The sequence below is a fragment of the Enhydra lutris genome, unplaced genomic scaffold (assembly GCF_002288905.1).
Source record: "Enhydra lutris kenyoni isolate GAN:26980312 unplaced genomic scaffold, ASM228890v2 scaffoldscaffold33, whole genome shotgun sequence".
In the NCBI taxonomy this organism is placed as follows: domain Eukaryota; kingdom Metazoa; phylum Chordata; class Mammalia; order Carnivora; family Mustelidae; genus Enhydra; species Enhydra lutris.
Genome location: NW_019154117.1, coordinates 2,893,793 through 2,965,881, shown reverse-complemented (window position 1 = coordinate 2,965,881; position 72,089 = coordinate 2,893,793). Strand labels below are relative to the sequence as shown.

The 72,089-nt window shown below is 41.1% G+C and overlaps 1 protein-coding gene across 5 annotated transcripts; it reads left to right on the top strand.

The window, feature by feature from the left end:
* The first annotated feature begins 13,560 nt into the window (after positions 1–13,560).
* Positions 13,561–68,178, top strand: LOC111153645 (zinc finger protein 169). 5 transcript variants are annotated; one of them, XM_022512792.1, is made up of 5 exons: positions 13,561–13,603; positions 32,841–32,927; positions 45,272–45,398; positions 45,822–45,917; positions 64,838–68,178. In XM_022512792.1, the coding sequence occupies exons 2-5, from the start codon at positions 32,895–32,897 to the stop codon at positions 66,328–66,330; spliced, it is 1,749 nt and encodes a 582-aa protein (XP_022368500.1). In that variant the 5' UTR covers positions 13,561–13,603; positions 32,841–32,894; the 3' UTR covers positions 66,331–68,178. The 5 variants fall into 5 exon arrangements, with proteins under 5 accessions (XP_022368500.1, XP_022368499.1, XP_022368503.1 ...); XM_022512791.1 differs by having other exon boundaries at positions 64,835–68,178; XM_022512790.1 differs by lacking the exons at positions 13,561–13,603; positions 32,841–32,927 and adding an exon at positions 40,961–41,383 and having other exon boundaries at positions 45,844–45,917; positions 64,835–68,178.
* The last annotated feature ends 3,911 nt before the right edge of the window (positions 68,179–72,089 follow it).

The following is a 72,089-nucleotide window of genomic DNA, read 5'->3' as shown; positions in this document are numbered from 1 at the left end:
GCCTTCTGCTCTGGGCCTCCCTTGGCCAGTCTTCCCTCTAGCATGTCCCACTCACAGACAGTGTGGTCTGAGGACACAAACCAGTTCTTCTCTCCCCTTGTTCAGTATGTGGGCATCGCCCGAGAGGTAAGCTGCTCCATTTCTGCCTTCAGGAAATCACAGGTGACCCATGAGCAGCACAGAACTGAAAAGACTGGCAGTCCAGGTTTCTAGCTCAATCAGGGGTGTGTGGAAGGATAGTCCCTTCCTTCCTCTGTGACCTCAGTGGGTTTGCTAGGATAGCCGTGTGATGCAGAGGAAGACACAGTCTGCATCTAGTGACATCTTGTGACGGCTCTGTGAGTCACTGTGACAGCTCTGTGAGTCACTGTGGGAGAACTTGGGCATACTTCTCCACTTCTGCCCTCCTGTGTCTTCACTGAAGTTGGGCTGAAGGGAGGGTCAGTGAGAGAATACAGGAAAAGTGCTGCACTGGCTGGCCCTGCCCGCGCCCAGTGGGGATGGCCTTCTCCCACTTGGATTCCCCATGAGACTTGACTGAGGGGAGGAGCAGTCAGGATAGTCAGAGGCTCCTTGCTGATCTGGGGCCTTGCTGTGATCTGGACCTCTGTGATGGGGAAGGAGTTCTGTGACATCCACATGCCATGTGTCTATCCATCTTGGGGCAGCTCCTTGGCTCTGTGTGAGAGAGATTCTACAGAGAGTCTAAACCCAGCACTGTGCAGTAGAAATATATAATGTGAGTCACATGTGTAAGTTCAGGTTTCCTAGTAGTCACATTAAAAAAAGTAAAAAGAAAAAAAGTGGAAATTTTAATGTATTTTATGTAAACCAGTATATCTAAAATATTGTTTCAGTAGGTAACCAATATAAAGTATTATCAATGAGATACTTTATGTTCTTTTGTCATATACAATCTTCAAAATCCCATGAGTATTTTCGTGTAAAACAATCTTGATTAGGATTAGCCACATTTCAAGTGCTCAAGAACCATTATGCAGCCAGTGGCTACCATATTGGACAGATTCAGCATCTAAGACCTGGCCTCCAGGAACAGAGCCATGCTGCCACCTCGTGGTTACACCATCAAATAGCAGCCTGAGCCCCCAACCTGGGCCAGGTCCTGCAGGGCGCCAAAGAAAAGTTATTGCTTTCCACCCTGGGGTGCCCTCAACCTAGTGTGACAGAAAAGGCGGCAGAAAGAACCAAACTTCAGAGGCTACCCTGGGATTTTGAAAGACTGAGGATGATATTCAGCCAGAGAGGAGAGAAGGCCCTAGAAACAAGGAGTCATTTCACAGATAGGGAGATTAAGGGGAATGACCGGCTTAGGGTCATGTTATAAATGAGCAGCCGCCCTGAGGGGAGGAAACCCTGACCAGGACACCAGCGCCTCTCACCTGAACCAGGGAAATTGCTTTAAGAAATTCTCTTTCTTTCCTTCTTTTCTTTTCTCTAGAATTTTATTTTATTTTTTCAGTGTTCCAAGATTCATTGTTTCATGCACCAAACCCAGTGTTCCATGCAATAAATGCCCTTCTTAATACCCACCACCAGGCTCACTCAACCCCGTACCAAAACCCTCCAAAACCCTCAGTTTGTTTCTCAGAGTCCACAGTCTCTCATGGTTCTTCTCCCCCTCCGATTTCCCCCAATTCACTTTTCCTCTCCTCCTCCCAGTGTCCTCCATGTTATTCCTTATGCTCCACAAGTAAGTGAAACCATATGATAATTGACTCTCTCTGCTTGACTTGTTTCACTCAGCATAATCCCCTCCAGTCCCGTCCATGTTTATATAAAAGCTGGGTATTCCTCCTTCCTGATGGAGGCATCATACTCCATTGTATATATGGACCGCATCTTATCCATTCGTCTGCTGAAGGGCATCTTGGCTCTTTCCACAGTTTGGCAACTGTGGCCATTGCTTTTATGAACATTGGGGTGCATATAGCCCTTCTTTTCACATCTGTGTCTTTGGGGTAAATACCCAGTAGTGCAATTGCTGGGTCATAGGGAAGCTCTATTTTTAATTTCTTAAGGAATCTCCACACTGTTTTCCAAAGTGGATGCACCAACTTACATTCCCACCAACAGTGTAAGAGGGTTCTCCTTTCTTCTCATCCTCTCTAACACTTGTTTCTTATCTTGTTAATTTTGGCCGTTCTAACTGGTGTAAGGTGGTATCTCAATGTGGTTTGGTTTTTTTTTTTTAATTTTTATTTATTTGACAGAGATCACAAGTAAGCAGAGAAGCAGGCAGAGAGAGAGGAAGGGAAGCAGGCTCCCCGCCGAGCAGAGAGCCCAATGTGGGGCTCGATCCCAGGACCCTGAGACCACGACCTGAGCCGAAGGCAGAGGCTTTAACCCACTGAGCCACCCAGGCGCCCCTCAATGTGGTTTTGATTTGAACTTCCCTGATGGCTAATGATGATGAACACTTTTTCATGTGTCTATTAGCCATTTGTATGTCTTCTTTGGAGAAGTATCTGCTCATGTCTTCTGCCCATTTTTTACTTGATTATCTGTTTTGGGGGTGTTGAGTTTGAAGAGTTCTTTATTGATCTTGGATATCAGCCCTTGGTCTGTAGTGTCATTGGCGAATATCTTCTCCCATCCCATGGTTGCCTCTTTTTTAAAAAAATATTTTATTTATTCATTTGAGAGAGAGAGAGAGGGAGAGAGCATGAGAGGGGAGAAGGTCAGAGGGAGAAGCAGACTCCCCATGGAGCTGGGAGCCTGATGTGGGGCTCAATCCTGGGACTCCGGGATCATGACCTGAGCCAAAGGCAGTTGCTTAACCAACTGAGCCACCCAGGCGCCCATTTGCCTCTTTTTTTTTTTGTTGTTGTTGTTGACCATTTCCTTTGCTGTGCAGAAACTTTTTATCTTGATGAAGTCCCAGTAGTTCATTTTCGTTTTTGTTTCCTTTGCCTTTGGAGACATGTCTTGGAAGAAGTTGCTGTGGCTGATGTTGAAGAGGTTACTGCCTATGTTCCCCTCTAGGATTTTGATAGATTCCTGCCTCATGTTGAAGTCTTTTATCCATTTCGAGTTTATCTCTGTGTATGGTGTAAGAGAATGGTCGAGTTTCATTCCTCTACACATAGCTGTCCAATTTTCCTAGTACTATTTACTGAAGAAACTCTTTTTTCCATTGGATATTTTTTCCTGCTTTGTTAAAGTTTATTTGACCATAGAGTTGTGGGTCCATATCTGGGCTCTCTACTCTGTTCCCTGGTATATGTGTCTGTTTTTGTGCCAGTACCATGCTGTCTTGGTGATCACAGCTTTGTAGTAAAGCTTGAAATCAGGCAACATTATGCCCCTAGTTTTGTTTACCTTTTTCAACATTTTCTTAGCAATTCAGGGTCTTTTCTGGTTCCATACAAATTTTAGGATTTGAACTCTAGTTCTAATATCCTACTAATGTCCATGTTGATTAGCTCCTGGAGTTCAGTACTGTCTCTTGTTCTTTTTTTTTAAATTTTTTTACTTTTTCGTTTTGTCCAGAGAAGAATAGATGAATGAGAGAACAAAATACTAAAAGGGTAACAGCAACCTTAGAAAAATATACACTAAACAAATCAGAAGAGACCCAAAACTGGGGAGAAAAGAAGAAAAAAAATGGAGAATATGATCAGGTTGGTGAAGAGAATAGAGCCACACACTAGATTTTGGGTGTATTTTGGTGTGTTAGAAGAAACTGCCTCCCAAAATTTTAAAGAAGGAAAAACATATATATACAAAAATAAGGGTAAATACAATGAAAGGATGGACTATGAATATAAAAATGAAAATTTAAAAAGGTTTTAAAAAGGAATTGATAAGTTGAAAAAAGAAGAAAAATTTAAAAATATGATCATGTGGATGAATAGAACAAAACAATACACTAGATTTAGGGTGTATTTTGGTCTGTTAGAAGAATCTGCATCCCAAAATTTTAAAGAAAGAAAAACTTATGTATATACACAAAAATAAGGTTAAATACAATGAAAGGATAGAATATGACTGTTGAAAAGAAAATTTAAAAAATTTTTAAAAGGATGGGGCACCTGGGTGGCTCAGCGGGTTAAGCTGCTGCCTTCGGCTCAGGTCATAATCTCAGGGTCCTGGGATCGAGCCCCGCATCAGGCTCTCTGCTCAGTGGGGAGCCTGCTTCTTCCTCTCTCTCTGCCTGCCTCTCTGCCTACTTGTGACCTCTCTCTGTCAAATAATTAAATAAAATCTTAAAAAAAATTTTTTTTAAAGATTTTATTTAATTATTTGTCAGAGAGAGAGAGGGAGAGAGAGCAAGCACAGGCAGACAGAATGGCAGGCAGAGGCAGAGGGAGAAGCAGGCTCCCTGATGAGCAAGGAGCCCGATGTGGGACTCCATCCCAGGACGCTGGGATCATGACCTGAGCCGAAGGCAGCTGCTTAACCAACTGAGCCACCAGGCGTCCCTAAAAAAAATTTTTTTAAAGGAATTGGTAAGATAAGAAATTGGTTACAAAGGGAAAGAAGAAAAATTTAAAAAAGAAATAGAAAAAGAAAAAATAAAGAAAAATATAAAAATTAACTTTGAAAGACTAACGAATCATGGGGGAAAAGCTATGAATTCTATGTGCTGTATTCCCTAGCTCTGGAGTTCCCCAGTTCTCAGTGATCAGCGAACTCGGTCTTGGCTGGATGTTCTTACTGATCTTCTGTGGGGAGGGGCCTGTTGCCGTGATTCTCAAATGTTTTGACCAAGGCAGAATTGCACCACCCTTGCCAGGGGCGAGGCTAATCAATCTGCTCAGTTCACTCTCAGTAGTTTTTGTCCCTGAAAACTTTCCATACAGCTCTGGAGGATGAGAATGAAAATCTCGGCCTCCCAATCTCCAGCCCCAGAGGAGCCAAGAGCTCAGGGGCCTCCCTCCTCAGTGTGCCCTCAGAGAAAAGCAGTCACTCCTGTCCCCCTGGTCTCTGTCCACACTCCAGGCTCACCTGGTCTGTGACCGAGCATTGCTATCTCTGGCACATGACCCTATTTGGAGTCTCCAAACCTAGCAGATTCCTGCCATGCTGCTTTTCTGGTGGAGGAAGGTGGATCTCCCTGGATCTGCCACTTGTGGGGTCCCTGTTCGAAGAGCAGTGGCCCACCTGTGCCACAGATCATGATTTATGGTAACCCTGAGCTGAGAGCTCACTCCTCCACTCAGTCTTTGTTACTGGCTTCCCCACTCCAACATCCGGGAACTCTGCCACACTCAGGCACCCCCAGTCTTTCTGTGACCCCAAGGGTCCTGAGACCACAGTGTCCCAGCAAATATTCCACCCCCCACTTAGCCATGGGAGCAACATCCCTCAGAGAAGTAGACTTCTAAAAGTTTGGATTTTGTGCTCTGCTGCTCTCTCACTTGCCACTAGCTGGCTGATGGAGGCTCCCTCCCCCCACCCCCATGGTCTATCTTTCCAAATATCGCCTCAGATTCACTTCTCTGCACATCCTACTTTCCAGAAAGTGGTCACTTTCCTGTTCATAGAGTTGCTGCTATTCTTTTCTTTGATCTCTTCTTGAGTTCATGGGTGTTCAGAATGGTTTGATAACTACCTAGCTGAATCCCTGGGACCAGATGAAATTTAGATTTCCTACTCCCAATATATGTTGCTTTTTTCCCATAGCCAAGATTCATGGGTCTGGGAATCAATGGGTGGAAGTGGGAGTGACACCACTCATAACTACCCCTACTAGTAACATGCTAACAGTATTTTTACTTCTTGTACCCATAGTCTTATACTCTACTGGCCTAGAAGTCTTAGTTCCAAAGGCAGGAATGCTTCCACTAGGAAACACCATAATGATTTTATTGAACTGGGAGTTAAAACTGTCACCTGGCCATTTTGGACTTCTCATGACTCTCAGTCAACAGGCAGAGAAAGGAGTTGCTATGCTGGCTGGGCTGATTGCTTTTGGGTACCTAGAGAAGCTGAACCACTACTCCACAATGGAGGTAAGAAAGAGTATGTCTGTGCAGCAAAGGAAACAGTCAACAAAACAAAGAGGCAACCCACAGAATGGGAGAAGATAGTCGCAAATGACACTACAGATAAAGGGTTGATATCCAGATCTATAAAGAACTTCTCAAACTCAACACCCCCCAAAACAGATAATCAAGTAAAAAGTGGGCAGAAGACATGAACAGACACTTCTCCAAAGAAGACATACAAATGGCTAACAGACACATGAAAAAGTGTTCATCATCATTAGCCATCAGGGAAGTTCAAATCAAACCCACATTGAGATACCACCTTACACCAGTTAGAATGGCAAAAATGAACAAGGCAAGAAACAACAAGTGTTGGAGAAGTTGTGGAGAAAGGGGAACCCTCTTACACTGTTGTTGGGAATGCAAATTGGTGCAGCCACTTTGGAAAACAAAGTGGCTTTTGAGGACATTTTGAGGAGTTTCCTCAAAATATTAAAACAAGCTACCCTATGACCCAGCAATTGCATTGCCGGGTATTTACCCCAAAGATACAGATGTCGTGAAAAGAAGGGACATGTGGACCCCAATGTTCATAGTGGCAATGTCCACAATAGCCAAACTGTGGAAGGAGCTGAGATGTCCTTCAACAGACGAATGCATAAAAAGATGTAGTCCACATATGCAACAGAAAATTACTCAGCCATCAGAAAGGATGAATACCCAAATTTAGCATCAACTTGGGCGGGACTGGAGGAGATTATGCTGAGTGAAATAAGTCAAGCAGAGAAAGTCAGTTATCTCATGGTTTCACTTATTTGTGGAACATAAGAAATAGCATGGAGGACATTAAGAGAAGGGAAAAATGAAGAGGGAGAAATTGGAGTGGGAGACGAACCATGAAAGACAATGGACTCCGGAAAACAAATGGAGAGTTTTAGAAGGAAGAGGCTTGGGGGGATGGTTGATCCCGGTGATGGGTATTAAGGAGGGCTGGTATTGAATGGAGCACTAGGTGTTATAAGCAAACAATGAATCATGGAACACTACATCAAAAACTAATGATTTGGAATGTCTGGAAAAGAGTGATTCCTTGGGGTGTCTTAGTATTGCCATGCCCTGTGATTAAAGTCCATGAAGAAGTACAACAATGCAATCTAGGCAGGACTGGCACGGGCTCAAACCCTTCAGGAATGAAGGTTTGGGTCACCCCACCAGGCAAAGAACCATGACTAGCTGAGATGTTTGCTGAGGGCAAAGGGACTATGGAATACATAGTGGCAAAGGTAGTTATCAATGCCAGCTACAACCATGTGAGCAGTTACAGAAATGAGGACTGTAGTTGCCCTGAATGTTTTTTCCTTATATGAACATGTTAGTGTGCTGTGTGGATGCATATGTGTATGTACACATAATATAGTATAGTTTGTTTTTGGCACTTTCTTATCCACTTACCATGTAATGTAAGATGCATTGACTTTTCATTATAGCATTTAAATATTGGTTTTACATTATGGCATTTAAGTTATAGGATATCAGGGAGAAGAGTGAACATTATTTAAGATCTTTGCATCATCTTCTGGAAAAAGGGTTAGTGTCTTCATTTGTATGCAGTATAATTGTATACTGGCAGGAGGTGTGACCACATTATTCCATATTTATGCATGACTGAGATACAAATTTTCTAAATATTGTTATTTTGATAACCCAAAGTTGTTTTGCTACTTCTGGGCCCTTGTCCTCTCCAAGTTATACAGTGAAGCCCATGGAACATAGGAAGAAACTCAGTATTGGTTCCTCCCTCATAATCCTCACTTCCTCCACTCCTCCCTGAACCGTAGTTTCCTTCACCACATGGTTCCCCTATCTGTGATTCCGCTGCCACCAAAATGTCCACTCTTCCTTGGACCATAGTTATAAGGTTGCTAGTTATATTCAAAGTCACTGTAATTTCCACTTGCATAATTTCTTCCTACGTCATTGTCAAAACCACCTCTGTAGCCCCCACCCTGTTTCCACACCTATATCCCCACCACTATATCCTCATTCTTGTCCTTTATAAGCATGCTGCCTCCAAAAATGCCATCTCCAAATCCTCTTCCATGCCCATTAGAGCCATCCCTAAATCCGTGTCTTCCTTCAAACCCATCAGAACATCCTCTAATCTTGCCTCCTGATCTACTGCCTCTGCATCAATCCTTCGAGGCAAAACGCCTTCCACTGCAAGTGCTAGAACTTTGGATTCCCTGCATTTCTTGTCTGCACAAAGACTTTCTTACTTCTGACCGCAGATGATGGTATAGTATTTCCACAGTACAGTTTTATCCACAGGATCATGATCATCAAAATAATGAAACCAATGCCTCTCTTCTTTCCAGACTTCCTATCAGTAATGATCTCAAATGGTATCAAGTTTTCCATATTACTTGCATAGTTTCTTAGGTGATGTTCCTTAGTATCTTCTTTAATTCCACCACAATTAGCTTCTTGATGGTTACATGAGCACCAGGTCTTCCAGATTTCTCTTGCTACAGTACATTTTGTCTCAACCACTCTTCCATCAATTAAATGAGATCTTGCAGCCATGATAGCACCAACCTCTGCCATGTATGAAAAAGTTACAAAACCCAATATTCTTGAGCTCTTGCTCGAAGGATTCCTTATTATCACAGTCTGTAAAATTTCCCCTTGGCTTGCGGTAGTTCCTCAAACTTTCTTTTGTGGTTTCAAAACTTAAGCCACCATTAAAGAAGTTCCAGAAGTGTCCCTTCTCTCCATGGCAGACTCAGTCATTTCAGCTGGACTTCAGACAGAGAGATGAGAGAGACCTCTGCCTACGAGCATGAGCAGCTTGTCCTGTTGCTGCTGTCTTGAAGCCTTCTTTTTTTGTCTCTGCTTTGGTGTAGTTCATACAAAAGCCTTCCATACCACAAGGTAGTTTTCAAAATCATTTATACACCATCATGTTATGTCTTTGATTTCTTTTTATATTTGTTTTGTGAGCTAGCTTTAGCTTCCCACAAATAATTATTTTCTCAAGCATTTCAAACTGATTTGAAACCATTCTCTCTCACTTTTCCTCTCTCTCTTTCTACTTCTCCCTCCCTGGTTGCTTTACTGACTTTCCCTTTAGTTCCGTTCAGCTAAATTGTACCATTATCACACTGATTATTATAGTATTAGATTAAAATGCTAATAATGCAGGAAATTTTATCCTGGGTTTTGAGCTCTGCTCTCTTTGTGTTCCAACTCTCCAGGATTCATTCAGCACTTGTTCTAAGGCTTTGTTTTTTTCCAGGAGGACCCATTTAGCCTTCTGTCTGACTCCTTTTTTGGAACTGGACTCTTCTTACTGGAACTATGCTGGCCTTTGGTTTGATTCCTTCTGCAGCAAGGCTGTTCCTGTTGAAACTGTGTCGTTTTGGTATTATTCTTTATGTTCTAGAGAAAAACCTCTAAGAAATGGGACCTCAGTCACCAAAATACTTTGAGGGTCCCCCGCTACATACATACATTGGGACCCCAGCTGGTTTTATGTTTAAAAAGACTGTAGTCCTTCCTTACGTGCACTGACTTAACCAAAAGTAATTTGTTTATTTTTTTATTTGAACATAGTTGACACATTCTGCTATATTAGTTTCAGGTGTACAACATTGTGATTTTAAAAGTTTATACATTATGCTATATTCACCACAATTGTAACTACCATCTGTCACCATACATCACTATCACAATATTATTGACTATATTCCTTATGCTGTATCTTTTATTCCCATGATTTATTCATTCCATAATTGGGAGCCTGTATGTCCAACTCCCCTTCACCCCTTTTAGCAATCAGTTCACCCTTGTCTCTGTGGCAACCATCAATTTCTTCTCTGTATTTGTAATTCTGATTCTGCTTTTTGTTTATTCACTTTTTAAAGATTCCACATATGAGTGAAATCATATGGTATTTGTCTTCCTCGGTCTGACTTATTTCTTTTAGGATAATACTCTTTAGGTCCACCCATGTTGTTGTGAATGGCACAATCTTGTCTTTTTTATGCTTGTGTAATATTCCACTAGTTGTATGCATGTATGTATGTATACATACCACATCTTCCTCATCCTTTTGTCTATTAGTGGACTCTTAGGTTGCTTCCATAACTTGGCTATTGTTGGTAATGCTGCAATAAACATAGAGATGAATGTAACTTTTCAGGTTAGTGTTTTAATTTTTGAGGGTGAATAGCCAGTAGTGGAATTATTGGATCATGGAGTATTTCTATTTTTAATTTTTTTATGGAACCTCTATACTGTTTTCCATAGTGGCTATACCAGTTTCTATTCCCACCAGTAGTGTATGAGGGTTCCTTTTTCTCCACATCTTTGCCAGTACTTGTTATTTCCTGTCTTTTTGATTTTAGCATTCTGACAGATGTGAAGTGATATCTCATTATGGTTTTGATTGGCATTTCCCTGATGATTAGTGATGTTGAGCATCTTTTTATGTGTCTTTTGGCCATTTATTTGTCTTCTTTGGAAAAATGTCTATTCAGGACATTATTTATTATTTATTTAATTGGATTGTTTGTTTTTTTAGTGTTGGGTTATATAAGTTCTTTATATATTTTGGATATTAACCCATTATCAGATATATCATTTACAAAATATCTTTTCCCATTCACTAGGTTACCTTTTTGTTGGTGGTTTCCTTTGCTATGCAAAACCTTTTTATTTTTATATAGTACCAATGGTTTATTTTGGCTTTTGTTTTCCTTGCCTTGGGAGACATGTCTAGAAAGTACAGATTTCCCAGAATTGAAGTAGACAACATCTGACCAGACAGCTTTTCCATAATGTCTGGACCAGGGTAGTACACTTCTTCTTACTGTTGTTTCTTCTCTCTTGTAGGAAGACAGTACCCCTTTCTGCTTTATCCAACTCCTTGTGAAAGGGGGGGAATATCTTCTTATTTTGTGTGTGTGTGTGTGTGTGTGTGCGTGTGTGTGTTTTAGAAACAACCTCATTATGATCCCAGGACAAGTAAATTTCGCTTGCATTCTTCAAAGGGTTAGAAATTTCAGAATCCACAAAAGTCTTCTTTCTTCTGAACTATTAACTGACTTTGGATCTTATCCAAATTCATCATCTCTGAATTTACAGGCTTATAAGCTGTATTATCAATAGCATATTTGGTCCCAAACAGTTCTTTTGAGAAAACAACACTGTTTTAGAAGTTGCGCTGTTTTTGCAAAAAGTTCATCAGCTGTTTCATATTTATATCTGCACGGTATCTTCCCAAATGTACTTGGTTAATTCTTTGAGTGTGCTCTTGCAGTATCCACTAAACAGCTTTTGTGGTTGCCTTTTTAAAAAAGTGTTTGTTTATTTGAGAGAGAGAAAGAGAAAGTACAAGCAGGGACAGCTGCAGGAAGAGGGAGAAGCAGACTCTCTGCTGAGTGAGGAGCCCAACTCAGGGTTCGATCCCAGGACCCTGGGATTATGACCTGAGCTGAAGGCAGAGGCTTAACTGACTGATTCACCCCGGCCTTCCACAGTGGTTGCTTTAAGCAGAAACTTCCAGGAAGTATACATGATCCCATGTTTGTCTTCGTGAAAACCATTCTCCCCTAAGTTGGAATAAAGGCCAACAGATATTTCCTTTGACTGCTTTCAGACCTCGATTCCTGGTTTAGAACCATTGTACAATTTGGAATTGTTATGTTACTTCTGTTGTGTATAATTAAGTTTCATATTTTATTGCCTGGGGAAACTTAAAGAAAAACCTTTCATGTAATCAAAAAAGCAATTCTGGCTCAACCCTTCAAGATGATCTTCAACACTTATGCTTTTTTTTTTTTTTTTAAGATTTTATTTATTTATTTGACAGAGAGAAATCACAAGTAGGCAGGGAGGCAGGCAGAGAGAGAGGAGGAAGCAGGCTCCCTGCCGAGCAGAAAGCCCGATGTGGGGCCTAGAACCCAGGACCTGGGATCATGACCTGAGCTGAAGGCAGCGGCTCAACCCACTGAGCCACCCAGGTGCCCCAACACTTATGCTTTTGAGAAGATATGGACTTCAGGTTAGAGTACCTGAGAGTTCTCCCTCTTAACCTTCCTTGTTACTCAAATGGGGCTGTAAGTGTTTTCCACCTGCTCTGCATTTTCCCTCTGACGTAGGCCGTGACAACCAAGAAACATTTTTCCTGGCATCTAGGGACAAAACTACAAACATAAAAAACCTGACACTTGATCAACAGTGCTTTTGAAGAAAAATCTTGATTGAAAGAGAGAAATGTGAAAATAAAAGGAAACCTCATTTAGAATGGAGCCAAAAAAAAAAAAAAAAAAGAAGAGCCAAGAGGCAGGCAGGGGGAGCTCTCAATTCCTATCATTCAGGGACAATTGCAGACAGAATAGGAAAAGACACTATTTTACTACACCAGGAGGAGTTGGGTAGTTTTCCTCCTCCTCCCCACGCCCCTGCAGCAGCCCAGCCAATGAGGGAGATGGTCACAGTCAGCCAATGAGAAGCCACTACACTTCCAACTCCTGGTTCTCTCCAATGGACTTTTAGGTTTTTGTTTTAAAGATTTTATTTATTTATTTGACAAAGATCACAAGCAGAGAGGGGGTGGGGGAAAGCAGGCTCCCTGCTGAGCAGAAAGCCCAATGCGGGGCTCGATCCCAGGACCCTAAGATCATGACCTGAGCCGAAGGCAGAGGCTTAACCCACTGAGCCACCCAGCCGCCCTATGGACTTTTTAAGTTTTAGAACAGCCCCTCCCAAGGCCTCCTTTCTTCCTTAAAAGAGCTTCCTCTCATTTGTTCTTGGACTTGATGGTTTTGCTAAAACCTGCTTGTGTGGGATTGCAATTCTTCATTTCTCAGTGAACCCGTTTTTGCTGTTAATATGACTGGCAGTGTGTGTTGTGATGTGATGTGATGTGATGATGTTATTATTAGGAGGCTCCACCCCCAGCTTGGAGCCCAGCGCTGGGCTTGAACTCTCAGGCTGAGATCAAGACCTGAGCTGAAATCCAGAGTCCCACACCTAACTGAGCCGCCCAAGTGCCCCCTGGCAGTTTTATTTTTAAAGTTAACAAGTTTTTCCTCTAATTATTTTTTTATGAACTTCAGTATCTTCTTTAAAAAAGAACAATGCCAGTACGTTTGACATTTTTTTTTAGGAAGTTCGTTCATTTTGCACTGTTATTTAAGTGTAAACACGGCTGAATCTGCAGGCTGGAGGACAATTACACATCCAGGTCAGCATTTCTGTATTATTAAACAAAAAACACAAGGGCCCTATAAATTAAAAAGATTTTCTGCTCACCGGAGCCACCCTTCTCTTGTAGGGGAAAGTCTGTTTGATTTTACTTCCCGATTCTTCACAATTTCCGCAAAAGCCTGAAGGATTGTAAATCAGTCCCTGGAGTTGAGGGGTGCAAGGGAGCGCAGCGGGCAGCTACCACATGGGGTCGCCCGAGGCCTGGTCTAGTCGTGAGGCGTCAGCGCAGGCGCGCTGTGCTCTGAGGCACTGTGGGTATTGAAGCTCTTCGCCCGGGGCACTGTGGGTACCGCAGTCCCGCGCCCCGGGGCACTGTGGGTAGTGCTGTCCTGTGCCGGCCGGCGTCGCTGGTCCCTGGCGGCCGTCCTTACGCGCTTGTGGTAAGCGAGTCAGCCGCCGGAGGGTGGGGAACGCCGGGCGAGGGCGAGCGGGGTTGGTTTTCCTGGCAGGGCCGGAGCAGTCCACCTGGGAGCGGCTGTGGACGAGAGCTCGGGCGCGCGCACTCCGCGCGTCTGGGGTCCCAGCGTCCTGTCCCGGAGGGGCACGCGGGCGGTGGGCGCGTGGGTCGGCGGAGCCCACCGCGGTGATGCCCGTGGCGTTTGGCCCCATACGCCCAGGTCTTGGCGGGGAAGACCGGCCTGGGGCGAACACCCAGCTTTGCCTCGGTGGTGGGGGCAGCCGGGGCAAGAGACTCGGGTCAGTGGCCTCGGGCCCGCGGACCCCTGAGGGCACTGGAAGGGGCCAGCGGGGTCATATCCCCGGGTTGCGTGCTGCGTCCTGCTGTTGTCTGTGGCCCCTCCGGAGGCTGGGGCGGCGCAAGTGGAGTGGAGTCCGCGGGCCAGGGCACTTTCCCCCAGCGCCTGGCGGGGCGCGCCCCCTGGATTACTGGAAGTGGAAGAAGCAATGGAGGTTCCAACCTCCGTACCTAAGTTCTTAGTTTTAACTTTCCTTAAGAAAATGAGACCCAAGCATACCCAGAAGTAGCTGTGAAGCTCATGGGTTCATCACTCAGATTAACGAGTTGAGAACCCTATCCTTTCTCCCCTGGTCTGCAACCCCGAGTGTACATCTCTTTGGGCAGTGCCTCTGTTCAGGGGGCCAGGCCAGGCTTGCCATTGGAAACTCCCCTCCCCACCCTCATCCCGCCCAGAAACCCCCAACTGTCCCGTTGGGAGAGTTCAAATCCAGGTCTGCCCCTTTTTCACTGACTCATCCTGAGCAAGTACTGAACCTCCTGGAGCTGATGTGAGTGTGGAAAGAGTTAAAATTGTGTCTGACACATGCTAAGTGATTGATAACGTTCATGTGTGTTTTTACTGAGCCCCATGGGCATGTAGAGGATGAATATACTGGGGATTAGCCTGAATTCAGAGCAGGTTTGCGCTAAAACCCACACCCTCTCTTCCCGAGCCCGTCCATCCCTTCCCCGCCTGCTTTTGATGCTTCTGGAAAGTGGACCCCAGCTGCGGGCTTGGCAGTTTAGCCTGCTGCTCTCTGGGCGGGGAGAGACTCCTGAGGTGGGAACCGCTTCTGGTGTGCGCAGGTGGGCCCTGGAGCATTCTGCCCTCCCCCACCACATCAGGGGTAATTAATTGCCTGTTAGGGAGAGGAGAATTCCTAAGGGCCTGGCAGCCCATCTCAGGTGGGTGCCACTTCCTTGTGTTCTTGTGGTGCCACCCTTGCCGTGTGTGTAATATTCCCCGTGGGGCTCAGTGCTGCAGGGGGATTCCCAAGCAGCCTGGCCTGTTCTTGAAAGGACACATTCCTGGGGCACGTGTCTCTGCCTTTATTCAGGAGCTTTTCGGCATCTCCATACATTCACTCTGCTGTATTCTCAGGGCCTTGGCAGTGCTAGCAAAACAGAGATGGGGAGAAATGCTGTTTTGAGAACAGTAGTCTTGTATTTTTATTTCCCGAGCCCGTCCACATTTTTATTTCCTCAGCCATCTTGCACATTAGATGGGAGAATTTTCATTGTGTAGAACGGTAAATGGGGCAGTAGAGGATTAAATAACTTTTACCTTGGAGGTAGCTGTTCTTCACTTTCAAAGTTAATGAACATTTAAAAAGAGGTCCTCTATTTTTAAAGATTGTCTCATACCTCTAATGCTGATTAAAAAACATTCATTCATTTTCTTCTGATCCTGGTTCTCCGCCCTGTGGACATTAACAGGAATCAGGCCACCCCATGTTTGCAGTCCACATATCCCCAGCCTTTTAAAGTTTCATCTACTTTCCTTATTTTTTTGGGGTGTGAAGGAGATGGAATTATTAAATTTAAAATTTATTATGGAAATTTTACAGCCATATGTAGCAAGAATATTAAAAGAGCATCTCTGTACCCTCACTTGGCTTCAGCAATTGTCACCGTTCCGCTCTTCCTCTTCCTTTTTGGTTTTCTCTGATGAAGTATTTTGCAGCAAATCCCAGATATCATTTTAACTGTGAATACTTCACTATGCATCTCTTATGAATAAGGAATTTTATAAAAATTTACCAAAGTATAATTAACATAGAGTTATATTACTTTGTGTACAACATATTCACTCAACAACTCTATGCATTACTCATGCTCACCATGATAAGCATTGTTACTGTCTATCATTATACAATGTTATTACAGTATTACTGACTATTCCTTACGCTGTACTTTTCAGCTCTGTGACTTATTTATTTTATAACTGGAAGTTTGTACCTCTTAGTCCCGTTTTTCTATTTTGCCCATATCCCCACCACCTCCCCTCTGACAACCACCATTTTGTTCTGTTTATGAGTCTGTTTTTTGTGTTTTGGTTCGTTTGTTTTGTTTGTTCTTCATCCATTCATCTATTGATGGACACTCAAGTTACTTCCATGTCTTGGCTATTGTAGGTAAAGCTGTAATAAACATAGGGATGCATGTATCTTTTTGAATTATCGTTTTCATCTTCGTTGTGTAAATACCCAGTAATAAATTACTGGATCACATGGTAGGTCCATTTTTAAGTTTTCTAGAAAACTCCATACTGTTTTACACAGTGGTTGTACCAGTGTATCTACTTATATTCCCACCAACAGTGTGTGAAGGTTCATTTTTCATCATATCCTTGACAACCCTTGTTATTTCTTGTCTTTTTTTTTTTTTTTTTTTTTTTGACAGAGAGAGATCACAATCAGGCAGAGAGGCAGGCAGAGAGAGAGGAGGAAGCAGGCTCCCTGCTGAGCAGAGAGCCCGATGCGGGGCTCGATCCCAGGACACTGAGATCATGACCTGAGCCGAAGGCAACGGCTTAACCCACTGAGCCACCCAGGCGCCCCTATTTCTTGTCTTTTTAATACTAGCCATTCTGAATGGTGTGAAGTGATATTTCTTTGTAGTTTTAATATGCATTTCCCTGATGATGAGTGATGTTGAGCATCTTTTCATGTGTCTGTTGGCCATCTATATTCTTTGGAATAATGTCAGTTCAAGTCCTCTTCCAGTTAAATGTTTTTTGGTGTTGAGTTGTATAAGTTCTTTATGTATTTTGGATATTAACCACTTATTGGATATATCATTTGCAAATATCTTCTCCCCATTCAGTAAAGGGTGTCTTTTTGTTTTGTTGATGGTTTTCTTTACTGTGCAGAAGCTTTTTATTTTAATGTGGTCCAAATAGTTTGTTATTGCTTTTGTTTTTCTTGCCTGAGGAGGCATATTTATTTGTTTATTTATTTTAAGATTTTGTTTTTCAGAGAGAGAAAGAGAGCATGTGTGTGTGCACACAACCAGGAAGAAGCAGGGTCACTGCCGAGCAAAGAACCCAATGTGGGACTTGATCCCAGGATCCTGGGATCATGACCTGTGCCAAAGGCAGATGCTTAATCGACTGAGCCCCCCCAGGCCTCCCTGAGGAGGCATATTTAGGAAAATACTGACAGCTGATGTCAAAAGAAATTACTGACTCTGTTTTCAGTATAGTACAGCATAAAGAACATGAAAATATGTACAGCATAGGAATTTTATGGCTTCAAGTTTCACATTTAGGTGTTTAATCCATTTTGAGGGCCTTTCTCTTTTTAAAATTTCAATACAATTAATATCAGTGTTATACTAGTTTCAGGTGTACATATAGTGATTCGGCAATTCTCGACGTTACTCGGTGCTCATCAGGATAAATGTATTGTTAATCCTCTTCACCTGTTTAACCCATCTCCCTATCCGCTTCTCTGGTAATCATCACTTTGTTCTCTATAGTTAGGAGTCTGCCTTTTGGTCTCTTTTTTCGTTTGTTTGTTTCTTAAATTCCACATACAAGTGAAATGATACGGTATAGGTCTTTTTCTGACTGGCTTATTCCACTTAGCATTATACCCCTTAGATCCGTTCATGTTGTAAATGACAATATTTCATTCTTCTTTATGGTTGAGTAATTCCGTGTGTGTGTGTGTGTGTGTATCACATCTTCTTTATTCGTCTGTCACTGGATAATTAGGTTGCTTCCACATTTTTGCTTTTGTAAGTAATGCTGCAGTAAACATAGGTGTACATATATCTGTTCAAATTAGTGTTTTCATATTCTTTGGGTAAATACCCAATAGTGAAATTACTGCATCATCTATTCTATTTTCATTTTATTTCTTTGAGGGACCTCCATATTGTTTTCCACAGTGGCTGCACCAGTTTGCATTCCCACTAACAGTACAAGAGGGTTCCCTTTTTCTCCACATCCTCCTCAACACTTGTTGTTTTCTGTATTTTTTATGTTAGTCATTCTGACAGGTGTGAGGTGGTATTTTGCTGTTGTTGTTTTTAATATTTTATTTATTTATTTGACACAGAGAGAAAGAGAGATCAGAATAGGGAGGCAGAGAGAAAGGGGGAAGCAGGCTCCCTCCTGAGCGGGGAGCCGGATGCAGGGCTTGATCCCAGGACCCTGAGATCATGACCCGAGCTGAAGGCAGAGGCTTAACCCACTGAGCCACCCAGGTGCCCCTCATTGTGGTTTTGATTTGCATTTCCCTGATGATCCTGATGTTGAGCATCTTTTCATGTGTTGTCTTCTTTGGAGAAATGTCTGGTCTTGTCTTCTATTTGTAATTGGATTATTTGAGAGGTTTTTGGTAGTGTTGTATAAGTTATATATTTTACCTACTAACCCTTCATTGCCTATGTCACTTGCCAATATATATTTCCATGCAGTGGATTGTCTTTTAGGTTTGTTGGTTGTTTTATTTGCTGTGCAGAGCTTTTTATTTTGATATAGTCCTAATAGTTTATTTCTGCTTTTGTTTCCTTTGCCTCAGGAGACAGTATCTAGAAAAATGTTGCTATGGCTGATGTCAGAGAAATTACTGCCTGTGCTCTTTTAACAGGATTTTTTTGGTTTCAGGTCTCACATTTAGGTTCTTAATCCATTTTGAGTTTATTTTTGTGTATGGTGGAAGAAGTGGTCCTGTTTCATTCTTTCATATGTAGCTGTTGTCTTCCCAACACCATTTGTTGAAGAGACTTTTTCCCATTGGATATTATTTCCTGCTTTGTCGAAGATTAATTGACCATCAGTCATGAGTTTATTTCTGTGTGTTCTTTTCTGCTGTTCAGATCTATGTGTCTGCCTTTTGTGCCAGTACAGTGCTATTTGTTTGTTTGTTTGTTTATTTATTTATTTATTTATTTGACAGAGAGAGAGAGAGAGAGAGAGAGACAGAGACAGAGATCACAAATAGATGGAGAGGCAGGCAGAGAGAGAGGAGGAAGCCAGCTCCCTGCTGAGCAGAGAGCCCAATGTGGGGCTCCATCCCAGGACCTTGGGATCATGACCTGAGCCACCCAGGCGCCCCTACAGTGCTGTTCTGATTACTACAGCTTTGCAGTATATCTTGAAATCTGGGATTGTGATACCTCCATTTTTGTTCTTTCTTAAGATTGCTTTGGCTATTTCTGGGTGTTTTGTGTGTGTGTGTGTGTGTGTGTGGTGTGTAGTTCCATACAAATTTTAGGATTATTTGTTCTAGTTCTATGAAAAAGGCTATTGGTGTTTTTGTAGGGATTGCATTAAATCTGTAAATTCCTTTGGGTAGTATGGACATTTTAACAATAAATGTTCTTCTGAACAATGAGCATGGAATATCTTCCCATTTGTTTGCATCATCTCCAGTTTTTTTCGTCAGTGTTTTTTTGGTTTTCGAAGAACAGGTGTTTTACCTCCTTGGTTTAGTTTATTCCTTGGTTTTATTAATTTTTAGGCAATTGTAAATGGGATTGTTTTCTTAATTTCTGTTTCTGCTACTTTGTTATTAGCGTGTAGAAATGCAGTGGATTTCTGTATATTGATTTTATATCCTGTGACCATACTGCATTTATTTATCAGTACTATAAGCTTTTTGTTTTTGTTTTGTTGTTTTGGTGGAGTCTTTAGGGTTTTCTTTATATAGGCTCATGTCATCTGCAAGTTGTGCAAGTTTTACGTCTTCCTTACCAATTTGGATGCCTATTATTTCTTGTCTGGTGGCTAGGACTTCCAGTATCTTGTTGAGTAAAAGTGATGAGGATGATCATCCATATTTTTGATCTTAGGGGGAAAGCTTTCAGTTTTTCACCATTAAGTATGATGTAAGCTGTGCGTTTTTCATATATGGCCTTTATTATGTTGAGGTATGTTCCCTCTAAACCTGCATTGATCAGGGTTTTTATCATGAATGGATGTCATTCTTTGTTAAATGCTTTATTTCCACCTACTGAAATGAACATGATTTTTGTGCTTTCTCTTATTGGAGGGATATATTATGTTGAATGATTTGCAAATACTGAACCATCTTTGCAGCCCAGGAATAAATCCCACTTCATTGTTGTGAATGATTTTTATAATGTATTGTTGGATTTGGTTTGCTAATAGATTTTTTACAAAGCTGCAGAAATCATGACTGATGGTCTGGTATGATAATAGATGCTGTCTGAGAGCCCAGAAAAAGACCCATATAAATATAGTTAACTGATTTTTGTCAAAGAAACAAAGACAACACAATGAAGCAAATGCTGTATTTTTTTGAGGGTTTTTGCATCTATATTCATTAGAAATGCTGGTAGCCCCCCCCTTTTTTGTGGTGTCTTTATTTGGTTTTGGTATCAGGGTAATCTTGGGCTCATAAATGAATTTGGAAGCTTCCTTCCTCTTTTATTTTTTGGAATAGTTTGAGAAGAATAGTTATTTACTCTCCTTTATTATTTTATTTTTTTCATACATGAGCTATTTATTGGGTAGAAAATCCAAAAGAGTTGACAAAAGCACTTGTGAAAATCATAATTTAGCAAATTTGCAAGATAAAATTTTAATATACAAAATGCAACCCTGCCCTATGCCATCAGTGAACAGTGTAATATGAAATGGAAAACACAATATCATTTACATTAGCCCAATGGAAAAAAAAGAAAAAGGAAGAGAAAATTGTTAGGTACAAATGTAATAAGATATGTACCAGATCTTCTACATAAAATGCTAAAAAATTCAAATGAATACAGTTATAACCGAATAAATGATTAGATGTTCCATATTCGTAGATAGAAAAACTTAATGTTGTGAATATGTTGGTTCTACTTATTTCAACTTAAAGATTTAATGAAATGCCAATCAAAATGCCACCAAGTTATTTTGTGGATGCCAACAAAGTGATTATAAAACTTATGTGGGAGAAAAAAGACCTAGATAGCTAACACTATATTGAAAAGGAAGAAAGTTGAAAGATGATCTCCAAATGCAAGACTTTTTACAAAGCTGCAGAAATCATGACTGATGGTCTGGTGTGACAGTAGATGCTGTCTAAGAGCCCAGAAAAAGACCCATATAAATGTAGTTAACTGATTTTTGTCAAAGAAACAAAGACAACACAATGAAGCAAACACTGTATTTTCTTTCTTTTTTTTTTGGTGAGGATTTAAAAAAAAAATTTTTTTTCAGATTTTATTTATTTATTTGACAGACAGAGATCACATGTAGGCAGAGGCCGGCAGAGAGAGAGAGAGAGAGAGAGAGAGGAGGAAGCAGGCTCTCCACTGAGCAGAGAGCCCGATGCGGGGCTCGATCCCAGGACTTTGAGATCATGACCTGAGCCGAAGGCAGAGGCTTTAATCCACTGAGCCACCCAGGTGCCCCTTAAAAAATTTTTTATTGTGATATGTTAATCACCATAAAATACATCATTAGTTTTGTTTTTTTTTTAAAGATTTTATTTATTTATTTGACAGACAGAGATCACAAGTAGGCAGAGAGGCAGGCAGAGAGAGAGGAGGAAGCAGGCTCCCCACCGAGCAGAGAGCCCAATGTGAGGCTCGATCCCCGGATCCTGGGATCATGACCCGAGCCGAAGGCAGAGGCTTTAACCCGCGCAGCCACCCAGGCGCCCCACATCATTAGTTTTTGATGTAGTGTTCCATGATTTATTGTTTACATACAGCACCCAGTACTCCATGCAATACGTGCCCTCCTTAATACCCACCACCAGGTTCACCCATTTCCCCACTCCCTCCCCTCTAAAACTCTCAGTTTGTTTCTTGGAGTCTATAGTCTCTTGTGGTCCATCTCCCCCTCTGATTTTCCCCCTTCACTTTTCCTTTCCTTCTCCTAATGTCCTCCATGTTATTCCTTATGTTCCACAAGTAAGTGAAACCATATGATAATTGACTTTCTCTGCTTGACTGACTTCACTCAGAATAATCTCCTTCAGTTTCATCCATGTTGATGCAAAAGCTGGGTATACATCCTTTCTGATGGCTGAGTAATATTCCATTGTGTATATGGACCACATCATCTTTATCCATTTGTCTGTTGAAGGGCATCCTCGGCTCTTTCCACAGTTTGGCTGTTGTGGACACTGCCACTATGAACACTGGGGTACAGATGGCCTTTCTTCTCACTGCATCTCTGTCTTTGGGGTAAATACCCAGTGCAATTGCTGGATCATAGGGTAGCTCTAGTTTTAACTTTTTGAGGAATCTCTACACTGTTTTCCAAAGTGGCTGCACCAACTCACGTTCACACCAACAATGTAAGAGGGTTCCCCTTTTCCACATCCTCTCCAACATTTGTTGTTTCTTGTTAATTTTGGCCATTCTAACTGGCATAAGGCGGTATCTCAATGTGGGGTTTTTTTTTTTTTTAAGATTTTATTTATTTGACAGACAGATCACAAGTAGGCAGAGAGGCAGGCAGAAAGAGAGGGGGAAGCAGGCTCCCTGCTGAGCAGAGAGCCTAATGCAGGGCTCGATCCCAGGACCCTGGGATTATGACCTGAGCCGAAGGCAGAGGCTTAACCCACTGAGCCACTCAGGTGCCCCCTCAATGTGGTTTTGATTTGGATTTCCCTGTTGGCTAATGATGATGAACATTTTTTCATGTGTCTGTTAGCCATTTGTATGTCTTCATTGGAGAAATGTCTGTTCACGTCTTCTCATTTTTTGACGTGATTATCTGTTTTGGGGGTGTTGAGTTTGAGAAGTTTTTTATAGATCCTGGATATCAGCCCTTTGTAGTGCCATTTGCGAATATCTTCTCCCATTCTGTGGGTTGCCTCTTTGTTTTGTTGACTGTTTCCTTTGCTGTGCAAAAGCTTTTTATCTTGATGAAGTCCCAATAGTTCATTTTTGCTTTTGTTTCCCTTGTCTTTGGAGACGCATCTTGAAAGAAGTTGCTGTGGCTGATGTCAAAGAGGTTACTGCCTATTCTCTAGGATTTTGACGGATTCCTGTCTCACGAGGTCTTTCATCCATTTAGAGTTTATCTTTGTGTGTGGTGTAAAAGAATGGTTGAGTTTCATTTTTCTATACATAGCTGTCCAATTTTCCCAGCACCATTTATTGAAGAGACTGTCTTTTTTACATTGGATACTTTCTTTTGCTTTATCGAAGATTATTTGACCATAGAATTGAGGGTCCGTATCTGGGCTCTCTACTCTGTTCTGTTGGTCTGTTTGTCTGTTTTTGTGCCAATACCATTCTGTCTTGGTGATCACAGCTTTGTAATATAGCTGGAAATCAGGCAATGTGATGCCCCTAGTTTTGTTTCTCTTTTTCAACATTTCCTTGGCGATTGAGGGTCTTTTCTGGTTCCATACACGTTAGGATTGTTTGTTCCAGCACCTTGAAAAATGCTGGTGGCATTTTGATCAGGATGGTGTTGAAAGTATAGATTGCCCTGGGCAGCATAGACATTTTATCAATGTTTATTCTTCCAATCCATGAGCGTGGAATGCTTTTCCATCTTTATGTGTCTTCTTCAGTTTCTTTCATGAGTGTTCTGTAGTTCCTCGAGTATAGATCCTTTACCTCTTTGGTTAGGTTTATTCCAAGGTATCATGGTTTTTGGTGCTATCGTAAGTGGAATCGGTTCTCTGATTTCCCTTTCTACAGTTTCATTGTTAATGTATAAGGAAGCAAATGATTTCTGTGCATTGTTTTTGTATCCTCCCACATTACTGAATTGCTGTATAAGTTCTAGTAATTTGAGGGTGAGTCTTGGGTTTTCCACATAATGTATCATGTCATCTGTGAAGAGAAAGAGTTTGACTTCTTCTTTGCCAGTCTGAATACCTTTTCTTTTTGTTGTCTGATTGCTGTTGTATGACTTAAAGTGCTATGTTGAACAATAGTGGCGAGAGTGGGCATCCTTATCATGTTATTGATCTCAATGGGAGAAGGCTGTGGATTTTTCATAGATGGATTTTATGAAGTTGAGGAATGTTCCCTCTATCCCTATACTCTGAAGAGTTTTAATCAGAAAAACATGCTGTATTTTGTCAAACGCTTTTTCTGCATCAATTGAGAGGACCGTATGGTTCTTCTCTGTTCTCTTATTGATTTGTTCTATCACATTTATTTGTGAAAGTTGAACCATACTTGCATCCCAGGGATAAATCCCATCTGGTCATGGTGGATAATCATTTTAATGTACTGTTGGATCCTATTAGCTAGGATCTTGTTGAGAATCTTGGCATCCATATTCATCAGGGATATTGGTCTGAAATTATCCTTTTTGATGGGGTCTTTGCCTGGTTTGGGGATCAGGGTAATGCTGGCTTCATAGAAAGAGTCTGGAAGTTTTCCTTCTGTTTCCATTTTTTGAAACAGCTTCAGGAGAAGAGGTACTATTTCTTCTTTGAATGTTTGATAGAATTCCCCCAGGGAATCCATCAGGTCTTGGACTCTTGTTTTTTTGGGAGGCTTTTTGGTTTTGTTTTAAAATCACTGCTTCGATCTCATTACTGGTTAATGGTCTATTCAGGTTGCCAATTTCTTTCCGTTTCAGTCTTGGAAGTTTATAGATTTCCAGGAATGCATCCATTTCTTTCAGTTTGCTTAACTTATTGGCATACAGTTGTTGATAATAATTTCTAATTATTGTTTCTGTTCCTTTGGGGTTAGTCATGATCTCTCCCCTTTCATTCATAATTTCATTAATTTGGGTCCTTTCTCTTTTCTTTTGGATTAGTCTGGCCAGTGGTTTATCGATCTTACTAATTCTTTCAAAGAATTAGCTTCTAGTTTTGTTGATGCATTCTCCTGTACTCTGGTTTCTAACTCACTGATCTCTCCTCTCCTCTTAATTATTTCCCTTCTTGTGCATGGGGTTGACTTAATTTGTTGTTGATTCTCCAGTTCTTTAAGGTGTAAAGAGAGTTTGTGTATTCAGGAATTTTTTTTTTTTAATTTATTTATTTTTTTTTTGAGTGAGGCTTGGATGGCTATGTATTTCCCCCATAGGACCACCTTTGCCATATTCCATAGGTTTTGGACCGATGTGTCTTCATCTCATTGGTTTCCATGAATTGTTCAAGTTCTTTGATTTCCTGGCTGACCCAAACATTCTTGAGCAGGATGGTCTTTAGCTTCCAAGTGTTTGAATTTCTTCCAAACTTCTTCTTGTGATTGAATTTCAGTTTCAAAGCATTGTGGTCTGAGAATATTCAGGGAATAATCTGAATCTTTTGGTATTGGTTGAGACCTGATTTGTGACCCCATATGTGGTCTATTCTGGAGAAAGTTCTATGTGCGCTCGAGAAGAATGACTATTCTATTGTTTTAGGGTGGAATGTTCTGTATATATTTATGAGGTCCATCTGGTCCAGTGTGTCATTCAAACCTCTTGGGGTTTTTGTTGATTTTCTGCTTAGATGATCTGTCTGTCGCTGAGAGTGGCGTGTTAAGATCTCCTACAATTAACGTATTCTTATCAATATGTTTCTTTATTTTGATTAACAGTTGGCTTATGTAGTTGGCTGCTTCCATGTTTGGGGCATAAATATTCACAACTGTTGGATCTTCTTGGTGGATAGACCCTTTAAGAATTATGTAGTGTCTTTCTGTATCTCTAACTACAGTCTTTAGCTTAAAATCTAATTTGTCTGATATGAGAATTGCTATCCGAGCTTTCTTTTGAGGCCCATTGGCATGAAAGATGGTTCTCCATTCCTTCACTTTCAGTCTGGATGTATCTTTAGGTTCAAAATGCATCTCTCGTAGATAGCATATGGATCGGTCCTGTTTTTTAATCCAGTCTCCAGTCCTGTGCTAGTTTATGGGAGCATTTAGGCAGTTCATGTTGAGAGTGATTATTGAAAGATATGTTTTTATTGTCATCATGTTGCTTGTGAAGTCCTTTTTTCTATAGATTGTCTCTGCAAATTTCTGTTCTTTATCATTCTTGGGGTTTTTCTTCTTTTATAGAACCCCCCCCCCCTTAATATTTCTTGTAGTGTTGGCTTGGTGGTCTCATGATCTTTTAGTCTTTGCCGGTCTTGAAAGCTCTATATCTCTCCTTGCCAGATAATGTATTCTGAATGTCAGCCTTGCCAGATAAAGTATTCTTGGCTGAATGTTCTTCTCATTTAGTCCCGTGTCTTGCCGGCCCTTTCTGGCTTGCTAGGTTTCTGTGGACAGGTCTGACATTATTCTGATGTTCCTCCCACTGTCCATAAGAAATCTCTTCCCCTAGCTTCCCTTAAGACATTTTCTCTGAATTTACGATTCGTGAATTTCACAATCACATGTCTGGAGGTCTTTCTACCCTTGTTGATCTTGGGGGTGTCCTCTCTGCCTCGGAGACACGAACACTTGTTCCATTCCCCAGATTAGGGAAATTCCCATCTAGGATTTGCTCAACTATATCTTCTAGTTCTGTCTCTCTTCATGCCTTCAGGGATCCCAATAATTCTGACATTGGAATGTTTCATGGCATCATTTCTCTGATTCTGTTCTCATGGTTTCTAAGCTGTTTGTTCCAGGCCTCCTCCTGATCCTTCTTTTCTATCAGTTTGTCTTCTAGATCATTAATTTGATCTTCTGCCTCATTTACCCTAGCTGTTAGAGTATTTAATTAGATTGGATCTATTGATAACATTTTTAAGTTCTGCCAGATCAGCTCTCACTGTTCCCACTAGTGGTTTTCTCCAGCCTAGCCATTGTCTGGATAATTATTACCCTGAATTCTATTTCGGACATCTCGCTTATGTCCATATCCAATAGCTCTGTGGCAGAGGTCACAGTCTCTGAGTTTTTCCTATGTTGGGGTCCTCCTCTTAGTCATTTTGTTGAGGGATGGTTGAGGGAATATACAGAGTCCAAAGTATTGACCACAGTCCAAGCAAAATGTACCTGTTTTATAGGGACTTTAGGGTTTCTGGCCTCTTGTTCTTTCAGCCTCTCTTCTGGAGGGAGGGGCCTGCCATGCTGTTAGGCAACCCCGTTTGGGCAGAATTGCCTTGCCCCCTGTGGTGGGGAATGGGCTCAGTGAAAACCAGTTTGGGGGTGAGGGGGGCTTTTGTTCTCTGGCGGCTTTCCCTGGCGGGTTTCTGTGTCCCTTCCAAGAGTCAGAGTAGAAGTGACTGTGTCCAAACATCTGTCTCAGGCAGAGAGATCACAAACTGTTCTCCAGAAATCTCTCCATGTCACACTGACTCCATTTTTGTCTGTGCTGCTAAAAACAGTAGCAGCCTGGGTTGTGTGCCCCACCGCAGCACTCCCATCCCTGCTTCTAGGTCCAGGCATGTCTCTGCCCTTTGTGCTTCTAAAACCACCAGCCACTCCCAGGTCATATGCATGCTCTGGCAGCTCCAGGTTTCAGCCTGGGGGCCGCTGCCCTAAAGTCCTTTCCCAGTGGCTACCAGTCTGAGTCTGTGCCCAGGCCCCAGTGCAGGAGCTTTTAAGCTCCTGTGTTACTTCAGCTTCCCAGCGCCAGCGCTTATGGCAGCTCCCTCCCCCTTCCGTTTATCTTCCAATATCTGTCCGCAGAATTGTGGCTCCCCGTTTCATACCTCAGAACCGGCTGCCAGAGATACTCTGTTGGTATAGATCCTGATATATCTTCTTACATCTCAAGCTGATTTCATGGGTGTTCAGAGTTGTCTGACAGATATCCAGGTCAGTCGGTTGAAATAGGGCCCCTTACTCCTCCACCATGTTGTTGTTGTTGTTGTTTGAAAATCATATCCTCCTTTAAATGTTTGGTAGAATTCACCTGTGAAGCTGTCTGGTCCTGGACTTTTGTTGATTGGGAGGCTTTTATTAGTGATTAAATTTCACTGCTGGTAATCAGTCTGTTCAAATTTTCTGTTTCTTCCTGCTTCAGATTCAGTAAACTGTATGTTTCCTTTTTTTTTATATATATATTTTATTTTATTAGACAGAGATTACAAGTAGAGAGGCAGGCAGAGAGAGGAAGGGAAGCAGGCTCCCCGCTGAGCAGGGAGCCCGATGTGGAGCTCGATCCCAAGACCCTGGGAACATGACCTGAGCCGAAGGCAGAGGCTTTAACCCACTGAGCCACCCAGGCACCCAAGCTATATGTTTCAAGGAATTTGTCCAGTTCTTCTGGGTTGTCAAATTTGTTGGCAAATGATTTTTCAAAATATTCTCTTTTAATCCTTTGTATTTCTGTATTGTCAGTTGTGCTTTCTCTCCTCTCTCATTTCTGATTTTGTTTGAGTCTGCTCTTTTTTTGTTTTGTTTTGTTTTGTTTTGGACCAGTCTACTTTTTATCAATTTTATTTTTTTCTCCCCAAAGGAACCAGATGCTGGTTTCATTGATCTGTCCTATCGAGTTTTTATTTGGCTTGGTTTTGTAGCTTCTGTTTTATTTATTTCTGCTGTAATATTTATTATTTCTTTCCTTCTACTGGCTTTGGGTTTTGTTCTTTTTCTATCTCCTTTAGGTGTAAGGTTAGGTTATTCATTTGAGATTTTTCTTGATTCTTGGGGTTGGCCTATATTGCTGTATAATTCCTTCTCAGAACCACCTTTGCTTGTATCCCAAAGTTTTGGACCATTGTATTTTTCCCATTTGTTTTTTTACTTCCTCTTTGATTTCCTGTTGGACCCATTCATTATTTAGCAGCATGTTATTTAACTAACATGTATTTGTACTCTTTCCAGATTTTCTTCTTGTGGCTGATTTCTAGTTTCATAGCATTGTGGTCCTAAAAGATGCATGGTATGATTTTGATCTTCTTGAATTTGTTGCGAGTTGTTTTGTGGCCTACCATGTGATCTCTTTTAGAGACTGTTCTATGTGCACTTGAAAAGAATTTGTATTGTTTTAGGATGAAATGTTCTGAATATATCCGTTAGATCCATCTGGCCAAATGTGTCATTCAAAGCCACTGATTCCTTGTTGATTTCTGTTTGGTTGATCTATCTATTCATATAGGTGGGCTGTTAAGGTCCTGTACTATTATTACTATTATTTCCTTTATGTTTATCATTAGGTGTTTTATGTATTTGGGTGCTCCTGTGTTGGGTCACAAATATTTACAATTGTTATATCTTTGTGTTGGATTGTTCCCTTTATGATTATATAGTGTCCTTTTTTGTGTCTTGATATATAGTCTGTTTTACAGTCTATTTTGTCCAATTTATATATTGCTACTCTGGCTCTCTTATCACTTCCATTTGCATGATAAGTGCCTTTCCATCCCTTAACTTTCACTCTGTATGTGTCTTTGGGTCTGAAATGAGGCTCTTGTGGACAACATGCAGATGGGTTTTGCTTTTTTATCCATAATGCCACCATGTGTCTTTTGATTGTTACATTCGGTCCATTTACATTTAAGGTGTTTAATACTAGGTATGTGTTTATTACCGTTTTGTTACTTCTTTTCCAGTTGTTTTTGTAGTTCTTGTCTGTTCCTTTTTTCTTTTTGTCTCTAACAGTTTGCTGGCTTTCTTTAGAGATAAACTTGGATTACTCTCTTTGTTTTCTTGCTTATCTGTTATTTGTGATTACCATTAGGTTTATATATAATATCTTATGTATATAGCAGTTTTATTATGTTTATGGTCACTTAAGTTTGAACCGATTCTTTTTTCCTCTCCCTGCCATGTTTTAGATATATGGTGACATACTTTACTCTTTTTATTTTGTGAATTCCTTGACTAATGTTTTTTAAAGAATTTATTTTTATTTATTTGAGAAAGAGTGTATCAGTGTTGGGAGGAGCAGAGGGAGAGGAACAGGCAGATTCTGCATTGAGTGCATAATCATAATCATAATCTCATAATCAAGTCATTATCTCATGACCGAGATTATGAGCTTAGTCCAAATCAAGAGTTGGTCACTCAACTGAGTCACCCAGGCCCTCTCCCTTGACTGATATTTATAAATATACCTAATTTTACTGCTTTTGTGCTTCCTACTTTTCTCACTCATGCTTATGGTCTTTTGTTTCCACTCATAAAGTCCCCTTTAATGTTTCTTGTGGGCCGGTTTAGTGGTCATGCATTTCTTTAACTTTTGTTTGTCTGTTAAACTCTTATTGCTCCTTTTATTCTGAATGATAGTCTTGCCAGATAGAGTATTCTTAGTTGCACATTTTTTCCTTTTAGCACTTTGAACATATCATGCCACTCTCTCTGGCCTGCAGAGTTTCTGCTAAAAAATCAGCTGATAGCCCTATGGGGTTTCCTTATGTGTAACTGTTTTTTTTCTCTTGATGCTTTTAAAATTCTCTCTTATTCACTTCTTTTTGCTGTTTCAGTTACTATGTGTTTTAGTGTGGATCTCCTTACATTTATTTTGTGGGAGACTCTCTGTACCTCCTGGGTCTGGATTCCTTTCGTCCCCCAGATTCAGGAAGTTCTCAGCCATTGTTTCTTCAAATAAATTTTATGCTCCCTTTTCTCTCTTTTCTTCTGGGATCCCTATAATGCAAATGTTACTACTCTTGATGGTGTTCCTGAGTTTTCTAAGTCTGTTTTCACTTTTCATTACTATTTTTTCTCCTTCCTTTTGAGCTTGCTTTCCATTCCTGTCCTCCATGTCATTGATTTATTCTTCTGCTTGTTCTAGACTACTATTTATTCTCTCTGGTGTATTTTTAATTTCAGTTATTAAGTTCTTTATCTCTAATTCTTTTTTATGTTTTCTATCTCTTTATCAAGGGTCTCACTGAAGTCCTCCACTCCTTTCTCAAGTTCAGTGAGTATCTTTATGTCCATTACTTTAAATTCTTTCTGAGGCATATTATCAGTGCTTTGTTAGCTCTTTTGCTGTGATTTTGTTCTGTTCTTTCATGTGGGATATATTCCTCTGATTCTTCATTTTGTCTAATTCTGTGTCTGTTTCTGTGTGTTGGGAAAGTCAGCTATGTTTTCTGCTCTTGAAAGTCATGGCCTTATCTCTTTTTTTTAAGATTTTATTTATTTGACACAGAGCGGGGAGAGAGAGAGAGAGCGAGAGCGCACAAGCAGGGGGAGCAACAGAGGGAGGGGAGAAGCAAGCTGTCCACTGAGCACGGGGCCTAATGCAGGGCTCGATCCCAGGACCCTGGGATCATGACCTGAGCTGAAGTCAGACACTTAACTGACTGAGCCACTGAGGTGCCCCAGCAATTGATTTTTGTATATTAATCTTGTATCTGCAGCCTTGATTTACTCACTTGTTAGTGCCAGAAATTTATTGATTCTTTGGTATTTTCTAAATAATTAGGTCATTTGCAAAGTTATTATTGCTTCTTCCTACCCAGTGTGTGTATCTTTTATTTCTTCTTTTGTCTTCTTATATTAACTAGTACTTCCAGTGTGAAATTCATAGGAGAGGTGAGAAGGGGACACCCTTGCTTTGTTCCTGGTCTTCAGGGACAGCATCTGCTTTCTCAGCACTAAGCAGTGTATATGAGTGGTGGCTTTTCCACTCTTTTTTTAAGCCCAGACACAGTTACCTGCTGAGGCCATCAGCACAGCCTGTTCTTAACCTGAGCCTGAAAAAATTAATGTCACTTCTTTACTGGTCTCTAACATCCAACCAGTGTTCATATTTCCTGGATTGCTCAAAACTGCTAAAACACATTGCCTTTGGTTTTTGGGTCTTGAAAGTCCTTTCTATAAGAGCTCTCTCTCTCTTTTCATGCTGTTAACTTGTTGAAAGCTTCACATTTTGAAAAGATTACACACATGTCAATTCACCCCTCAGTATTTCACCATTTTTTTTAAAAGATTTTATTTATTTGAGAGAGAGAGAGAAAGCACGAGAAGGGGGAAGACAGAGGGAGAAGCAGACTCCCTGCTCAGCCCCAAGACTCCAGGATCATGACCTGAGCCAAAGGCAGTCGCTTAACCAACTGAGCCACCCAGGTGCCCACTTCACCATTTCTTTCTTTCTTTTTTTTTTTTTAAAGATTTTATTTATTTATTTGACAGAGAGAAATCACAAGCAGGCAGAGAGGCAGGCAGAGAGAGAGGAGGAAGCAGGCCCTGCTGAGCAGAGAGCCCGATGCGGGGCTCGATCCCAGGACCCTGAGATCATGACCTGAGCCGAAGGCAGCGGCTTAACCCACTGAGCCACCCAGGCGCCCCCACTTCACCATTTCTTAATAATGACTTGTTTTCCCCATATGCTGAATATCATGATCACAGCTAACAGTGTTCACAATACTTCTCTAATGCCCAGTTCATTTTAAATTGTCCTTTGTAATCCCCAAAATGCTTTCTGGTTCATTTGTGTGAAGTGTATAATCACATCTGAAGAATGGTTATCTAGTCTTTGCATTAAGGAAAGTCTCCCCTCTTAATAATTTCTTTGTGACACTGGCTTGTTGAAGTCCTGGGCCATTTGCTGACTGCCCCTTCTTAAATCTCAAGTCGCATTTAAAATCTTGGGAACTCAACCTTGGACATATAAATGGGGGGGGCAGCCAGAATGATGGCACCCACCCTGCCTAACTTACCCCCCCTTCCCCCGGTCTGCATTCTCTGGAGACCCGTAGCACTCCTTCTGTTTGGATTTCCTGGGACTTGTCCTTTGGCTTCAGGGCAGATGTGGATGGTGAGTTTCTGTTTTCCCTATGATAGGTGATTTTGGCTCTCAGTGTGAGTGCTCTCCTATGGGTACTCTGAGGACCATTCCTTCTTAACAGAATCCCCACAGTGAGAAAAGTCTTATCTACCTGCAGGGGGCTGAAGGCTTCAATTCTCAACTGGGGATTGGGACAGCCTGTTGCTGATCTGGCTCTAGGACCCTTTTCCCCCCACCTTTTTTTGGATACTGGTTAAGAATGAGCAGCTCTGATGACCCCTGCAACCTGCCTTCCTTATCTCTACTCACCCCTGCTGAACTGGGAGGCTAATGGAAGGGTACTTCTCCCAAGCGCCCCTTCACCTCTGTTCTCTTTCCTCAGCTCTGCCTTGGAACTTGACTCTTCTCTAGGAAGAGCACTAAGCTGACCAGGAATATGGCCCCAGGGCTTCTGACAACCAGGGATCAGGTGAGTCCTAAAATTTTTTCCTAGCTCTTGCAGGATGGACTCATTGTCTGCTTGTCCTGGAGCTGCCCTGGTGGTGTTAGGTCGTATTTAGCCCTGATTTTGGAGGTGTGGCGCATCTTACCCAGAGCCTTTTCTCAGACTCCTCTGTTCCATTCATGACTTACGCATTCACCAAGTAGTGAACTGTAATCAACACAGTTAAAATACAAATACAGGATATTCATGCTTATGTGCCCAGTGATTCCCAAGGCCTAAAAACGTAAAGGAAGGCTTCCAGGACAAAGCTCTTTGCAGAGCTGTCTGAGCTCCTCCTGATGGACTTGACAAATTGAAGAACTTCCAGTGGGAGTGTGACAGAAGTCTAGTGCATCTCAGAAACCAGGTGACTGGCAGGCTGTCCCTGACCATTTGGAAAGATGGAGCAGCCAGTGGCCTTTGGACACATCAGTTTTCTCTGTGTAGTGGTGAGGGTGTCTGCTTGTTACTTGGGGATACATTTAGTTTGGCTAGTCCTATGATTGATTGATATATATTATATATCAATATATATATATAAATTATATATATATAATTTTTTTTAAAGATTTTATTTATTTATTTATTTGACAGAGATCACAAGTAGGCAGAGAGGCAGGCAGAGAGAGAGGGGGAAGCAGGCTCCCCGCCGAGCAGAGGCCGATGCGGGGCTCGATCCCAGGACCCCGGGATCATGACCCGAGCCAAAGGCAGCGGTTTAACCCACTGAGCCACCCAGGCGCCCCATATAATTTTCTTTTTTTAAAAGAGTTTGTTTATTTTACTTGAGAGAGAACGTGAGCAAGAGAAAGCATAGAAGAAAGGGAGAAGCAGACTCCCTGCCAAGCAGAGAGCCCAACACGGGGCTTGCAGACAGATGTTTAACCAAATGAGCCACCCAGGAGACCCTGTACTTTATATTTAAATGAGTTTTCCACACTTAAAAATCGGAAGATTGTATCTGAAGGTCTGGATTGCCAGCTTCCCTGAGAATAGGTCATTCATCACTCTCCAGAATCCACACTCTTGGCAAATGACAAGTAGTTGAACCCAAACAGTGTCACTACAGTGTAGTCATACTCCCTTCCACCCCCTGGCCCCAAGGCCGAGGAGTCTAATTCACTCACTCATTACTGTTCTGGACCCTGAATTCTTTGCCTTCACCTGTTGTAAGCCTAGATGGACAGTTCAGCCAGAATCTGGAAAACTAGGCTGAGGGTTGTGGGCTTGAACTTAGAGTAAGCTGGATTTTGAACGATTTTGAGATGGATTTCGCCATGTTGAAATCAAGGATTGGGAAATAAATAGTATAGTTGATCCTTGAACAACATGGATTTGAGCTGTGTAGGTTATTTATATGTGGATTTTTTTTCAGTAAATACAGTGCAGTATTATAAATGTATTTTTTCTTTCTCATAAGTTTCTTAATAACTTTTTTCTCTAGCTTATTTTATTTTATGAATATAGTATATAATACACATAACACAAAATGTATGTTCACTGACTGTTTATGTTATTAGTGAGGCTTTCAGTTAATTGTAGGCTATTCAGTTTTGGGGGGAGTCAGAAGTTATACACAGATTTTTGAATGTATGGTGGTTTGGCACCCCTCACCCCTGTGTTGATCAAAGATCAACTGTAACTGAGTAAATACTGTGTCCTAAAGGTTTTCTCTAAGATTAGGCAGTATGTGAAATTGGCACAATTGGATAAAATTAACATTTATTAACCACCTAAATAGATACCAGATGAGATTCTTTTGTCTTGGTTATATCAATTACACAAAGTACTGTCAGTTGTATTCAGTTTTTCATTGCCTATGTATCAGGTGTAGAATTTTTTGCAAAAGATCTGAACTTAATCTTAAATACTCGGCTCATACAGTGAATAGTTGCCTGTTACTGTACAAGTTAAAAATAAATGATTGATTATCAGAACCACTGAGAGCTGCTTGCCCCTCAGTTGTCAAATATTTTATACCTTTGAGGGAGAATGTTTATGTAGCACATGCAATTCAGAATGTTACTTAAGGTAAGAGAGAAAACTTCTGTATGTTTCACTTTACCATTTATGATGTTAATAGAGAAGCATTCTTGGCCAAAATGGAAGGTAGCACTTGCTCACTTTTTCCATCCCTACTCTGCCACTTCCTGTGGGATCCTTAGCACACCTTGAATCTCATCCTGTCTGTGACCAGTATCTCTCAATATACATTTTTTTTTATTTATTTCCTTGTGAGAAATTGATGTGAGGGTTTAAGCGTCTGAAATGCTAAGTTTTTTAAGATGAAATTTCCATACCTGGAAGAGTGTCAGGCATGCAAACCTACTTGTTTCAGAAAGGGACCACAGTCCAAACTTTTTTTTTTTTTTTTTTAAGAGGAGGGGCAGAGGGCAAGAGAGAATCTTAAGTGGTTCCATGCCCAGCATGAAGCCTGATGTGGAGCTCAATCCCACAACCCTGACATGACCTGAGCTGAAATCAAGAGTTGGATGCTTAACCAGCTGAGCCACCCAGGCACCCAAAACAATCTTAACTTTTTGGAAAAAAAAAAAAAAGCATGAAGGGGTTTGTTTTTGTTTATTTGAGGCATAGAAATTACATATTTTAGGATTCTTTAAATTGCATTTCCATGTACTTTGGTATGTATCTGATCTGAATTACATAAAATCTTTTGACCTGTATTCTAAATGAATATATTGTTGGCCATATATACACATGGTATTTGGCCTTGTCTAAGGAGTTTGGCCTGATAGAAGAAATTGGAATATGCTTTAGGGTTGTGACATAGATCAGGGCTGGACCTACAGGTTGTTAACTAGTAAGAAATTAGCACTCTTTCATTGAATCTTAAGAAATTGTTTTGAATGCTGTGTGAGGGAGCCTTTAGTCAACAAACAATGATATCCACAGCACAGCCTCCATTCTTATAAAACTCCTAACTTATTTAGGTGTTTGTCACTGGAATTAAACATTTAAAAGTTCCTTTATTGAGGTATAATTCACATCCAATAAAATTCACTATTTCAAAATCTACAGTTTGTAGATTTTAGTATATTCACAAAAGTTGTGCAGCCCTCACCACTAATTCCATAATGTTTTCGTAACCCCCAAAGGAAGTTCACACCCATTAGGAATCACTCCCTTTTCTTCCCTTTCCTAACCACTGGCAAGTGCTCATCTATTTTCTTTCTCCATAAATTTGTTTTTTCTGGGTATTTCATATAAATGAAACCATATAATATGTGGTTTTTGTATTTGTTTTCTTTCACTTAGCATAATATTTTCAAGGTCCATTCATGTTGTAGCCCGTATCAATAATATTTCATTTCTCTTCATGGTTGAATAACATTCTGTTGTTTTTTCATTCATCATTCATCAGTTGATGTACATTTCATTTATTCTTGTCATTGGAAATTAGGATCTTTGGTCTATGCACATATTTGAGATTTTAATGATAAAACTGATCTAGTGACTACCCCAGTGTCAGATCTTTAAAGGTGAAGAAACCCAAGAATCCATCAAACTCCTAGAGGAGAACATAGGCAGTAACCTCTTCAACATCAGCCACAGCAATTTCTTTCAAGACACATCTCTAAAGGCAAGGGAAACAAAAGCAAAAATGAACTTTTGGGACTTCATCAAGATAAAAAGCTTCTGCACAGCAAAGGAAATAGTCAACAAAACTAAGAGGCAACCCACGGAATGAGAGAATATATTTGCAAATGACATTTCAGATAAAGGGTTGATAGCCAAGATCTATAAAGAACTTCTTAAACTCAACAACCAAAAAAAATAAAGAATCCAGTCAAGAAATGGGCAGAAGACATACAAATGGCTAACAGACATGAAAAAATGTTCAGCATCACTACCCATCAGGGAAACACAGATCAAAACCACATTGAGATACCACCTTACACCACTTCGGATGGCTAAAATCAACAAAACAGGAAATAACAAATGTTGGTGAGGATGTAGTGAAAGGGGAACCCTCTTACATTGTTAGTGGGAATGCCAGCTGGTACAGCTACTTTGGAAAACAGTATGGAGTTTCCTCAAGAAGTTAACAATAGAGCTACCCTATGACCCAGCAATTGTACTACTGGATATTTATCCCAAAGATACAGAGGTAGTGAAAAGAAGGGGCATATGCACCCCAATGTTCATAGCAATAGTCCACAATAGCCAAACTGTGGAAGGAGCTGAGATGTCCTTCAACAGATAAATGGGAAAAGATGTGGTTCATATATATAATGGAATATTACTCAGCCACCAGAAAGGATGAATACCTGCTGTTTGCACTGACGTGGGTGGAACTGGAGGGAATTATGCTTAAGTGAAATAAGTCAACCAGAGAAAGACAATTATAATATGGTGTCACTCATGTGTGGAACATAAGGAATAGCATGGAGAACCACAGGGGAAGGGAGGGAAAACTGGGAAGAAATCAGAGAGGGAGACAAGTCACGAGCTACTCTTGACTCTGGGAAACAAACTGAGGGTTGTGGAAAGGGAGGTGGGTGGGGGGATGGGGTATCTGGGTGATGGGTATTAAGGAGGCAAGTTAAGTTATGATAAGCACTGGGTGTTATACACAACTAATGAATCGTTGGACACTACATCAAAAACTAATTATGGGGGTGCCTGGGTGGCTCAGTGGGTTAAGCCTCTGCCTTTGGCTCAGGTCATGATCTCAGGGTCCTGGGATCAAGCCCTGCATCGGGCTCTCTGCTCAGCAGGGAGCCTGCTTCCCCTCTCACTCTCTGCCTATTTATGATCTCTCTCTGTCAAATAAAATCTTAAAAGAAAAACCCAAAACTAATTATGTATTATATATTGGCTAACTGAAAATAAGAAGAAGAAGAAAGAAACATCCACATTCAAATATATGACTCTTTACAGGTTAAAAACATTCACAGGTTTTCACTATCCCATCCCACTGTTTCTCAGTGATTGCAAAATTTAACTTTTCTCAATGTTTGAGAACTTTTTTTTTTTTTTAAGGTTTATTTATTTGGAGGGGGGAGAGAGCACCCAAGTAGGGGGAGGGACAGTGGGAGAGGGGGACTCTTAAGCAGACTCTCCACTGAGTGCAGAATCTGATGTGAGGCTCGATCCCACAATCCTCAGATCATGATCTGAGCTGAAATCAAGAGTGGGGATGCCCAACTGACTGAGCCACCCTGGTGCCCCTTGGTAACCTATGGTGGAAAATTTTGTTCATGAAATCAATTGTAGTCTGACAGTTCTTCTCACCAGAAAATATGCCAAATGAGAAGATATGAGTATTTTAAATTGTATGAGCTACAACTGTGTAGTAGAATGTGTTCTTTTGTCTGCTTTCAAAACGATCCACAGGATACTACAACACCTCTGCTTTCTATTCTACCACTAGCTACCTTTCCCTCCTGCCAGGTGCTTCTCCTTACCTACATCATGGACTTTTTCCTTCTCTCCCTCTGTTCATGGCATCTCCATGCACTTCCCTACATGCTTCATTTAGATTCTTAGCCCTCTACTCTTTTCTTGACTGTTCTGAATCTTAGCCATCTTTCAAATTTTAATTTTTTTGAGATATAATTCACAGACCATAATTCAGCCTGTGGTGGAAATGATTAGATAAGAACTTTAAAGTCTCTTTTAACTATGCTCAATGTGGAAAAGGAGAATGTAGCAAATCAGATAAAATCAACTTCAAGACAAAGGGAAAGAAAACCATTCTGAATGATAAAAGAGTCACTTTAGCAGGAAGACATACCAGTATGTATGCATGTGTCGAATTAACAAAGCTTTAAAATACTTGACAGAATTAAAGGGGAAAAGGCAACTGTACTATTACAGGGAATTTAATCCCCACTGAGCAGCTGATAAGACAAGTAGGTAAAAAGTCAGTAGAGACATATATAATCTAAAGAAAACTAGCAACTACATCATCTTGATCAATAGTTACAGAACACTACACTGTGCAACTGCAGAATACACATTTTTTTTCAAATAGGTTTGGTGTGCTTAGCAAGATAGACCTAGTGAGTTTGAAGGGATTTATAGAATACAGCTTATGTTCTGTAACTCCAATTGAATTAGAAACCAATAATAAGATACCTAAGTAAATCTCAAGTATTTAGAAACTAACCAACACATTTCTTCACATTTTTCACTGCTCCTTACATCAAAGAAGAAATTGCACTGTGACATCAAAAGGGTGGAGGAAGGGAAATACGTGGCTCTGCACCTGCCGCAAAGCAACTGATGAGCTGCTGAAATCTGCCAGAATTACGTTTTGTCAAACTTGGGAACCTAGTCAAAAGTGGAAAATTTGGTGAAGAAAGAAGCTCCTACTTTGTGGCAGAAGAGTGCAGCAGCATTTTAAACTGCCTGCCTATTAACTATATCAAATATACACAAAGAGCTAAAGGAAGCCATAAACATGGAACTAAAGGAATTGGGCCAACAGTGTTTGAAGAGACAGAGAATATCAATGAAGAAATTATAAAAAGGAGCCATACAGAACTTCTGGAGCTGCAAAGTACAACTGAAGTGAAAAACTTGTTATGGGAGTTTAACAGCATATTTAGGCAGGCAAAATAGAGTCAGTGAATTTGAAAATACCTAAACTGAGATTATCCACTCTGAGGAGCAGAAAAAAAAAGAACATTGAAAAATGCACAGAACTTAAGAGACCTGTGAGACACCAGCAGATGTACTTACATATACATAGTGGGAATTGCAGAGGGAAAGGAGAGCGATAGAAAACTTTAAGAAATATCCAGAAACTCCCCAAACTTGCTTCAAAAAATAGCCATAAAGATATACATCTAAGAAGCTTAGTAAACTCCAAGTAGGATAAACTCAGATCCATACCCAGACATGTAGTCAAAATTATCAAAATCCATACACCAAGATAGGATTTTGAAAGCAGCAAGAAGATATCTGTTACCTACTAGGAAGGGTTTCTCAGTAAGATTGAGAGCTGATTTCTCATTAGAAACCATGGAGACCACCAGTCAGTAGGATAACATATTGAAGGTCTTGGAAGAAAGACTGTCAACTAAGATTTCTATATCCAGCAAATTATCCTTCAGGAATGAAGGAGAGGGGCGCCTGGGTGGCTCAGTGGGTTAAAGCCTCTGCCTTCAGCTCAGGTTATGCTCTCAGGGTCCTGGGATCAAGCCCCACATCAGACTCTCTACTTAGCAGGGAGCCTACTCCCCCCTCCCCCCGATGCTGCCTGCCTCTCTGCCTACATGTGATCTCTGTCTGTCAAATAAATAAATAAATCTTAAAAAAAAAAAGAATGCAGGAGAAATAAGAGGTTTCCAGATTTCAAAACAAAAAAAATGCTTCAGGCAAAATGGAAGGACACAAGACAGTAACTAAACCATTAGAAAGAAAATTGAACACTGGAGCGCTCAGCGTGGAGTCTGCTTGAGGTTCTCTCTCTCCCTTTCCCATCCCTCCACTTACATGCATGCTCTAAAATAAATCTTAAAAAAAAAAAACAAAAAACAAAAAACTTAAATGAGGTTTTGCACCAGTCAGATTAGGTTTTACCAGAAATAACAAGTGTCATGCACTGTTGGTGGGAATGAAAAGAGCCAATGTGGAAAACAGTCTGGAGACGCCTCAAAAACATGAAAAGAGAACTACCATATGATCTATCAATATGGTAGTAGATGTCTCATCATCAGGAACCACATAAGTTAGAGGGAAGTGGTGTGATGTTCTTTAGGTGCTGGAAGAAAGGAATTGTCAACCCCAAGTCCTATACCAAATGAAATATCTTTCAGAAATGAAGGGAAAATCAGGACATTTTTCAGATGGAGGAAAACAGAATTTGTCTCCAGGAGCATGGATAGAGGCAATTTTAGAAACAAAAAGGAAACAATAAAAGAGGGAAACTTGGAGCATCTGTGTAGTAAACAGATAACATAACAGGCTTCAGACTGTTATTCTTGGGAAATCCAAATCCTGCTTGCAAGATTATCCTTTGGCTGGCATTGGGATCTTGCATTTCTGGGGGGTTAGCACCATTTTCAGAATTGGTAAGAATGGTTGACTATGCCTAAAACTATGCAAACTGTTGGGTTTATGCTGAAAGAGCCTGTGACCAGTCCCTACTAAAAAAGTTGGGCAGTGAGCCTCTAATGAGCTTCCTTGTTAGACAGTGTTTAACACATGTTGTCACAGGTCCTTGGTGGTGGAGTTAAGTGGGTCATGTATTACTCCACTGGGAGAGTATTCTTGGATGCTTGTTCCTGGTTTCCTTTAGATGTTGTCTTTTGTACCATTTCTCTCTGGTGATTTTGCTTCGTATCCCTTTGTTTGTAGCCATGTGTACAACCATATGATGAGTCTTGCAAATCCTAGTGAACATCAAACCTGGGGGTGGTCTTGGGGACCCCTGACACCAACAGGAAGAAAGGAACACAGGAAAAATATGGGTAAATATAGGAGGCACTCCTCTTGCACATGAATTTTCTAAACTAATTTTGATGGTGGATGCAAAAATTATTATATAGTCTGATGTGATTCTAAAGATAGAGAGGAAATACTTAAGATCACCAGAAGGGCAAGAGGATTTAATGGGAGGTAAAAGTTTCTATACTTCCTTAAACTGGAAAATGAAGATACCAGTAGACTGCTTAGTTATATGTATATAATGTAGCTCCTAGAATAGCTACTAGAAATGTTATATAAAAAACACACAGCACTGGAGAAATCAAAATAGAATTCTTAAAAAAAAAAAAAAAGTCCAAGTAACCCAAAAGAAGTCAGTAAAAAGAAAACAAAGCAAAAAGAATAAAATGATCTAAATACACCAGCCAAAAGAGGGACTGGCATAGTAGAGTAAGAAATAGCAGCAATGACAACAACAAACCCTATATTTTGTCTAAATGAAACTTCAAACATTATAACATAAGCAAGTTAAAAGGATAAAAAAAATCATGCAAACGTTAACCAAAGGAAAGCTGGAGTGGCTATATATTAAATCAAGTAAGGTAGACTTCAGAGCAAGGAAAGTTACCAGACACAGGGTGATAAATGGTCAATTCCAGGAAGACCATGATCCTTAATATGTATGCATCACATAACAGTTTCACCATATTTGAAGAGAGAAAAAAGAGAAAACCGTAAGAAGAAATAGACAAATCAACGATTGGGAGACTTTAACACCCTTCTCTCAATGATGGAAATAGTGGACCCCAAATCAGTTAAGAGTTTTTGTCAATACAATCAGCCAAGAGAATGTAATCTCTACAGAACACGTCACCCAACCATAGTAGAATACATATTCTTTTCAGATGCCCACAAAAACATACTAAGATAGACATATCCTGAGCCATAAAACAACACATAAAACACAAGAATTTGTTTATCTTAACAAAAGTAGAGAACTGATAACAGACAATGTGTGTTTTCTGACAACAGAATCAAACTTGAAATCAGTAAGAGAAAGTTGACAGAAAAGCCTCTAAGCACTTACAAAATAAACTACACACTTCTAAGTTATCCATGCATCAAAAATGAAATTTCAAGAGAAATAAAAATATACATGGAAGAGAATGGAGAAGAAAATACAATATATCAAAGTATCTGGAATACAGCTGAAGCAGTCCTGAGAGGAAGACCTGTAGCACTGAATATGTATGTTAGAAAAGAGTAAGAGTCTCAAGTCATTAAGCCTCTACCTCAGGAACCTAGAAAAATAAGAGCAAAGTAAACTCAGAGCAAAACAAATAGAAGGAAATAATAGTGTTAAAGGCAGAAATCAGCTGCTCTTCTGAAAACAGTAACATTGAAACAACCTCTAGCAAGACTAAGAAGTAAAAAAAAAAGAGTAGACACAAATCACCATATCAAGAATGAAACAAAGGGGCTCCTGGGTGGCTCAGTCAGTTAAGCAGGTCATGATCTCTGAGTCCGAGGATCTAGTCCCACATCGGGCTCCTGGCTCAGCAGGAAGTCTCCTCTGGCCCTCCCAAATCTCATGCTCGCTCGCTCTCTCTCTCTCAAATAAATAAGATCTTAGAAAAGAAAGAAACAAAGTTTATCTCTACATACTCTGAAGCCACCAAAAGAATATCCACCCATATACTTTGCAACTTAGCTGAAATGAACTGCTTCCATGAAAAACAAACTACCAAAACCCACCCAATATGGAGTAATTTGAACAGCTCTGTAACTATTAAGGAAGTCTAATTTGCAATCTAAAAATTCCTACAGAAGAACTCTACGGGCCCAGATGTTTTTACTGTGGAATTCTGCCAGATCTTTAAAGAACATTTAACACAAGTGCTACATGACTTCTTCCAGAAAATAGAAGAGGAAACACTTAATAATTCACTCTATGGAGCACATATTACATTGATACCAAAATAATTACATGTTATTACCAAGCACAGTTTACTTTAGGAATGTAAGACTAGTTCCATATTTGAAACTTAGTGTAATCCACCATATTAATAAACTAAAAAGAAAAACCACATGATTGTATCAGTTGATGCAGTAAAAGCATTTATTTGACCGAATTCAACAATAACCGTAGTGGAAAAAAAAATTCTTGAATGCAGGGGAACTCCTCTACTTCAGTAGGGACATCTATCAAAAAATCTATATCTAACTTTTTTTCTTTCCTCAGTGAGGCTTTTCTTGGCCATTTACCTTTTTTTTTTTTAATTGCTGAGGTATACATAATATAAAATTTACTGTTTTAACCAATTTTAAATGTACAGGTCAGTGGTATTAAGTATATTCACACTGTTGTAAAACCATCCCTCATCTCCAGGTCCAGCACTGCTTCATCTTCCCAAGCTGAAATTCTGTCCATTAAAAACTGACTCATTCCCCATTCCTCCCAGCTGTTGGTAACCTCTTTTTTACTTTGTCGCTAAGGTTTGCCCATTCTGTGTACCTGCTGTAAGTGAAATCAAACACTTTTTGTCCTGTGACTGGCATATTTCATTTAGCATAATGTTTTCAAGGCTAATCCTTGATGTTGAATGTATCAGAATTTCCTTGCTTTTTAAGGCTGAATATATGCCATTGTATGCATATGCCACATTTTGTTTATCTGTTGATGGACATTTGAGCTATTGTGAATAATGCCATTAGAGACTTTGGTGTACAAGTATAGAGTGGTAGATAGCTAAGAGTGGAATTGCTGGATTGTAGGGTCCATTATACATTTACTGTATGAGTAACACAATAAAAAGCTGGATTTTTCCACAGAAACCACACCATTTTACATTTCCTACAAGAAATGCACAAAGGTTCCATTGTCTCCCCACACCCTGCCAGAACTTATTCTTTCCCTTTTCTTTGGTAATAGCTATCCCAGTGAGTATGGCATGGTATCTCATTGTGGAATAGTATTTTTAATGCTGTGAGACATAACACTTTCCTCCTTATGTCAAGAATAAGGCAAAGCTGTCTGCTTTCACCACTCTTTATTATGCTCTTAGTACTGTAATAAAGCAAGAAGAGGAAAGAAAACGCATACAGATTTATATAAGGGAAGAAATAAATCTGGCCCTATATGCAGATGCCATGCTTGTCTATGTAGAAAATCTCAAGGAATCTAGGAGGAAAAAAAAAACCCATAGAACTAAGTGAGTTCAGTCATGCTGCAGGATTTAAGGTAAACAGAAAATTATACTTCTATTTCCTAGCAATGAACATAGTGTCACTGAAATTAAAAATGTAATAGCATTAAAGTTTGTAGGTATCAATCTAACAAAGCATGCATGGCTTTGTATGCTGAAAACCACAAAATGCTGATGAAAGAAAAGAAAGAACATCTCAGTAAATGGAGAGACATACCATATTCATGGATTTGAAGAGTCAATGTAGTAAAGATGTTAGGTCTCCTCAAATTAATATAAAGGCTCATGCAAATCTTGTCAAAATTCCAACGAGGTTTTTTGTTCTGTTTTGTAGATACAGATCAAGGTTCTAAAATTTATATGGAAAGGATATATCTTAGAATAGCTAAAATAACCTTTAAAATGAAGAATAAGGTGGGAGGAATGAGGCTAGCTGATTTCAAGACTTAAACTATAGCCAGTTAAAGCTGTGTTTTTGACAGCATCACAGACATAAGATCAAGAGAAGAAAGGAGAGGACCCCTAATTAAACCTATGAGCAATGTGAGAAGAAGGTTAATAGTCTTGAACACGTGGCACTAAGAGTTTGGATTAAAAACGGGATCTCTGAAACTCACCAGGGTGCCCCACACCAGCATTCTTCCTGATTTGGCCCTGGTTAGTGGCTTAGGTTGACTAGTGCATGTGGCTGGCTTCTGGGTTAGCAGGAATGTGTTTGTGTTACAGGCATTAATGGCCTTCAGGGATGTGGCTGTGGCCTTCACCCAGAAGGAGTGGAAGTTACTGAGTCCTGCTCAGAGGACCCTGTACCGGGATGTAATGCTGGAGAACTACAGTCACTTGGTATCACTGGGTAAGGACAGCTTGTCTCAGGTCTCAGACCGCCTGTGGGCATCGTAAGATTTTATGTAGCAGCTGCCATGCTTTTGGCTCAGAAAGGAAAATTGTATTTTCCCTGTACCCACACAGGATGTCTGGGAGTGTATGGTCTGACACTGAACTGCCAGGCCTCTTCCAGGGCTGGGCCCCTCCTCCACAGTGATTTGCCCTCAGATCTGGGAATACCAGTATTCAGTTAACCACAGTGTACTGCCTTTAGATCCAGGATTCCCCCCTCCCTTTACTCATCCTTTCTCAGCACTCAGAGAGCCTTTGCACACCTCCCCGCGCTGCCCTGGCTCCTTTTGGGTTACTGCATTTGCCTGTTGACTGAGTTCTGCCATAGCCTCTTAAGCCTCTAACCTAGGGTCACCTTGGTTTCTTTCCCTGTGAGTAGGAATTGCCTTTTCCAAACCCAAACTCATCACACAGCTGGAACAAGGGGATGAGCCCTGGAGAGAGGAGAGCGAATGTCTTCTGGACCTTTGTCCAGGTGAGTGGGAAGCAGTGGGCAGACGAGGAGACTGGGCAGTGAGGCACTCAGCAGATAAGGAAGGAGGGCACCTGAATTTCTGGGGAGGGCTCTTCTTCAGGCCCCCCTCCGTGCCATCCTGCTCCCCCAGAGAGGGCTTCCCTGGCATCCTCTTTTCCCCCAGGCAGCCTCATTCCACTCATGTGGTATCTCTTTTCCAGCACCTTTTCTAGCTCACTGATGTCCGCATTCTTGGCTTTTGTTGGTTTATTCTGCATAGCATTTGGCCTCTGACACTAAGTCTTCTGCCCCTGGGAGACACTGTTGTTTCTGTTCTTAACCTGGTAACTTCTTAGTGCATCAGTTCTCCATAAATCCCCATAACCTTGTTTCTTTTATGATGGATTATTTAAGATTACAACAGGGTGTATAGAATTGTATGATGAGTGCCTGTGTGCCTTCCCTGTGGTCTGAGAGACAGACGTTAAAGACCAGAAAACAGTCCCTGCACCTTCCCTGGTTTGTCTTGCTCTCCACGCCCCCCCCCCCGAGAATCCAGTTTCCACACGCGCATTCTCATGTGCCTCAATCCTTTCTACCCCATCTGATGGGTCCTTCAACCATATAATGTTGTTTGCATGTTCATAAATGTCTCTACACATAGTATTGCAATGTACACATCCTTCTGGAACATGCCTTTTTACTGTCTTTATGTGAGAATCATGTTAAAATGTGATTTAGTTTATACTTTTTAAAAACTGTTACATTGATTCCATCATAATGAATATTTCTATTTTAATGCTGTTGAATTACCAGTTCCCTTCTTTTGAACATGTATTTCCAATATTTGGCTATTAAATAATGCTATATATTCTTGTTATTTCCGTGGAAACGGGAAAGAGTTTCTCCAGGGTGTAAACCTAGGAGCACAGTAGCTGGTTCTTAGGCATGGGTAGCCTAGAGATTCTTGTTACACATCCTCACCAATACTAGGTATTGTCAGACCTCGTTTTCCAGTCATCTCTTCCTTTTGCAGTGAAACCTTACAGGGGCTTTGCTTTTTCAGGGAGCAGGAGTACCTTTTCCTATGTTTGGTGATTTGTCTGCTCAGAGAGTTTTCCTGCTTTTCATTTGGGCTGTTTCTGTTATGATTATATAAATTCCATATAAATTCAGGGAACATTCAGGTCTTTAATGCAGTGGGAATTAATTTTATGTGAATGTCTGGAGGTAAGAATAATTTTTTTTTTAACTGATTTAGCTTTTTTATTCTTCTAATAGTCCTGGCATTTTATTTTGTTTCTAAATATAACCATATATCTGGACTTGTACTTTATAGCAAACTCAGTGCTTTTTTTACGGAGAACTATTGTATAAGCTATAATTATGGCATAACATAAAAATATGGTATAAGGTGTTACAGTATAATAGTTAACAGATGATTATGAGGTATATTATCAAAATATATTAGACTACACATATTTATTTAAGACCTTACGTATTTGAGAGAAAGAGCAAGTGAGCATGAGCAGGGGTGAAGGGGGGCAGAGAGAGAAGCAGACTCCCTGCTGAGCATGGAGCCCAACACAGGGCTTGATCCCAGGACCCCGGGATCATGACCTGAGCCAAAGGTAGTTGCTTAACCGACTGAGCCACCTAGGTGCCCCTAGACTACACATATTTAAAGCATAAAATTTATTGTTTTGACATATGTATGTAACTATGAAAACATTGCCACAATCCAAATGCCAAGCATACCTATCACCCCAAAGTTTCCTTGTGCCTTATTATAATCCCTATCTCCTATCCCTCCCTCTCTTACCCTCCTTTCCTCTTCCTCTCCATACCCAGGTAACCACTGATCTGCTTTCTATCATTATAGATGTGTTTACATTTTCTAGAATTAATATAAATTGAATAATACAGAATATATACTAGATTCTTTCACTCAACAGTTACTTTGAAGTTCATCCATAATGTTGTGTGAATTATAGTTCACTTTTTACTGCTGAATAGTGTTCCATTATACAGATATCACTATTTATTTATTCATTTATTTATAACATCTTAATTTTTTTTCAGTTTTTCTCACAATTTATTTAACCATCACCTATTGAAAAACATTTGAGTAGTCTCCAGTTTTGATGAATACAAGTAAAATAAGTGTGAACATTCATTACAAGTCTTTCATTTCTTTCACATAAATACCTGGGACTGAAAAGGCTGGGTTGTAGGATACAGTATATATTTAGTTTTTTACAGAACTCAAAAACTGTTTTCCAGAGGGGCTATACCATTCACATTCCCCCTAGCAGGGTATGAGAGGTCCAGATGCTCCACATCTTTATCAACTTCGTATTGTTATTTTAATTTTGGGCATTCACAGAGCTGTGTAGTAGCGTCTGTGTTTTACTTGACGTTTACCTAGTGACCGATGATGTTGAGAATCTTCTTGTGCTTATTTGCCATCTGTATATATATCTCTTGTGAAATGTCTTCTCAAATCTCGCCCATTTAAAAACTTGGTTTCTTCTATTTTTAATTGAATTCTGAAAATTCTTCATATATTCTGTAGAGAAGGTCATTTTCAGATGTTTGATTTACAGGTATTTTCCCTATGGCTTCCTTTTTATTCTTTTAATAGTGTCTTTCAAAGAGAAATTCTTAATTATGATGTCTAATATTCAGTTTTTTATCTCGTGAATTTTACTTTTGGTAGTGTATTTAAGAAATCTTTGCCTGATCTAAGGTGAAATAGATTTTCATATATTTTTTCTTTTAAAAAATTATTATTAAAAATTATTATTTAAAAAATTATTAAAAAACATTTTTATTTTATATTTAGCTCTATAATCTATTTTGAGTAAATTTTTATACTTAGTACCAACTTTGGATTTAAGCATATTTCTTTGTTTTTGCGTGCAAATACCCACATTTTCCAGCACCATTTATTGAAAAGGCAACCTATTCTTTATTGAATTGCCTGTTTACCTTTGTGGTAAATTAGTTAACCAAATGTGTATGGGGTCTATATTTGGACACTTTTTTTTTTTTTAGTTGGCTCCATGCCCAGCATGGGACCCAACATGGGGCTTGAACTCAAACCCCTGAAATCAAGACCTGAGCTGAGATCAATAATTAGATACTTTTTTTTTTTAAGATTTTATTTATTTATTTGACAGACAGAGATCACAATTAGGCAGAGAGGCAGGCAGAGAGAGAGGAAGGGAAGCAGGCTCCCTGCTGAGCAGAGAGCCCGATGTGGGGCTCAATCCCAGGACCCTGGGATCAGGACCTGAGCCGAAGGCAGAGGCTTTAAACCACTGAGCCACCCAGGTGCCCCAATAATCAGAAATTTAACCAAGCCTTAACTAAGCCACCCAGGAGTCCCTGGACTCTTCTCCGGCATCCCCCCCCCCACCACCCCGGCCCATCCTTTCGTGTCTCTCTTGATGCCTGTACCAAATAATCTTGATTAATGTAGTCTTCTAAGTTTGGAGTTCAGATAGTATAATTCTCCAACATTTTTTCCCTTTTCAATTTGTCTTAATTATTGTAGATTCTTTGCATTACCATATGGATTTCAGAATCAGCAATTTTCACCAAAAATCCTGCTGCGATTTTGATTTGTATGGAGTTAAATCTACCTCATTTTAAAAATAATTTAATTTACATGTGATTAATATTTTATCACCCTATATGTGAATACAGTATATGTCCCCATTTTTAGTGGGACTTAATTTTTGTCAGCCTTGTTTTATAATTTTTAGTACACAGGTCCTATATATCTCTTGTCAGATTTGTTCCTCTATATTTCATATTTTTGATACTATTAAATTTTTACTATTAAAAAACTTTTAAAAACTATTTAAAAAAACTATATAAAAACTATTAAATTAAATACATATTAATTTGATACTATTAAAACTCAGTTTTTAGGGGTGCCTGGGTGGCTCAGTGGGTTAAGCCTCTGCTTCGGCTCAGGTCATGATCCCAGGGTCCTGGGATCGAGCCCCACATTGGGCTCTCAGCAGGGAGCCTGTTTCCCCCTCTCTCTCTGCCTGCCTCTCTGCCTGCTTGTGATCTCTGTCAAATAAATAAATAAAACCTTTAAAAAAAACCTGTTTTTAATTGTTGAAAGTACAGAGAAATACAATTAACTTATAGATAATGATCTTATATCTGGTAAATTTGCAAAACTTACTTTTTAGCCCTCGTAGCTTTTTTGGTAAATCCTATAGCATTTTCTACATAGATGATCATATTATTTGTGAATAAGTTTTATTTCATTACATTCAATATATCTTTAATTTCTTTTTCTTGCCTCATTGCACAGGCGAGACCATCCAGTGCAATGATGAATTTAAATGGTGAGCCTGGACACCCTTTCCTTGTTCCTGATCTTTTGGGGAATGCTTTCTCCTAAGTGTAAGTTTTATAGCTGCCCTTTATGAGCACAGAAAATTTCTATTCCTGGTTTGCTGAGAGTTTTTATTGGGAATGGATGTTGGATTTTGTGCAATGTTTTTTGGCCATTGTTTGAGGTGATCATATATGGGTATTTTTAGTCTTTCATTTTTTTTAAAGTTTTTATTTTAATTTTAGTTAACAAACAGTATTATGTTAGTTTCAGGTGTACAATGTAGTGATTCAGCAATTCCATACACCACCCTGTATTCATCTCAGTAAGTGCAGACATTTTTTTAATGGTTCAAATTTTATTTAAATTCTAGCTAGTTAACATATAGCATTAATATTGGTTTCATCACTAACATATAACACCCAGTGCTCATCACAAGTGCCCTCCTTAATACCCACCACCCATTTAGCCCATTTCCCAGCCATTTCCCCACCAGCAACCCTCAGTTCGTTCTCTATAATCAAGAGTCTCCTATGGTTTGCTTCCCTTTTTTTTTTCCCTTCCTCCCCTATGTCCGTCTATTTTGATACGTAAATTCCATATATGGAGTGACATTTTTTTCTTATTAAACCAGCCTTTTGTTTTTAACACAATGCACTGATCTTATTCAGATTTCACCAGTTGTTTGTTTTTTTAAGATTTTATTTATTTATTTGACAGAGATAGATCACAAGTAGGCAGAGAGGCAGGCATAGAGAGGGGGAAGCAGGCTCCCCACTGAGAAGAGAGCCCGATGCAGGGCTTGATTCTAGGACCCCAAGATCATGACCCGAGCTGAAGGCAGAGGCTTAACCCACTGAGCCACCCAGGCGCCCCGATTTCACCATTTTACCTTCACTTTTGTGTATGTGTGGGGGGGTGTATGTTTCTTTAGTTCTATGAAATTTTATTGCATGTACATTCCTGTAGCTGCCACTATATTCAGAGATACAGAACAGCTGCGACACAGGGATGCCTTGTGCTGCTCTTGTATAGTCACAGCCAACCCCCTCACCCCCACCGTCTCTCTCTTGCAACCACTAATCTGTTTTCCGTCTCTGTAATTTTTGTCGCTTCAAGAATGTTCGTAAAAGAAGTCTACACTTGGGATGGCCTTTTCAATGTAGTTCTCTTGAGATCCACCAAAACTAAACATGTACCAATACTTCATTCCTTTTACTGCTGAGCAGTATTCCATAGTATGAATGGACTCCATTTGTTAAACCATTCACCCACTGAAGGGCATTTGGATTGTTTAGTTTTTGGCTATTAAAGATGAAGGTGCTTTGAATATTTCTATACAGGTTTGTGTGTGAACATAGGTCTGATTTCTGGGATAAATGCTCAAGAGTTCAGTTGCTGAGTCATATGGTAAATGTTTAGTTTTGTTTAAAAAAAAAAAAAAAAAAAGGAAACGTGTAATACTCATGGGTACACCATTTAAGTTCCCACTAGCAATGTTTGAGTAATCATTTCTCCCCCTTCCTGCCTGCATCTGGTATCAGCACTACTTTTTATTTTGGCCATTCTGACAGATTTCTAGCAATATCTTCTTGGTTAGTACCGTGATACGTTTAGTGTAAGCAGTTTCTCTCAGGGAGAGCTAGATAGCTGAGCATATCTGAGTAAGAGCTCTGTATCAAGGCTTTACTCTTCTTGGAAAAGAGACTGGTATTTTCGCCATGGGTAGGTAAAGAGCGTATAAGGCCCTGGTCATAGGTGGCTATGGCTGTCATTTTGTGAGGTCTTTCTGGCATGTTCTTGCATCTCTGTTCATTCTCCTTAGACGCCCTTTATTCCTCAAGAGCGAGTGACAGGTGTGATGTGTCTTAAGATCTGATGTGACCACTCAGTGAACCTGGCAAAGACAGTCTAACAATTGAGAGGAATGGGACAGTCTCCTGGGTTGGCTCATGTGGGTGGCTGGCAGGCAGGGACCCAGGGACTCAGGTCTCGGATGTCCACCTAAGCATCTTCAGACACTACATTTTAAGAGGCAATCCCCAGCAGCTCATCTCAGCTAGTCAGGGCTGTGAAAGGTGGTTGACCCCAGGAGCAATGGGCAGATGCGTATCATTGCCTAGAGTACTGTATTTCTTGTATTTAAGTAGAATTTACTTACAGGAAATGTGAAATTTTGCATGAACTGTACATGTCTACAACCCAAACTTTATCAAAAACAGATTACTACCATCCCATATAGCTCCCTTCTGGCCGATCCCAGTAAACCCCCACCCTATCCCTCAGAGGTGTCACTGGTCTTGATTTTACCATAAATTAACTTTTCCCACTGTACAGTTTTGCATGAGTGGAATCATAATACTCTTTAGTGTAGGCTTCTTCCAGTACAGAGTTTCCGAGCTTCATCCATGCTGTTGCACACATCAGTATTCTGTTCCTTTTTAAAGCTCAGTGGCATCCCGTCAGATAAATATACAACTATTTATCCATTCCCCTTGGTAGATACCTTAATGGGTTCTAGTCCTTAGTTATTGTGAAAAAGCTGTTATTAGTATTCTCATGCTAGGTATTTTGTTTTGGAAACCCATGTTTTCATTTCCTTTGGATAAGTACCTAGAGTAAGGTTGGGTGTTTTAGTTTCCTAGCATTGTTGTAACATATTACCACAAACTGAGAGACTTGAAGAAATCTGTTCTCACAGTTGAGAAGCTGTAAGTTCAAAATCAACCTGTTGGCAGGGCTGATTTATTCTGGAGGTTTTGAGGGAGATCTGTTCCTCGCCTGTCTGCAGTTCCTGCTGGTGCTGGCGATGCTTAGCATTCCTCGGCTTTGTTGCGGTGTCACTCCAGTCTGTGCCTTTGTGATCACGCAGCCTTCTTCCTTCTATGTATCTCTGTCTCTTTGTAAGGATGCATTTGTTGAATTAAGACTCACCCTAACTTAGTATGACCTCGTCTTAACTTGATCGTATCTGCAAAGACCTGATATCAAAGTAAGGCCACGTTCACATGTTCATATAGACGTGAATTTTGGTGGGATACCATTCAACCTGATACACTGGGTCACAAGGCTGCAGTATATGCAGTTTTATGAGTGACCATTTCCCAAAGTGGCTGTACCATTTTTCACTTCCATGAACATATGAGAAGAGAATTCCAGTTGTCTCACATCCTCCAGACAGTTTTCGTCATATCTGTGATGGGTGTGTAGTGCTATCTCATGGGGGCTTTAATTTCTATTTCACTAATGGTTAAATGTTGAGCACTTTATGCTTTTTGATCATTCAAATATATATCATATACTTTACTTTGTAAAGTATCCATTCAAATCTTCTTCCAGTTGCCAGTTTATTACGTTTTTAAAATTGTTGAGCTCTGGGAGTTCTTTATTAATTCTGGACACCAGTCCTTTGCCATATGTACATTTTGCAAAAATTTTCTTAGTCTGAAGCTTTTCTGTTCTTCCTTTAACAGTTACTTTTGATTGGCAGATGTTTGGAGGAAGTCTGATTTTTCTTTTAAATTTTTATTGTCGTGAAGATAATCTGAATTTTCTAAATGCTGTACAGTTTTAGCTTTACATTTAAGTTTATGGTCCATCTTGAAGTAACTTTTGTGTATGGTGTGAGGCAGGGATCAAGGTTTTTCTCATTCATATGGATACCCAGTGGTTCTAGTATCATTTGTTGAAAAGACTTACTTTCCCCTCCTTAAACTGTTTTGTTGAAAATCCAATGACTGGCTAAGTGTGGGTCTGTTTTACACTTTCAGTTCTATTTCTTCCATTAACAGGCCTGTCCTTAACCACACTGTCTATATTACTGTAGGACCATCAGAAGTCTCGAAGTCAGGTAGTATGTCTCCTCCCCCTCTGTCAGGTAGTGTAAGTTTTTCTTCCTTCCTTTCTTTCTCTTTCTTTCTTTCTTTCTTTCTTTGACAGAGATCACAAGTAGGCAGAGAGGCAGGCAAAGAGGGGGTGAAGCAGGCTCCCTGCGGAGTAGAGAGCCCGACTCGGGGCTTGATCCCAGGACCCCAGGATCATGACCTGAGTCGAAGGCAGAGACTTAACCCACTGAGCCACCCAGGTGCCCCAAGTCTTTCTTTTTAAAGATTGCTTTGGGGGCACCTGGGTGGCTCAGTGGGTTAAGCTTCTGACTTCGGCTCAAGTCATGATCTCAGGGTCCTGGGATCAAGTCCCACATCGGGCTCTCTGCTCAGCGGAGAGCCTGCTTCCCCCATCGCTCCCACCTGCCTCTCTGCCTACTTGTGATCTCTGTCTGTCAAATAAATAAAATCTTAAAAAAAAAAAAAAAAAGATTGCTTTGGGTAGTGTAGGTTCTCTGCATTTACACTTAAGTTTTAGGATCACCTTCTCAAAAAAAAAAGAAAAGGAATGGAAAGAGGGGAAAGGAGGGAGGGAGGAAGGGATGAAGGAATGAAGGAAAGAAGGAGAAAGAAAGAACCCCTGGATAGTCTTTACTATTAAAATTTTAGTGTACCTATAGATAACTTACATTTTATGAAGTCTTGTAAACCACTCTATAGATCTTTCAAAATTCTATTCTAGCAAAATAAAAATGTGTGTTCTAACAAGGGGCATTTATAGCCTGAAGTGCTTATATTAGAAGAGAAGAAACCTCTAGGATCAGTGACTTAAGCTTTTTACTTAAGAAGTCATGGAGATGGCATATTATGAAAGTTGTCCGATTTCCAGGGATTAATTATGATTAACATTGAAAATCTCCCTTTTACTTGTGGACCAATGTCTCAGAATTCTGAAACTTGTTTAAAAACAGTGAATGCCTGGCATGCATTCTTTCAAGGGCCAATGTCTAAGACCATTCACTTAGCCCACAGCTATACTTTTCATTCCTCAACTATAGCTGCAGAAGGAAAATTTTCTTTAAGGAACCATTAGGCATTGATTTTTCTCTTTCCTGTGTAAAGTTTTTAGTTCATTTACAATTACTAAAGTATTTACTGGTCTAAAAAGTCAACTAGCACAAGAGCAGTTGTAGATTTTAACAGTTTATAAACTGCTTAATTTTCTTTTTCATCCTAAAAAAATTTGTGATTAACTATATTCTGTTGGTACAATTTTATTTTTTATGCTTATTTTTTAGAGCGGGAGAGAGAGAGAGAAAAAGAGGGGTGGGAGAGGGGCAGAGGGAGAGCAAGAACCTTAAGCAGGCCTATGCAGGGCTTGATCTCAAAACCCTGAAATCATGACCTGAGTTGGCCACTTAACCAACTGAGTCACCCAGGCACCCCTGTAAAATTTTATTTTTATTTCTTTTATTCCACGACTTCTGCTTGTTTGAAAGCATGTTAAATTTTAGATTCTCAAAGTGAACACTGTAATTCTAAATAACTTTTAGTTAAAATTTTCCACGTTACTAGATAGACACAAAAGTTGTGATGGGGCGCCTGGGTGGCTCACAGGGTTAAGCCTCTGCCTTCAGCTCAGGTCATGATCCCAGGGTCCTGGGATTGAGCCCTGCATTGGGCTCTCTGCTCAGCAGGGAGCCCCCCCCCCCCCCCCCCCCGCCTGCCTCTCTGCCTACTTGTGATCTCTGTCAAATAAATAAAATCTTTAAAAAAAAAAAAAAGTTGTGATGACTGAAGCTATGGTTTCCATAGTATGATGCTAACTGTATTTAAATGAGCCACCATCTTTAATAGGGAAGACACACAGAAGTGCTTCCTCCACACTGGAAGGCTTGCTTACACCCTCCACAGTGGGGGTACAAGCCATCCAAGGAGAAAGCAGACAGAACACTCTGGTTAGTTACTCTGTCCCTTTCTTATAGGGAAGAAAATCACTAAAGAAATCTGTAGTAAGTCACAGATTTATTTATTTAAATTCCATTTAGTTATCATAGTGTTATATTAGTTTCAGGTGTACAATCAAGTGATTAAGTAATTTCATATATCACCCTGTGCTCATCACAGGTGCCCTCCTTAATCCCCATCACCAATTTAACACCATCCCGTACTCACCTTCCCTCTGGTCCCTGTCCGTTTGTCCTCTATAGTTAAGAGCCTCTATAAGAGTCTCGACAGTTAAGACTTTGCTCATTTGTTTTATCAGATTCCACATATGAGTGAAATCACGTTGGTATTTGTCTTGTTCTGCCGTATTTCACTTGGCTTCATGCTCTCTGGCTCCGTCTGTGTCATTGCAAATGAAGACCATCCCATTGTGTGGATGTATGTGTGTGTACACATATAACATCTCACATATAAAACATATGTGTGTGTGTATATATATATGTAACATAATGTATACACCCACCCACCCACACACACACACACACACAATCTTCTCTATCCATTGATCTATCAATGAACACCTGGGCTGTTTCCATAATTTTGCTATTGTAAATAATGCTGCTATATAAATGCTGAAGTACGTGTATCCCTCTGAATCAGTATTTTTTTTTATTCTTTGGGTAAATACCTAGTGGTGCAATTGCATATGGTATTTCTATATTTCAGTTTTGAGGGGCTTCCATACTGTTTTCCACAGGGGCTGCACCAGTTTGCATTCCCACCAAACAGTGCAGGAGGGTTGTTGCCTTTTTCTCCCCATCCTTGCCGACGCCTGCTGTTTCTTGGGTTTTGATTTCAGCCACTCCGACAGGTATGAGGTGGCGCCTCATCATGGTTCGGATCTGCAACTCCCTGACAATCAGTGACGCTGAGCGTCTTGGCAGGTCTGTCGGCGTCTGGACGTCTTCTGTGGAGAAGTGTCTATTCATGTCTTCTGCCCATTTTTAATTGGATTATTTGTTTTTTGGATTTTGAATTTTGTAAGTTCTTTATATATTTTGGATACCAACCCTTTATTGCATAGGTCACTTGCCAATATATATACCCATTCAGTAGGTTGCCTTTTAGTTTTTTTGTTTCCTTTGCTGTGCAGAAGCTTTTTATTTTGATGTTGTCCCAATAATTTATTTTTTGGGTCCCTTGCTTCAGGAGACATATCTAGAAAAATGTTGCTACAGCTGATGTCAGAAACATTACTGCCTGTATGGTCTTTTAGGGGTTTTTTTTTAATGGTTTGGGGTTTCACATTTAGGTCTTTAATCCATTCTGGCTTTATTTTTATGTATGGTGTAAGAAAGTCATCTAGTTTCATTCTTTTGCATGTAGCTGACCAGTTTTCCCCACTGTTTGTTAAGAGAATAGTCTCTTTCTAGAGTCTTCCCTGCTTTATCAAAGATTAACTGGCCGTATAATTGTGGGTTTATTTCTGGTTCTGGGTTCTATTTCATTGATCTATGGGTCTGTTCCTGCGCCAGTACCACACTGTTTTGATTACCACAACTTTTGTAATATAATTTATATATATTATATATATGTGCATATAATATGTATGCATACATATTATATGCACATATATGTATATATATGTATAATATAATATAACTTCAAGTCTGGAATTGTGTTAAGTCCAACTTTTTCAAAACTGCTTTGTCAGTTTGGGGTCTCTTGTGGTGCCATATAAATTTTAGGATTATTCTAGTTCTGTGAAAAATGCTGTTGGTATTTGATAGGGATTGCCTTAAATGTATAGACATCTTAACAATATTTGTTCTTCTGATCTAGGAGCACAGAAATGTTTTCTGATTTCCTTGTATTGTCTTCATTATCTTTCATTGGTATTTTAAAGTTTTCACAGTACAGGCCTTTCATCTCTTTGGTTAGGTTTATTTCTAGATATCTTATTATTTTGGGAGCAATTATAAATGGAATTTTCTTATTTTCTCTTTCTGTTGCCTTATTATTGGCATATAGGAACGCAACAGATTTCTCCACACTGATATTGTATCCTGCAACTTTACTGAATTTATCAGTTCTAGTAGCTTACTAGTGGAGTCCTTAGGATTTTCTATTAACCAATTTGGATTCCTTTTATTTTTATATATTGTCTACTTGCTGTGGCAATTAGAGTGGACATCCTTGTCTTATTCCCAGTCTTAGGGAATCTCAGATCATGACCTGAGCCGAAGACAGATGCTTAACTGACTGAGCCACCCAGGCACCCCAAGGTTAACTATTCTTTAAATCTTGGGTAGAGGGGTACCTGGGTGGCTGAGTTGGCTAAGCATCTTCCTTCAGCTCAGGTCTTGATCTCAGGGTCTTGGGATCGAGCCCCACATAAGGCTCCCTGCTCTGCAGGGAGTCTGCTTCTCCCTCTCCCTCTGTGCTCTCTCTCTCTCTGTGTCTCAAATAATCTTTTCTTTTTTTTTTTTTTTTTAATTTTATTTTTAAATTTTATTTTTTGTAAACATATATTTTTATCCCCAGGGGTACAGGTCTGTGAATCGCCAGGTTTACACACTTCACAGCACTCACCATAGCACATACCCTCCCCAATGTCCATAATCCCACCCCCCCACACCCCCCCATTAACCCTCAGTTTGTTTTGTGAGATTAAGAGTCACTTATGGTTTGTCTCCCTCCCAATCCCATCTTGTTTCATTTACTCTTCTCCTACCCCCTTAACCCCCCATGTTGCATCTCCTCTCCCTCATATCAGGGAGATCATATGATAGTTGTCTTTCTCTGATTGACTTATTTCGCTAAGCATGATACCCTCTAGTTCCATCCACGTTGTCGCAAATGGCAAGATTTCATTTCTTTTGATGGCTGCATAGTATTCCATTGTGTATATATACCACATCTTCTTTATCCATTCATCTGTTGATGGACATCTAGGTTCTTTCCATAGTTTGGCTATTGTAGACATTGCTGCTATAAACATTCGGGTGCATGTGCCCCTTCGGATCACTACGTTTGAATCTTTAGGGTAAATACCCAGCAGTGCAATTGCTGGGTCATAGGGTAGTTCTATTTTCAACATTTTGAGGAACCTCCATGCTGTTTTCCAGAGTGGTTGCACCAGCTTGCATCCCCACCAACAGTGTAGGAGGGTTCCCCTTTCTCCGCATCCTCGCCAGCATCTGTCATTTCCTGACTTGTTAATTTTAGCCATTCTGACTGGTGTGAGGTGGTATCTCATTGTGGTTTTGATTTGTATTTCCCTGATGCCGAGTGATGTGGAGCACTTTTTCATGTGTCTGTTGGCCATCTGGATGTCTTCTTTGCAGAAATGTCTGTTCACGTCCTCTGCCAATTTCTTTGATTGGATTATTTGTTCTTTGGGTGTTGAGTTTGCTAAGCTATTTATAGATGGTGGATACTAGCCCTTTATCTGATATGTCCTTTGCGAATATCTAATCCCATTCTGTCAGTAGTCTTTTGGTTTTGTTAAATGTTTCCTTTGCTGTGCAAAAGCTTTTGATTTTGATGAAATCCCACTAGTTAATTTCTGCCCTTGCTTCCCTTGCCTTTGGCGATGTTCCTAGGAAGAAGTTGCTGCAGCTGAGGTCGAAGAGGTTCCTGCCTGTGTTCTCCTCAAGGATTTTGATGGATTCCTTTCTCACAAATCTTTTCTTTTTATTAAAGATTTTATTTATTTATTTGACAGAGATCATAAGTAGGCAGAGAGAGAGGAGGAAGCAGGCTCCCTGCCTAGCAGAAGGCCCGATGCGGGGCTCGATCCCAGGACCCTGGGATCATGACCTGAGCGGAAGGCAGAGGCTTTAACCCACTGCACCATCCAGGCGCCCCTAAATTAAATAATTTTAAAATCTTTGGTAGAATTCGCCAGTGAAGCTGTCTGATCCTGGACTCTTGTTTGTTGGGAGTTTTTTGGTTACTGATTCAATCTTGCTGCTAATTGGTTTCTTCAAATTTTCTATTTCTTCCTGCCTCAGTTTTGGTAGGTTTTATGTTCCTAAGTATTTATCCATTTCTTCTAGATTGTCTAATTTGTTGGCATATAGTTTTTCATAATATTCTCTTAACAACTGTATTTCTGTGATGTTGGTTGTTATTTCTCATGTTTCATTTCTAATTTTAAGTTTGTTTTGTTTTTTGATGAGTCTGACAAGGGGTTTGTCAATTTTCTTGATGTTTTCAAGGAACCAGCTCCTGGTTTCATTGTTCTGTGTATGTCCCCCCCACCCCCCCGCCCGGTTTCTGTATCATTTACTTCTGTTCTAACCTTTATTTCCTTCCCTCTGCTGCTTTTGGGTGGCATTTTGTTCTTTTTCTAGCTCTAGTAAGGTTAGGTTGAGATTTTTCTTACTTCTTCAAGTAGGCCTGTATCGCATATACTTCCCTCTTACAAGTTTTTGCTGCATTCCCAAAGGTTTTGGACCATTTTGTTTTCATGTACTTTTTGATTTATTCTTTGATTTCTCAGTTGACCCACTCATTGTTTAGTAGCATGTTATTTAACCTCATGTATTTATGGTCTTTCCAGATTTTTTCTTATGGTGGATTTCCAGTTTCATAGTGTTATGGTCAGAAAAGATGCATGGTATGCATCAGTCTTTAATTTCTTGAGGCTTGTTTTGTGGCCTAATATGTGATCTGTTCTGGAGAATGTTCCATGTGCACTTGAAAAGAATGTGTATTCTGTTTTAGAATGGAATGTTCTGAATATATCTGTTAAATCCCTTTGTTCCCATGTGCCAATGAAAGCCACTCTTGTTGCTTTTGTTTGATCTGTCCATTGATGTAAATGGGGTGTTTAAGTCCCCTATGATTATTGTATTACTATCGAATAGTTCCTTTATGTTTGTTCCTAACTGTATTACATATTATCGTGCTGCCATGTTGGGGTACGTAACCATTTACAATTGTTCTATCTTCTTGTTGGACTGCCTCCTTTATTATTATATAGTATTCTTCTTTGTCTCTTTTTACAGACTTTTATAATCTTTTTTGACATCCATTTGCATGATCTCCTTCCCCTCACTTTTTTTTTTTTAAAGATTTTTTTTTTTATTTATTTGACACACAAAGAGAAATCACAAGCAGGCAGAGAGGCAGGCAGAGAGAGAGAGAGGAGGAAACAGGCTCCCTGCTCAGCAGAGAGCCCGATGTGGGGCTCGATCCCAGGACCCTGAGACCATGACCTGAGCCGAAGGCAGAGGCTTTAACCCACTGAGCCACCCAGGCGCCCCCTTCCCCTCACTTTCAATCTTCATGTGTCTTTAGGTCCGAAATGAGTCTCTTGTAGACACCATATACATCGGTCTTTTTAAAAAAAAATCTACTCTGGGGGCACCTGGGTGGCTCAGTGGGTTAAGCCTCTGCCTTCAGCTCAGGTCATGGTCTCAGGGTCCTGGGATCAAGCCCCGCATCGGGCTCTCTGCTCAGCAGGGAGCCTGCTTCCCCCTCTCTCTCTCTGCCTGCCTCTCTGCCTACTTGTGATCTCTCTATCAAATGAATAAAATCTTAAAAAAAAAAAAATCTACTCTGTTGTATTGTGTCTTTTGAGTGGAGCATTTAGTTCATTTACATTGAAAGTAATTATTGATAGATATGTATTACCATTTTTTTTTACTTGTTTTGTGGTTGTGTTTGTAGTTTTTCTAATTTTTTTTTTTAAGATTTTATTTATTTATTTGACAGAGATCGCAAGCAGGCAGAGAGGCAGGCAGAGAGAGAGGGGGAAGCAGGCTCCCTGCTGAGCAGAGAGCCTGATGCGGGGCTCGGTCCCAGGACCCTGAGACCATGACCTGAGTCAAAGGCAGAGGCTTTAACCCACTGAGACACCCAGGCACCTCTGATTCTTCTTTTTTTCACAGTTTGTTGGTTTTCATTAGCAATGTAGTTAGATTCTTTATGTTTTGTTTATCTATTACTGTTTTTTGATTTGTGTTTACCGTAACATGTTCCGCACACAGCAGTCTGTTTTAAGCTGATGGTCACTCAGTGATGCCTTCATTCTTTACTCCTTCCCTCCCCTCCATGTTTTAGGTATATGGTGTCCTAGTTTACATCTTTTTATTTTATGAATCCCTTGACTGACTCTTACAGAAATACTTTTACTGCTTCTGTTTTTGGCTTTTCACTTTTATTATCTTTCCATTCCACTGAAAGTGTTCCCTTCTACAGCTGCTTTAGTGGTTACAGACTACTGTAGTTTTTGTCTGTGAAACTCTCTCACCTATTCTAAATGACGGCTTTGCTGGATATAAAGTATTCTTGGCTGCATAGGTTTCCCTTTCAGCACTTTGAATATATCACGCCACTCCCTTCTGGCCTGCAAAATCTGCTAATAGCCTTATGGGGTTTCCCTGTGTATGTAGGTCATCTTTTCTTTTGAAGCAGCCTAAAAATTCTTTACCACTGTGTCTTGTCATTTTAATTACTTATGTGTCTTGATGTTAATTTTGATTTTGTTGGGGGATCTCTGTGCCTCCTGAATCTGAATTTCTTTTTCCCTTCCCAGATTTGGGAAATTCTCAGCTATAATTTCTTCTCTTCCTCCCTTTGTCATCTTCTGGGATCCCTATATAGATGCAAATGTTACTATGCTTTTTTTTTTTTTTTAAGATTTTATTTATTTATTTGACAGAGATCACAAGTAAGCAGAGCAAAAGGCGGTGGGGGGAAGGTAGCAGGCTCCCCACTGAGCAGAGAGCCCAATGTGGGGCTCAATCCCAGGACCCTGAGATCATGACCTGAGCTGAAGACAGAGGCTTAACCCACTGAGCCACCCATGCGCCCAAATGTTACTATGCTTGATGGAGTCACTGAGGTCCCTAGTCTGTTCTCTGTGCAGCATTTCTCATCTGCTTAGTCGAACTTATATTACTCCATCCTCCAGGTCACGGATACATCCTCTCCTTCCTGTAGCCTAGTTATTCCTTCCTCTGCATTTCTAGTTTCACTTATTGAGTTCTCATCTCTGATATGTTAGCTCTGTGTGAAGGGTCTCACTGGTCTCTTGTTTTCTCGAGTCCACTGAGTATCTTTATGAACATTACTTTAAATTCTCTTTCAGGCCACTACTTCTGTTTTACTTAGCTCTCCTGCTGTGTTTCTGTCATGGTCTTTCATTTGGGACATAGTCCCCAGCCTCATTTTGTCTAACTCTCTGTTTCTATGTGTTAGGAAACCCAGCTATATCTCCTCTAGAAAGTAGTGGTTCTATGAAGAAGAGGTCCTGTAGTGCCCATGCAGTGTTCCCTGCTCACCAGGACCTGGTGCTTTAGAAGTGTCTCCTGTGTGTGTTGCCTGCATCTTGCTATCGTCTGAGTAGCTTTTCCTTTCTGTCTAGACTTCTGCACTGACTCTGCCTGTTGTAGGCTGTGCTTGCTATCTGTGGTGTGAGGGAGACCTAAGCAGATCGGCTCTGAAGGACAGTGAGCATAGGAGAGCTCAATAGTAGGGTGATGGTGTTAACAAAATCTTCATTGAGTCACTAGGCCAGATTCCCCAAAGGGTGGTAATGGCCAGGGACATGGCGTATAGTAGCAGCCGTGGCCAACAATGGACATTTGGCAGCTGGGGGGCCTGTGGTGCCTGGACATGGCATGCACAGTGTCAGCAAAATGTGCACTGGGCCACTAGTCCTAGGCCAATCCCCCAAAACTGCAGCAGCTTGGTGTGTGCAGCCGCTGGGCAGGGCATGCATGAACTGCTAATCCTAATCCAGATCCTTTGAAGAAATGCAGTGGCCACAGAAGCACAGCACACAGGACATTAACAGAATGTTTGCTAAGCCCAGGCCTGAGGCCGGCAGGCTTGGCATGGGCAAATCCTCAGGAGAATACATGGGTGTGGTGCGCTGCTAGCAGGTTAGGTAGCATGTGTCTCTGCAGCCCTCCTTCCCACAGGTTGCCCTCTCTTTATGCTGGGGGATGGGGGAGGAAAATGGCACCTGCCAGCTTCTTTGGTCCCAGAAAGCCCCCCCCGCCCCCCCCCCCAACTCTGAAATCAGTATAAACAGATCCCCCTCTTATGCAAGCTTTCACTTCTATGTTGCCTCTCCTTGGGCTTCTGTGACTTTAGGGTTAGGCCCTGGCTATCCCTGGCCTAGCACTGAAGTGGCTGACTTTTAAAGCTCCGGGTTCCAAATCCAGTGCTTATTCAAACTCACTGAATTCAGCCTCTCTGGTTTTCAAGGCCAGACATTCTGGGGATTTGCTTGCTCTCTGTGGGCTCCATGGTGCTTTCTCCTTTCCATGACCACAGCTTCATCCTTCAGGCAGCTTCCAGCCACTGTTTCCGTCCTTCATAACCTCTCAAAGGTGAGTCGTGGAGTTCTGCCAGTCTTCAGGTCATTCTCGTTTACAGACTCGGTCTGGGTGATAGCTAGTTGTAACCATGGGACCGGGTGAGCTCAGGGTGCTCTCACTCTGCCATCTTGCACTGCTGGCCCCCTGAGTCACATGGTTTCTCAGTGGAAGCATCAGCTTTGATGACTGACTGGCTTGGAGAACCGTACCGGAGGGGAAATGTGTGACTCTAATGGCGGCAGTTTGTAGGCGGAGGCTGCCTTGATGCTTTCTCGCTGGGCTGGTGTTTGGAGCGGGCTCATCATGTGTGTCTTCTGTGTTGCGATAAGGAAGGTGGCAGCGAGGGATGGAATGTAGGTGGGCAGAGGAAGCCTTGGTTGTGGGAACAGCGAGGGATGAACGTTGGGTCGGTGGAAGCAACCATTCACAAGGCACCTGTGGTGATTCTGACCAACATTTTCTCTCCAGCAGAACCAGGGACAGAATGCCAGCCATATGGCCATTCCTGCCCGCTGACCTTTTCCAGCACAAGGTTCCTCAAACAGTATGTGCTGTGCGGTCACCTTCCTCCGATCGTCCCCAGCTCATACGCAGGAAGCCCCATCCCAACAGAAGCTCCAGCCTGCTCAAGTGAACAAGCAGACGATGGAGACACAGAAGGGAGGCTTCACCTGAGTGGGGCTTCCAGGGTGCTCTTCAGACCCTCTCAGGGCCAGCCAGCTGAGTGGGTGGAAGGCAACAGAGCGAGGCATCCTGAGGAGGCAGGCCTCTCAGCATCTGAAGCAGCCACGTGTGGAAAATACAGACTGGGGTTTGATACCAAATCTAACTTCTTGAGCCTCCAAAAGCACCATGTATGCCCTGACTGTGGCAGAAGCTTCTGTCAGAAGTCAGACCTCACCAAGCACCAGAGGACACACTCAGGGGAGAAGCCTTACAGCTGTAGGGAGTGTGGGCGAGGTTTCGGCCGCAAGTCCTCCCTCACCATCCACCAGAGGAAACACTCAGGGGAGAAGCCTTACATGTGCCGGGAGTGTGGGCGCCACTTCAGGTACACGTCCTCACTCACCAACCACAAAAGGATACACTCCGGGGAGAGGCCCTTCGAATGTCAGGAATGCGGGCGAGGCTTTCGCCAAAAGATCGCCCTCATCCTGCATCAGCGGACACACTTGGAGGAGAAGCCCTTTGTGTGTCCTGAATGTGGCAGAGGCTTCTGCCAGAAGGCGTCGCTCCTCCAACACCGCAGCTCGCATTCGAGCGAAAGGCCCTTCCTGTGCCTTGAGTGTGGGCGTGGCTTCAGGCAGCAGGCGCTGCTCCTCAGTCACCAAGTCATACACTCAGGGGAGAAGCCTTATGTCTGTGCTGAGTGTGGCCACAGCTTTCGCCAGAAGGTCACCCTTGTCAGACACCAGAGGACGCACACGGGGGAGAAGCCCTACCTGTGTCCGGAGTGTGGGCGTGGCTTTAGCCAGAAGGTCTCCCTCCTGGGACACCAGAGGACGCACACAGGGGAGAAGCCCTACCTTTGCCCAGAGTGTGGCCGTGGCTTTGGTCAGAAGGTCACCCTCATCAGACACCAGAGGACACACACAGGGGAGAAGCCTTACCTGTGCCCAGAGTGTGGACGCACCTTTGGCTTCAAGTCACTCCTCACCAGACACCAGAGGACGCACTTAGAGGAGGCAGCTGATGTGTACGGAGTATGTGAGCAAGGACTTGGCCAGAAGTCCCACTTCACCTCTGACCCGAGGTCACACTCAGGGAAGCCATGTGTGTGCAGTGAGTGTGGACGAGGCTTTGGCTTCAGGTCGGCCCTCATCAGACACCAGCGCACTCACTCGGGAGAGAAGCCGTATGTGTGCAGGGAGTGCGGCCGAGGCTTTAGCCAGAAGTCTCACCTTCACAGACACAGGAGGACCAAGTCTGGCCATCGCCTCCCACCTCCAGGGCTGCTCTCCTGACCTTCCCTTTCCTTAGGAGTGGGAGAAAGCACCAGGAAATGTTCCTCAAATCCAGAGGAGGAAAAAATGTGTTCTTTCAGTGATTGGAAGATACCTGATTTATGGTTTATTTTCCATGCTAGCCATGTTTTAATTTGCTAGGGCCGCCATAACAAAACACCACAAACTTGTTGGCTAAAGAACAATTTTCTCACAGTTCTTGGGACTGATGTCCAAGATCAGTGGATGCACTTTGGTTTCCACTGAAGCCTCGCTCCTCAGCTGGCAGATGCCTGCATCCTTACGGGGTCCTCTCCTGACCTTTGTATGTGCGCTGCTTGTACGAACCACAGCCTTACTGGGTTAGGGCCCCACTCTGTCACCAAATAAGGTCACACTTAGGGTTCTGGCTTCAACATATGAATTTGGAACATTTCGGCCCATAAGTCAGCCTCCTGAACCACAAAACTCATGTTCTTAACAGCTCCCAAAGTGTTGACCAATTCCAGTAATGAGTCTGTCCAAAATCTCATGTAAATCAAATGTGGGTGAGGCAAGGGGTACGTTTCATCCTGAGGCAGTGTTCCTCTCCAGCCGTGAACCAGACAAGTTACCACAGATGTAGAACTGCGTTTCCTTAACGCAAGGGGAAACAAGATTGATGGGCCCTAAGCAGGTCTGTGACGGAGCAAGCAAACTCTACTAGGTTTTAAGGCTTGAGAATAACGGCTGGTAGGATATTTCGCCCCTAGTCCTGCTGGGGTGGCGGCAGCAGGGCGCAGAGCCCTGAGACCATGGAGGCATTCACCCTCCGGGTCCACCATGGGAATGGCAGACCAGCTGCTTTCTTTCACCGTTGGGGTCACCGTTTGCTCTTCTCGGTGGGTAGCACCACAGAAGTCCGGCAGCTGGCCTTTGCTCTGTCCTGTCTGTACCATTCTTGGTTCAACGGAGCATCAAGTGACTGTCCACTGGTCTCTCCGGAGTAGGCTTTCTCATTTTCACAATATGGATAGGCTACGAATTCTCTAAATCTTCAAGTTGTGGCTTCTGTTTGCTAAACAGTTCCTTCAGTTTACCTCCCTCCTCACATATTTCTCTGAGGGGCAATGAGAAACAGGTACACCTTCCAACACCTTGCTTAGAAATGTCCTCAGCCTCCACTGAACACCGGAACACAACCCAGTGACATTCTTTTGTGCTTTATAATCAGGATTCTCTTTAGTTTCTGGTAATGTTCCACATTTCTGTCAGAGGCCACAGCGGAATCCCTTCTAATTCCTCTGTTCCTACCATAGTCTTCTTGAAGCAACCCTGGCTTTCTCCAGCAAGCACATCAAAAAACTTCCTCTATCCATGACCCAGTTCCAAAACCACCTCCATAGTTTTTCATATTTATAACAGCACACCACTCAGTACCAAAACTGTATTCTTTTGCCAGGCTGCCGTAACAAAACCAGAGACTGGAATTCTAAGACCACTTCGACCTACCGAACCTTGCCCACTGGCTGGCAAGTGGTGCCTTCTCATGTGGCTGTTCCTTGCATGTGTGCCAGAGAGCACGCAAGCTCAGGTGTCCCTTACTCCACCCCTACAACATCATTTAACTTTCAGTACTTCCTTAGGTCCTGTACTCAAATACTGTCACATTAGGAAAGGGCTTCATCATGGACTTTTGGGGAAAAATTCCATTCGTAACACCTGCCCTCTGGACACCCCCCAAATTCCTGCCTGGCCCTCGACCCCTACCATAAATCTGATCTTTCCTTTCCCAGGAGTGTGAAGCTAGCAGGAAGCACTGGGCAGCGCTGCACTTTCCTGAAGTGGAATGCAAGCAGCATGCTGGTTCTCTCAGGGGCCAGGGTTGTGTGTGTGTTTTGGGGGGGGGGGGGGGGGGGGGGGGGGGGGGCATACCTGCTTTCTAAGCCCTCCTCCACACCCAGGTCTGTTTAATAAATTGCTTCCTTATAAAGCTAAACCCCGATCATACACCTCATTCAGCTATCAGGAATCCCATGGTCCTGAACCTCAGGAGACATGGAAGGTCACGTCTGTTTGTTCTGGACTCTGACCCTGTGTGTGGGGAGGGCCTTCATCATCACCCTTTCTTAGGTCCTCCAGCAGTGCCACTGAGGGCCTCTTCCTGCACCCCCAGTCCTACATCCTGTTAGCCACACCTGTGTACCAGTGATCCAGCCTGAGGACTTGGGGCCTTTCTTCCGTGATCCTGCCTAGTCCTCCAGTCAGGGACTAAGGACTAGAGCACCTGTCTTTATATCCAGCCCAAGGTACTGTCCCTTTAGCCTGCCTCTTGCTCTTGAATCCCCAGAGCCTGACTAGTGCCCAGCCCAGGACAGGCCTTGTCCCTTTGCTTTGGGCACAGAATGGTCCCCACAAAGTCCTTTTTCCCAGGCCCAGAGGCTTTACTGGCTTAAAATCCAGAGGCAATAAAAGCTAAATACACAAAAAATAAAAACCCCAAAATTTTACATGTCAAAAAGTAAGTAGTACCAAAAGACAAATGTCTGGAAGGAAAATCTATCAACATATTTCATAAAGGATTAATATCTCCTTTTTCTAAGAACTCCCAAAAATCAAAAGACCAGAAATGCCACAGAAAGTGGGCAAAAGACATGATCACTATTAAGTATACAAATAAGCACAGTCTGCTGCTTACAGCAGAATGCCAAAGGCCAACTGGTAACTACATTTTTTTTTCCTAGTAACATTATTATGGTGTTTTTCTCAAAGCTAAGAAATTAGGACAGCACTGTTAGGAACTATTCAGTTTTCCACTATTGTCTTTTTTTGTGATCTAGGATCCCATACTGCATTTGTTCTCATGTCTCTCTAGTCTCCTCCAATCTGAGATAGTTCCTCTGTCAGTCTTTGTCATCCGTGAACTTGACTCTAGAGTTGGTCAGATATTTTATAGAACATCAGTTTGGGATTGTCTGATATTTTCTCATTATTATATTTGCATTATAGACTTTCTAGAATACCACAGAAGTGAAGAATCCTTACTATATCATATCAAAGGGTAATGATACCATCAAGGTTTATTCCAAGTAATGTAACCTTGATCACTTGGTAAAAGTGGTGGCTGCCACAACTTTCTACTGTAGACTTCCCATTTTTCTCCTTCCATGCTCCATTCATTAGAATTAATCAGTAAGTCCAGTCCATATTCCAAGACGAAGGGAATTAAGCTCTAGCCCCCAGAGGATGCACCTTATGATTTGTGCTTCTTGCATCCACCACCCCACAGAACAAAGTTGCCCAGTGTGTTCTGGCTCCCAAACGAGCAAAAGACACCCCAGGTGGGTCCATTCCTCGCTGGATGGAACAAAAGTCCTGCTGACAAGACCAGGTGAGCCCAGCAGCACCAGCAGGTGGAAATGATTCTTTTCTCACAGGTTGAGAACTCTGCCTCACCTAGACTCAATACAGCCAGGGAGGGTCAGTCCTGCCACAGAAACACCTGTTCCAGGAAGTACTCTTTGGCTCCAGAGACCGGAGATTCCCCATCAAGATGCAAGACACTTAGGAAGGTGGCACCAGCAAGGACATTCCTGCTAAACTGCCCAGCCCAAGAAGAGATCCATCTCCCTTACTGGTAGACAAGTTACCAATAGGCACTGGACATGGGGATCCTGACACGTTGGCAGCTCAGCCTGTGAAGCTTTTGCTTCCCTTTTGGGCCAGAGCATCCTTTCCCCATTTGGAGACACCAGGCATCCTGTTTTGGGGCAACTCTTTCCACACCCAACACCAGCAGGAGAAAGTGGAAGAAACAGTGTTACCAAATAAGCCAAGTAGGCCTAAATAGCATTGCAAGAGCTCTGAAAGCTACACTATCATTGGATCAAACAGAACCCACAGAAATAGGCTCTGATTTGGGAACAAACCTAAGAATAGGGTGACTGCCTGCTGAAGTCAAAGGTTTAAATAAGACCCAGAATCTCTTAACAGCTAAATGTGCAAAATGCAATATAAAATTACTCATCATAACAAGAACCAGGATATCACAACTTAAAATTTATGAGAAAAGACAATCAACTGACACCAGCACTGAGATAAGTATGATATTGGAACTGACAAGGATTTTATTTTTTTAAAGATTTTGACAGAGATCGCAAGTAGGCAGAGAGGCAGGCAGAGAGCCTGATGTGGGGCTTGATCCCAGCACCCTGGGATCATGACCTGAGCTGAAGGCAGAGGCTTTAACCCACTGAGCCACCCAGGCGCCCTAGAACTGACAAGGATTTTAAAGCAGCCAGCATAAAAGTGCTTCAAACAATCACAAATTCTCTTGAAACAAATGAAAAAAGTACAAGATCTCAAGAACAAAAAACAAAAAACCCAGAAGTTACATCAAAGTTCAACCGGAAATTGTAGAACTAAAAAAAACCGAGAAATTTAAAAGCTTATTGGATGGGCTTAATGGTGGAGTTGATATGCCAGAGAATGGAACTGGAGAACAGAGGGTAGATTAATAGAATTTAGTAAATCTGAACAATGGAGAAAAAAGACTGAAAAAAAAAAAAAATCTTTGGGACAAGAACAAAAAAGCTACCTTTTATGTCAAGTCCCAGAAAATGAGAAAGGAAGTGGGACTGAGAAAACATTTGAAGAAATATTTCGAAGAAATGACCAGAAACATACTGTATTTGGCAAGAAACAGAAATGTGCATATTCAAGAAGCCAAGTGAACACCAAATTCAAAGATGTTCACACTAAGACATTAATAAAATTCTGAAATCTAAAGACAAAAAAAAAAATCTTGAAAGCAGCCCCAGAGATATGTCTCATTACCCACAGGGGGGACACCAATTCAAATGGCAGCAGATTTCTCATGAAATTATGGAGGTCACAAGAAGGTGGCACATTTTTCTTCCAAGTGGTGAAAGACTATTAACTGCAGAGTGAGTATCCGCCAAAACCATCCTTCAAAAATGAAGGCAGAATTAACAAACACATTTCCAGATGATAGAGAACTGTAAGAATTTGTTGCTAGCAGACCTGACTTTAAAAAATGGCTAAAAGGAAGTTCTTCAAACAGAGAAAATAAAGAATGGAGCATCAGGAAGAAAGAAAAAAACATGAAAAGAGCATAAATATGACACATAAAACAGGCCATCCTTCTACCCACAAGTTTTTAAAATCAGATGTGACGATTGAAGCAAAAGTTATAGTATCACCTGATGCTCTAGACAATGATGTTTAAGAGTGGGAAAAGTAAAGGGCCCTGAATAAAAATAACATTTTCACACTTCACTCCAAGTAATAATATACTGATAGACTGTGATACGGACTTATGTGTATTGCAATACCCAGAGCAACCACTAAGAAAACTATACAAAGAGATACACTAAAAAACAAAGAATTAATCCAAAGAAAATCTTAACAATCAACCCACAGAAGAGAGAAACAGAAAAATTAGACTTGAAACAAATTTAAATTCGGTAATAAAATGGCCAACTTAAGCCCTAACAGATCAGCAATTAATTACCTTAAGACTGGTTCTAATTACACCAATCAGAAGACAAAGATTGTGAGGGTGGCCTTTAAAAAAAACAGCAACTCCCCAACTATACACTGTTCATCAAATTTGATGACATAGGTAGACTGAAAGTACAAAGTATGGGAAAATATACACCATGCAATCATTAATTTGTAAAGAGTTAAGTTCCCACATTAATATCAAATACAACAGACTTCACAGCAAAGAAATTACCAGAGACAAAGAGGGATTATTTCCTCCTGTATTATTATTATAT

What these genes read in the sequence shown, in the direction of transcription:
- LOC111153645 (XM_022512790.1), top strand. Translation starts at nt 41,212, where the DNA reads ATGTTGTCTTTTGTACCATTTCTCTCTGGTGATTTTGCTTCGTATCCC. An exon ending in GGAACACAGGAAAAATATGG is followed by an intron (nt 41,384 to 45,271) that starts GTAAATATAGGA and finishes TTTGTGTTACAG; the next exon opens with GCATTAATGGCCTTCAGGGA. An exon ending in TCTTCTGGACCTTTGTCCAG is followed by an intron (nt 45,918 to 64,834) that starts GTGAGTGGGAAG and finishes TTTTCTCTCCAG; the next exon opens with CAGAACCAGGGACAGAATGC.